Below are 72,089 nucleotides of genomic sequence, written 5' to 3' on the forward strand. Positions count from 1 at the left end.
ACTATGTAAGGATGATGTTGTTCCCCTTTTTATTGATTGGGGAAGCAAAAAAGTTGTTGAATGCAGAACCGGATAATTCAATCACATCATGGGATAACATGGACAGAAAATTTCTTATTCAGTTTTTGTCATTTGGTAAGACTGGGAGACTTTATAATGAGATAGTATGCTTCAAACAGAAGCCAGGTGAGAATCTTTATCTTGATTGGGAGTGGTTCAAGGTTTTTCATCAGGACTGTCCACACCATCAATAGTCCAATGAGGTACTTTCTCATACTTTTGTAGAGGCTCTTGACCACAATACAAAAATATTATTAGATTAAGATACAGGTGGTCAAGATTTTAAGATGACTTATGATTAGCTATATACTTTATTTAACTGTATTCCTCAAGATAATCCTGAGTGGCATTCATACTCGAGGAATGCTACAAAAAAAATTGCAAGTGTATTAGAGGTTGATCAATTCACTATTATATCTGCTTAGATTTTTGCATTGTAAAATCAAATGCAGTCTGAAGTAGGGAGTAGCACAACCTGCGGCCATAGTCAATGCAATCCAATAAGCTATAGGTTGGTGTGAAGTCTATGGAAATAATGGCCTTACTATTGCTACATGTGCATCAAATACGTCATTTGTGATATATGTAGGCAATGTTTAGAGTCCTAATTACAGTAACGCCTATAACATGAAGTGGCAAGATCATCCACTAAATCTTCCGTGGAATGTTCAACAGCCACAACAATTTCAGCAACAATAGCCTTAACTAAATCAGTCAACTAGCAACTTAGAAGAGATGATAAAATAGGTCCAGCTAATCAACACAGTTGGTAGTTGATGTAAAGAACTAGCAAGCGGCACCAAAAAGCTTAGAGTTATAGTTAGGGGTAGTTACAATGGGCCCTAAATACTAGGCCTCAAAGTGGTTTGCCAGCAGATACAAAAAATCAAAAATAAGTTATGGCAATCACCTTGAGGAGTGGTAAAAAGCTTCATGGAGACCCTCTAAAGGAAACTAAGGAGGTAGATATTGATATGGTGGTTGAACAGGTAAATGACAAAGTTGTTGAAACATTGAGGAAGTCTGAGTACTGAGAAGAAAAAGATGATGAGCAAGTGGAGCAGAAGATATCGCAACACTCTTTTCCACAAAAGAACAAAAAATCAAAGAAGGATGCATGTTTTAAGAAGTTTTTTGACACGTTCAGAGAGCTTCACATTAAACTTCCTCTATTAGATGTTTTGAAGGGTATACCACAATATGCAAAGTAATTAAGGGACGTGGTTGCTAATAAGGTAAAGATGCAGGATATAGAGGTAGTAGCACTCACTGATGAGTGTAGCTCGATAGTAACACAAAAGATTTCCAAGAAGCTTAAGTACCCAAGGAAGTTCACCCTCCCCATTCAGGTTAGTAATAGTGAAGTGGTCCATGCTTTGAGTGACTTAGGGGCAAGAATTAATTTAATGCCCCTATCTTTGTTCAATGCATTGGGCTTGGGAAATCTTAGACCTAGCACCGTGCTTCTACAGTTGGCAAATAAGGTCATGGTTCATCCAGAAGGAATCATAGAGGACATCCTCCTAAAGGTAGGTAAATTTATTATTCTTGTTGACTATATTATTCTTGATTTTAAGGTAGATAAAAAGGTACTAATCATTTTAGGGCATCCATTCTTAGTAATCGAAGGGTCTTTGATTGATGTTAGAGAGGGTACACTTAGTATGAGGTTGGAGGATGAAGAGACGGTATTTAATGTTGACAAATTACTAAATAAATTGTCCTAGTATAATACTTATGCATTCTTACTATTATTGAAAGGAATAAGTGTGGGGTGGTTAATCCATCAAGGGCCTCTTCAGATACCGTCATTGAGAAACCCAAGTCTCTAACACTGCAACCTGACATGATGGAAATTGATGGGCCTGAAAAGGCTAAAGTTGAAAAATCAGGTACCCTTAAGAGTTCACACCCACGAGGGGTAAAAAGAATAAGAAGATGGAGATCGAGTGTGAGAAAGAGAAGGAAAGAGAATGACTAAGTCGTAGTTGGGTTGTACCGCGATACTAAATCAGGCACTACTTAGGAGGCAAACCAAGTTAAGTAGGTATGTTTTATTTTTAGTTTTTAGTTTTTACTTCATATAGTTTTTGTTTTGTTGAGCCGCGGGTTGATGGAAAATCTAAGTATTGGACACCTGAGCTAAGGGGCATGGCAAAGACTGAGTGTGGGGTCCTATGGACTTCCTTGATATATAAAGATGCTACTAGCTAGGCCTTAGGGAGTATTTCTATCTCTTACTTTTAAATTATACTTCGAGAACACATTATATTTTTAATTATAGGGTGGGTAAATTCCAAATTTTGGGCTCAATTTAAAAGTTTTGGTGTAAGATATTCTTGTTGGTGCCATAATTAATTGCATGGTGCAAGTGTTTTAATTGTAAAAGCATGTTGAATTGTGCAAATTACTACTGTTGAGACTCTTAGGCTTAAGTTTATGACTCTGTATTTGTGGCTTAAATTGGAATTCATGTTATTGTGTGGATAAGAGTCTATGATGATCCTATATGAGTCAAACATGTGCCATGTGCGTGTGAGGATATTTGTGTATTTCTTGTTTCATGTGATGTCTATAGTTTTCCCGATGTGTGTGCAAAGCAAAATAATGAATATGAGTTCAGGAGATGATTTAGGCATTTCTTTGATATCCTTGTTTTGGACCTTCTTTTGACCTACCCTTGAGCATAATCCTAGTAAGCCCAATTGAGCCTTTAGCTTTTTTCTTTGGTAGCCTTATGTGTAGCCTAATACCCTTCTTTGAAAGACCGTAATTTGATCCAAAGCTCCTAGGCGCTTTAATGAAAAATCAATTAAGTTGGAGTATGAAATTGAAGAAGAAAAAGGTGACATTAAAGCCCCTAAAGTAATAGTTATTGGTGTTCAAAAAGAATTATGATGTATGGTTAGAAGTTGAGTGATGAAAAGAATAAAAACTTTTCAAATTGATTGAGTTGTGCGTAGAATACTCCCACCATTGTGTATGTAAATGAGCTTAATAAGATGGGGTGAAAACAAAAAGAATGGGGTAGACAAAAATGGTGTAATTTTGTTATTGGAGATAGGTTTTAACTATATAAAGTGGTGCATTAAAGCGCTTAGGGAAGATAGACACTATTCAACCAAAATAGTTCTTACCCGTCCCTTTGCCTACATTACAACCATGGAAGACCTATTTGATCCTAAGCTTAGAATTCTTATATTAGTGGAGCACTACACTAAGGGCAAGCCTATGGTTCATTATGTGTAACTTGTGAATTCCTTGTGAGAGGGAGAAGAATTTGATTCTTGTACCTATTGTGATAAATTGCATTATTATGAGTGATTATAGGTAACTCTCATGTTGTAAGGGGCATATATTTGATGAATGTGGGTGATTTGTATGATGTCTTTTATTGAACGATAAGCATGAGTTTTCTATCTAGGTGAGTCAATTCTTGAGGCTAGGATGTTTCGGAGTAGTGTTCATGAGCTTTCAATTGTGTTTGTAACATGCTTAGTGTAGAAACTTGCATTCTGTGTAGTCATTATAGTACTAGATTGAGTGTCATTAATGTAGTAGAAGTGTATAGTCTCCTTAGCTTATGATGCTTAAAGTAAACAGTTGTTCGGGGAAGAACAAGGCATTACGTGTGGGGTGGAGATGTTGGGTGCATTTATGCATTTTAGTGTCACTATTCTAGTCTTTTTAGCCTTGTTTTGAGAATAATTCGTATATTATATGGGTTGCTAATAATATAAATGTGCATCTAAGTGTAAAAGTACGTGATTACAATGTTCAAGGCGAATTCCAAAATAAGTTTGTACTTAAATGAGTCATTTAGAGCTCAATCGAGGAAACTAGCATTACTAGCTTGAGCTAGGTGCTTATCTAGTCGATCCCATTGGATTCTATTGTGTTTAAAGGGTTCCAAATGGTTTAAATGTGTAATTATGATTGGAACAACTTGTTGGTAATATGTAAAGTTCAATTTGATTAAGTGTAGAGGTCGAACAATAAGTAAAAGATCAACATGAACTAGCCTAGTCTTAGCTCTTGTTTTGATTAATCGTTATGGATATTGTGTTGTTATGAACTTTAATGTATGGTGTTTGATCATGTAGGAGGCTTGACAGCTTGTTTTGTTTTCTTTATCTTTAATTTGAACTATTTTAGGGTTATAGTTTGGGATCTATCTTGTTTTGTTTATTTGTCTTGTATGTTCAAACCCTTCTATCTTTCCTTTCAATGAAATAAGGTGTCTATTTTGCTTTTTTTATGTTGTTTGTTTATGTTATTTACATTTTTCATTTTATGATTGGTCCTAGTGATATGGCATTCTTAAAAAAATTTCAGTCAGATCTTAAAATCTAGTTTAATATGAAACTTCGAATCAGAATGTTAAAGATAAAAAAAGGGCATATGATAAAATAGGTAGAGTGTTTAGACATTTGGTGATCAAGTTAAGGCCCCACTTGAATCAATTAATGCAATAACTTTGAGAATCACAAGAATAACCAGGTATCAATTGAAAGGTATATCTCAAACATTTTGAATTGGATCAAACAGTGGATGCATGATATCCGTCTAGAGAAACAAAAGAAAATTTTCTCCACTAAAGCATTAGACTTCCAATGTGAGGTGTGTACAAAGATTGAGTTGTATGTTTGACAAGTGCAGAATAAGTAACACACATGATCAGTTATAGTAAGTGTTCTGAAAAAGATGGTATAAGTGATCTTTATCTTCCATTGTCATACTACATGTTTTGTACTAGCATTTTTAAGGATTTGATATGACAAAGGCGTTTTATTTTGCTATCCAAACATTGTGTAATACTTTGTTTACCCCATTTGAGCTTTATTTCTATTTTTTTCCTACCCTCTCTTTTGGAATCAAGTTGAAGTCAGCAAAGTTAAAAAAACAAGTGTCAAGCCAGAGAATAGAGTCAGAAAGTTCAGAAAAAAGAATGAGTCAAAAAAGAGATAGAGTGTCTTGAAAAATAGAGTTAAAAATCTCAAAGAAAAAAAAGAAAAAAGGAAATAAAAATCAAGAAAAAGAACAAACGGTCTGAACTGCGTTTGACCTGATTCTTGCAATGACAAGATACGTAGGCAACCCTACACCGGGGTTCAATCCAACCAAGTAATATTTTAAGAATGCTCAGTCTTAAACAAAACTGTGGCAAGAGTTAGTTTTCATTATTTGTGTCGATTCCAAAAGTTGTAAATCTCAACCATTTCAAGTGTCGTTTGAGCCTCATGCCATCCTTCCTTTCTCACCATATCCAAAATCCACGTTATAACCAAAGAAAAACCTTTAGATCAATCTTTGAGAATGTTAAGACTAAGCATTTGATGGATATATGATTTTGTATTTTGGGTACTACTTGTCTTCATTAACATAATAAATCAAGTGTTAAATAAGATGAGAGAGTCTTATTGGTGAAAAAACCCTCAAGAGCACCTTAAACAATTGTGGGTTAAGAGAAATAAAATTGAGAGGGTCTTATTGGTGAAAACCTTCATGGGTATTATAAGGCGATGGTGAGTTAAAAGAAATAAAACTAGAGAGTTTTATTGGTAAAAAATATCCCACTACATTGTAAGACAATTGTGAGTTAAGTGATTTAAAATTAAAGAGTTATATTGGTGAAAATTGTCACGAGCATCGTGAGATGACGGTGAGTTGTGATAAATAAAAATGAGAGAGTCTTATTGGTGAAAACCCTTACAAGTGCCATAAGGCGATGGTGAGTTGAGAGAAATAAAAATAAGAGTCTCATTGGTGAAAACCCTCATGGATATTGTAAGGAGATGGTGAGCTCAGCAAAATGAAAATGAGAGTCTTGCTGGCGAAAACCCCTACAAACACCATAAGACAATTGTGAACTGAGATAAATAAAAATGAGAAGGGCATATTGGCAAAAGCCTTTCAGGGAGTCACTAGTCAAATGAGGTTGATGAATGTAATAAGCTTAAAGAAGAAACTAAGTTTCTAGTCCATTAACTCAGCAACAATCGGTGAAAAGTTTGAATGGAAAGATCAGGCAGTTTAATCCAAATGCATGTCACAATCATTAGAGTTGACTATTATTTTCAGATAAATTTTTCTTTTCTCTATTTTCAAAAAGGGGAAATCATTCTCTTTTCTTTCTTCTCTATATTTCTATTTTTATGATTTTGAGTCTATTATCCAAACAGAAAATTCTTATCATTTTCTCATATTTTTTAGTCAAGTCCATGTCAAAACAAGTGAGAAAGGATTACAAAACTTGCTACCAACTTCTTTAATTGCACAAAGCAAGAAAAAAGGCTAGCGTATGAAAGAAACATGATTGTGATGTTGAAACAAGGCATGCAGAAAGTTTTGTCAATAGATACATTTCAAAATTCGTGGAATACCAAGGTTCAAAGGGTTTGTTTGAGAGACATTATAAAATAGAGATACTGTATTTATTTCAGAGTCACTCTTAATAATATGAGTTTGGATAAATGTTGCAGAAAGTCAATGACATATGCCAATAGCTAGAAGAAAGATTAAAAGTGTGAAATGCAAAAGAAATTGCCTCGAAAGCTAAAACCACAAACCAACCACCATGTCTTTATACTCATAAGTTTTCTTTGATGAAACAGGAACACATATTACCATTAAATCAAGGACTTCAAAATTCTAAATATCAAAAGCTGCAATTCTTATTTGTGCTAATGCAAGAGGCAATATAGCTACATAGGTTTGGAAGTCACAATTATGGTAAGATTCATCATCCTGTAACCCTAAAAGACACATTTTCTAAATTGGGACATTCATGTTTTATGGTTGGGAGGTGCACTTCATAATTTGGATCATTAATTCTAAAAGATGCATTTTTAGTCAAAATCTCTCACTTTTACTCTTACGAGACACACTCTTTAGTCTTAATCATTCAATTTGACTCTCAAGAGATTTATATATTGATCAGAGTTTTGATTCACCATTGCATTGTGCATTTTTGTAGGTAGTAATGAAAAAAGGTTCTTTTTTATTATAATATTTGTTTGAGATCACTTTTGTTCTAGTTTTAACTTCGCATTCAGGATCCTGCCTGGAGATAGGGTGAGGAAATAGCAATTCAAGAGCCCACATAAAGAATAGGGTGAAAAACTGCAAATTAAAAGCTCTCCTGGAGAATAGGGTGAATAAATTCTAAGTCAGGAGTCTGCCTGAAGAATAGGGTAAAGAAATAGAAAGTCAGGAGACCACCTAGAGAATAGGGTGATAAAATAAAAGTCAGTAGCCCACTTGAAGAATAGGGTGAAGAAATTGCAAGTGAGGAGCCTTCCTAGAGAATTGAGTAATGAAATTGCAATTCAGGAGCCCACCTAAAGAATAGGATAAAGAAATATCAAGTTAGGATCCTTCCTGGAGAATGGGGTGAAGAAATAGCAAGTAAGGAGCTCGCCTGGAGGATAGGATAAAAAAATTACAAATCAGTAGCCTGCCTAGAAAATAGGGGAAATAAATAGTAAGTCAGGAGCCCACCTGGAGAATAGGGTAAGGAAAGAGTAAGTTAGGAACCTACCTAGAGAATAGGGTGAAGAAATAGCAAGTCAAGAGTCTGCTGCAAATGGGTGTATTTATGCATTCTAGTGTTACTATTCTAGTCTTTTTAGCCTTGTTTTAAAGATAATTCATATTATATATAGGTTTATAATAAGATAAATATGAATATATATGTCAAAGAACGTGATTACAATTTTCAAAGTGAAATCCGAACATACTTGTACTTAAATGAGTCATTTAGAGTTCAATCAAGGAAACTAGTGTTACTAGCTTTAGCAAAGTGCTTGTCTAGTCTATCCCATTGGATTCTATTGTGTTTAAAGGGTTCCAAAAGGTTTTTAATGTATAATTATGAGTGTAAAAACTTTTTTTTAATGTGAAAAGTTCAATTTGATTAAATTTAGAGGTGAAACAATAAGTTGAAGATCAACATGAACAAGCCTAGTCTTAACTCTTATTTTGATTAATTGTTAGGGATATTGTGTTGTTATGAACTCTAATGTATGGTGTTTGATCATTTAAGAGGATTTATTAGTAGATGTGTATGATATTTTCATGATATACAAGATGAAAACCAAAGTAAAACAGCACCACAACACAAAGGAAGAAGCGGAGGAACACTTAGAGAAATATTGGATGCAAAAGGCCATTCCAGTGTGTGGAGGTGATTAGCCCGCAACACTCAAGAAATAGAAAGATATGGATACTATGTATATTCCCTTTTTACAGTGCTAAATATCCCATGATACCCCCTCTATAGCAGTGCACTCAAGGAGGCGACGCCCCCTCTATCTACATGCGGCCAAAGTTTCCTTCTCCTATGTATTTCACGGCCTAGACTTTGTTCAACTATAAATACATCTCTTGTACACATTTTTAATGATCTTTTGGATGTATTGGAATCAAGGAAATGCTACTACACATTCTTTTTAGGTTTTACATTATTTCTTTAGGTTTCTTTTAGATTATATCATGTATTCAACCTTTTGGAACATGAATATGACTATGAGTTGCTAGAAACCTCCTTTCCGGAATTAAAGCAAAAAACATGAGTATTATTGTTTTGAATTGTTTTCATTTAATTTGCTTATAATATTTGGTTGCTTGTTCATCTTTGATTTAACTATTTGATAGATTGATCCCCCGAAAATTATATCAATTGTCTACCTTTTGATCTCGGGAGAGGGAATAGGGAGATAGAACATGGAGATAAAATAAGTATAGTTCTTATTTCTTTAAAATAAGGAATTTGAATTAGTGTTTAAGACAGGGATGTACTTAGATGCCTTACTTGATTCAAACGTAGGATGATATCTTAATGAATTTAATTGGATTATTGCATCCCCGCTCAACGAAGTAGTTGTAATGTCCATATTAGGTAAATGATTAGAGGTCGGGAGACCATAATCATGCCATGAAACCTATGAATCAAAAACCAAGATAAGTAAATTAATGAAGGAAATTCAATAACATAATATGATTGTTCGAAGTACTTTAACCCTGGGCTTACACCATTGATTGTTTCAAGACTTTTATTTCACGCATTGTTTCCTTCACTTTATTTTACAATATTCCAAACTCTTTGTGATTACCTTTGCATCAAATGAATCTTGGAAGTAAACTAGAATTGTATAGTTGTTGGAACAAGTCCCTGTGGGATCGATACTTGGCTTTCTTAAAGGCCACTTTACTTTTTGGTAGACCACGTAAACTTGAGTGTGCGCTTGGGATCTGTCAAGTTTTTTGCACCGTTGTCGGGACTTGTAATTTTGCAATTATATTATTTTCATTTTACTTTTTAGATTTATTTGGCATTTTTACCCTTGGTCTTTGAAATGAATTTGCAGGAAACAGGTACAGACTAGTAAGCTAGCAAGGGATCTGGAGTTGGTTGAATCGGACCTCGAACCCAAGTAAAGTTTCCATCAACACAGGAGAGAAGAAATCCTTCTCCCTCATATTTCTTAAATCACAAAAGATCAAGAACTTCCTGCTCTAATGGATAAAGAACAAGCAGCCCGCAGGACAGTTAGAGAAGTGTCAATCCCACTTCTAATAAATTTGACCTCCTCATTTTAGAAGCCAGCATCTTGAGGTAATTTTGAGCTTAAACAAAATATGGTACAACTTTTGATTAGCAGTTGACAGTTCATAGGGTTTTCACATGAAGACCCATAGGTCCACTTGCAAAATTTTCTTGAAATCAGTGACACATTCATTCCTACATGTATGAATGTAGACTATGTAAGAATGAAGTTGTTCCCCTTTTTATTGATTGGGGAAGCAAAAAGGTTGTTGAATGCGGAACCGTCAAATTCAATAACATCATGGGATAACATGACCAGAAAATTTCTTCTTCAATTTTTCTCGTCTGGTAAGACTGTGAGACTTCATAATGAGATAGTATTCTTCAAACATAAGGTAGGTGAGAATCTTTATCTTTCTTGAGAGTGGTTTAAGTCTTTTATTTAGGACTTTTCACACTATCAACAGTCCAACGAGGTACTTGGTCATACTTTTGTAGAGGCTCTTGACCACAATACAAAAATATTGCTAGACTCAGCTATCGGTGGTCAAGTTCTTAATATGACTTATGATGAGATATATACTTTATTTAACTACATTGCTCAAGGGAATCCCAAGTGGCATTCAGACTCGAGAAGCGGTACAAAGAGAATTGCAAGTGTATTAAAGGTTGATTAATTCACTGTTATATCTGCTTATATCTCTGCATTGCAAAGTCAAATAAGCAGTCTGAAGTTGGGAGTAGCACAACCTGCGACCATAGTCAATCGAATCCATCAATCTACAGGTTGGTGTGAAGTCTGTGGAAATAATGGCCTTACTACTGTTATGTGTGCATCAAATTCAGAATCTGTGATATATATAGGCAATGTTTAGAGTCCTAATTATGGTAGCGCCTATAACATGAAGTAGCAGTATTAGCTACTAAATCAGTCATGGAATGCTTAACAGCAACAACAATTTCATAAACAACAGCCTCAACCAAATCAATCAACTAGCAACTTGGAAGAGATGATGAAGTAGGTTCTATCTAATCAGACATAGTTGGTAGCTGATGTAAAGACCCAGCAAGCAGCACAAAAAATCTTAGAGTTGCAGTTGGGGAAGTTACAACAGGCACTGAATACCAGACCTCAAGGTGGTTTGATAGTAGATATAGAAAATCAAAAACAAGTTATGGCAATTACCTTGAGTAGTGGTAAGGAGCTTCATAAAGACCCTTCAAAGGAAACTAAGGAGGTAGCTGCTGATATGGTGGTTGAATAGGTAAAAGGCAAAGTTGATAAAAACATTGAGGAAGTATGTGTACTCAGAAGGAAAATATACTGAGCAAGTGGAGCCGAAGATGTCACAATTCTGTTTCCCACAAAAGCACAAAAAAGTAAAGAAGAATGCATATTTTAAGAAGTTTTTTGACATATTCAGAGAGCTTCACATTAACCTTTCTCTTTTATATATTTTGCAGGGTATGCCAAAATATGCAAGTTACTTGAGGGGCGTGGTTGCTAATAAGGTAAAGCTGCAGGATGTAGAGGCGGTAGCACTCACTGATGAGTGTAGCTCGGTGGTAACACAAAAGATTCCTAAGAAGCTTAAGGACCCAGGAAAGTTCACCCTCCCTATTCAAGTTGGTAATAGTGAAGTGGTCCATGCTTTGAGTGACTTAGGGACAAGAATTCATTTTATGCCCCTATCTTTATTCAACACATTGAGCTTGGGAAAGCCTAGACCTAGCACCAAGCTTTTGTAGTTGGCAAATAGGGTCATAGCTCATCTGGAAGGAATCACAGAGGACATCCTCCGAAAGGTAGGTAAATTCATTATTCCTGTTGACTATATTGTTCTTGATTTTAAGGCAGATAAAAATGTCCTAATCATTTTGGGGCATTTATTCTTAGCAAGCGAAGGGTCTTTGATTGATGTTACAGAGGGTACACTCACTATGAGGTTGGAGAATGAAGAGACATTATTTAATGTTTACAAATCACTAAACAAATTGTCCTAGTATGATACGGACCTCCTTGATATATAAAGATGCTACTAGAGAGACCTCAGGGAGTATTTCTATCTCTTACTTTTAAATTATACTTTGGGGACACATTAAATTTTTAACTATGGGGTGGGGAAATTCCAAATTTTAGGCTCAATTTAAAATTTTTGGTGTAAGATATTCTTGTTGGTGCCATAATTGATTGCATGGTGCAAGTGTTTTAATTGTAAAAGAATATTGAATTGTGCAAATTACTACTGTTGAGACTCTTAGGCTCAAGTTTATGACTCTTGTATTTTTGGATTAAATTGGAATTCATGTTATTGTTTGGTTAAGAGTCTATGATGATCCTATAAGAGTCAAATATGTGCCATGTTCATGTGAGGTTATTTGTGTATTCCTTGTTTTATGTGATTTCTATAGTTTTCCCGATGTGTGTACAAAGCAAAATAAAGAATGTGAGTTTAGGAGATGATTTAGGTGTTTCTTTGATAGCCTTGTTTTATACCTTCTTTTGACCTACCCTTGCGCATAATCCTAGTAAGCCCCATTGGGCTTTTATCTTTTTTCTTTGGCAGCCTCATGTGTAGGCTAATAACCTTCTTTGATAGACATTAATTTGATCCAAACTCCTAGGCGTTTTAATGAAAATTTAATTGAGTTAGGAGTATGAAATTGAAGAAGAAAAAGGTGATGTTGAAGCCCCTAAAGTGATAGTTATTGGTGTTCAAATTGATTGAGTTGTGCGTAGAATACTTCCACCATAGTGTATGTAAATGAGCTTAATAAGATGGGGTGAAAAAAAAAGGAATGGGGTAGACAAAAAATGGTGTAATTTGGTTTTTGGAGATTGGTTTTAACTGTATAAAGTGGTGCATTAAAGCGCTTAGCGAAGATAGTCACTATTCAGCCAAAATAGTTCCTACCCGTCCCTTTTCCTACATTACAACCATGGAAGACCTATTTGATCCGAAGCTTAGCATTCTAATATTAGTGGATCACTACACTAAGGGCAATCCTATGGTTCATTATGTGTAACTTGTGAATTCCTTGAGAGAGGGAGCAGAATTTGATTCTTGTAACCATTGTGATAAATTGCATTATTGTGAGTGATTATGGGTAACTCTCATGTTGTGAGGGGCACATGTTTCATAAATGTGGGTGATTTTTATGATTTCCTTTAATGAATGATAAGCATGATTTTTCTAACTAGGTGAATCCATTCTTAAGGCTAGGATGTTTTGAAGTAGTGTTCATGATCTTTCAATTGTGTTTGTAACATGTTTAGTATAAAAACTCGCATTCTGTGTAGTCATTATAGTACTATCTTGAGTGTCTTGCATGTAGTAGAAGTGTATAGTCTCCTTATCTTATGATGCTTAAAGTAAACAGTTGTTCAAGGAAGAAGAAGGTTTTAGGTGTGGGGTGGTGATGTTGGGTGCATTTATGCATTTTAGTGTCACTATTCTAGTTTTTTTAACCTTGTTTTGAGGATAATTCGTACGCTATATGGGTTTATAATAATATAAATTTCATCTAAGTATCAAAGTATGTGATACAATGTTCAAGGTGAATTCCTAAACTAGTTTGTACTTAAATGAATATTTAGAGTTCAATCGAGGAAACTAGCGTTACTAGCTTGAGCTTGGTGCTTGTCTAGTCGATCCCGTTGTCTTCTGTTGTGTTTAAAGGGTTCCAAATGGTTTAAATGTGTAATTATGATTGTAACAACTTGTTGGTAATGTGGAAAGTTCAATTTGATTAAGTGTAGAGGTGGAACAATAAGTTAAAGATCAACATGAACTAGCCTAGTCTTAGCTCTTGTTTTGATTAATCATTATGGATATTGTGTTGTTATGAACTCTAATGTATGGTGTTTGATAATGTAGGAGGATTGATTAGTTGATGTGGATGATATTTTGATGATATACAAGCTGAAACCAAGGCAAAACAACGCCACAAGTCAAAGGAAGAAGTGGAGGAACAATTAGTGAAATATTGGACGCAAAAGGCCATTCCAGTATGTGGAGGCGATTAGCCTGTGATGCCCGAGAAATAGAAGGCTATGGATCCCGTGCAGCCTCCCTTGGAGCAGTTCTAAATATCCTGCGATGCTCCCTCTATAGCGCTTCACTCAAGGAGGCAATGCCCCCTCCATCTACATGCGGCCAAAGTTTCTTTTTCCCATGTATACACAACCTAGACTTTGTTCAACTATAAATACACCTCTTGTACACATTTTTAATGATCTTTTGGACGTCTTGGAACATTAAGGATCTGCTACTACACTTTTTTTTTAGGTTTTTGATTATTTCTTTAGCTTTCTTTTAGATTATATCATGTATTCAACCTTTTGGATCATGATTATGACTATGAGTGGCTAGAAACCTCCTTTCCGGGGTTAAAGCCAAGAACATGAGTATTATTGTTTTGAATTGATTTTGTTTAATTCTCTTATCATATTTGGTTGCTTGTTCAACTTTGATTTAACTATTTGATGGATGGATCACCCAAAAAATATATCAATTATGTACCTTTTTATCTCTGGAGAGGGAATAGAGAGATAGAACATGGAGATGAACGAAGTATGGTTCTTAATACTTTATATGATAAGGAATTTGAAATAGTGTCTAGGATATAGTCCCTCTCTTTTTCAATCCTTTGAACTACATGTGACCTGATTTCCTTATAACTTAAGATAGGTAGTATGCCCAAAACAAAGAGTCAGTCACACTCTATCTTTATTTTTCTTCCCTTTTAATAATGGTCGGGTCGAAATTTTATCTTGTTTTCTACTTATTTGTCTGCAAACACTTTGTGTTTACAATCAAAGAGGGACATGATGTAGACACGTAATTTTGACCCTCATGGATCTCCAATTTCAAATTTCAAATTTACCCATTCAATGCACCCTTACTACGCTCCCTTTCCTATCCAAATACTCCCCCCACAAAGGACAAAAATTAACCAACTCTTTAAGAAAATAGAAACTCAATATTTAACAGTACCCACCCTAAGCACCCTCATACCATGTACCCCCTTCCCCTCTCAATTCATGTTTTCCATAACCCTTTCTCTCACGATAAAAAGTCAATAACAAAATTGGGGAGAAAAGAGCTATATACATACTCACAAGTAAAATACAAGTGATAGAAAAAAAAAGGGAGATCAGACAGGTAGAAAATAGTAGAAAAACAATTGAAAGGGCAAGAAAAATATAGAAAAGAGAGCTAAAATAGAGAGAACAAACAGAACACAGAAAAGAGAAAAATGACGGAGAACTCTCTCGATATAAGGCAGGAAAATCCATTAGAGGATGTCGCCGTCGAATTCCACCGGAAACCACAAGCTCTACCTCAAAATATCTAAAAATCAACCCTATTGGTGTAATTCCTATGAAGTTCTGCAGGTAACAACCATAAAATCGATGACCAGCCCGCCCTCCTCCATTGGAAAACCCCTAGTTATCATTTGTTACAGTTTTAGAGGTAAATACACTTCTAGTTCTGACTAAACTCACGCTCAACAACCACTCCCATCCCTATTTCCTGATCAAATCCCACTAGAAATAACAAAACGAGCAACTAAAACAATCAAAACATACCCATTTCAGTCAATCCTAGCAAACTCTCATGGGAAACAACAATTGAATGTTATGAACCTGTCTTTATGTCGACCCCCATCTAAAATCACCTATAATTAGCTCCACCGCTAAATAATCAAAATAGGAAGGACAGTTGGATTAGTTGGGGCTTTTCAAATGAGTTTATGATAATGTAACGCCTCAAAACCTGGTCCTAGAACGTCACACAATGCTCATGAGTAGTCCCAAGCTAACCCTGTAAGCCTGCTACTAAGCCTAAGTCTCATATTAAAGTAATTTAATCAGATAGAAATACTAGAATACTGAATTATATCAAAATTGTCTGAGATCAACTGAATACACTGTCTAGATAACTGTGCTGAAAGTCTAAAAATAATAGCTAGTAGTCCGACAAGCCTCTACTACTAAGAAACTAAAGATCCATAAGGACAGATCCCCAACTAACTTGGACTAAATTGAAGGAAACTAATCAAATAATATGAAAGCTAGAAATCTGGATAAATGGGCCCTCGAATCATAAAGACTCACCAGTTGTCGGGATTTAGATAAAAATGCCTAAAATCACTCACGCTGCTGAGACTAAGCACCTGAACCTATATTATTAAATAATGTAGCACATAGACGTATATGTGGATCAGTAATTTGAGAATGTACTGAGCATATGGGGGTGAATGCATAAGTAAAATTCATATCTCAATGTTATCAAAATTCATAGAATATTCATGTCGTATGTAATGACTCACATGGCTGGAAAAACTAAAAGTTGAAACTTATATATCATGAATAATAGAACATACTATATAAAACGGGTGAGACATCACATTTCAAGTCTAAAAAACTAAACTGTTATCTATCATTCTTTCCTGTTAGACTGTAGGAATTTCTAGTAAAAGCTTTTCTTTTAGGGACTTTATTGTAAAGAAAATACTTTTTTAAAAAAACTATTCTGAAGATCTTTTACTGTTAGGGAAATTCTCTTAAAAGCTTTTATATTGTTCTTTACTAGTAGGGAGGTTCTCTTAACTAACATAAACCATGTGAGCTATAATAGAGTCCAACGTTTTGTTCCTCTAAGGGGAAAACCTCACGTTGGGGAGAGGTGTCATATTTTTTCCAGGGAGTATAACCTGAGCTAAGTGATCACATCTGTAACTGTCATCCATATAGAAATGGGAATACTGAATTTGTACCTACGTTGGCTCATAATTCTAGAAAAGTAGGATGCGCTAAACCCATACTTTTCGTTCGGTGCTAAATACTACTCTGTGTTTATTTGTATGCTAATTTTGTAGGAAAATCCACTTTAAAAAGTCATAATGTTTCATAATGCAAACTAACTATGCATCTATTCATTCAAAACTAAATTTAAGATGTAAAGTGGATTCCATATCTTAGCTAAAGATCAAAAGATCAAATCTTTATTCAAAGTTGTCTCTAAACATATCATGGGAACCTAAACCTATATTATTAAACAATGTAGCACATAGACTTATATGTGGATCACTACTTTGATGATGTACTAAGCAAGTGGGGGTGAATGCATAAGTAAAAGTGTTATGGCTCACAAAGTTTATATTTATGCTTCATTACTCATGTTTATGATTTTGTAGTCTTCATTTTATTCAAGCTCAAGGTGAGTAATTTACACTTAGCATTCATTATTTGAAAGTTTATGAGCATATTAAGTTATTGTTTTAATTATGCCTTCACACCCATATACTTAGTACATTTCAGAGGTACGAAGCCACATATATGTCTATGTGCTTATAACTCCTCGGGAGTACACCCTGGACGCCACAAGGTGCTTACAGTCACAACTGACCACAAGCTAACCCATGAGATGGTACCTGTTGTGAGCACTAAACGAAACTACAAATAAAAGATACACATATGCGAAATAACTGAATAATCCATAAGGTTTTATAATACTAAGACATTACTAAACTCTTAAATCTAAAACAACTGTCTGAAAGTAATAATATAAAGACAAAATCAACTAAAAATTGGAAAACTATCTAAAAAGTGTTTGAAAGCCTCTAACTGAATAACTGTAGAGTTGATGGGACATGTCCCCAACTAACTCCGATTGACTACTAGACTGAAGTACTAAAATAAACATAATCGGACCTCAAAATATGAGGACTCACCACTGCATCTGCAGCTGATAAACTGGACTGCCTAAGAGCGATCGTAAACCTGAGTGTCTGAACCTATGATATGATACATCATAGCGCAAGAAATGAGTATGCAGTTAGTACTTTGAATGTACTGGTATGCTAGATAATATTATGCTAATATACATGGGCTCATGTGAATGAATTATTACAGACTGAATGAGTTTCATGAGACAACTAGATATGAATTCGTGAATGCTAAAAAATCTAAGAATACATGACCAAGCATATAAAATGATTCTAAAATAGCCTGTCAACTGAATACTGAAATCTGATAATTGAATAAATGATAAACTGTATGCTATGGTAAACCAAATCTAAACTAAGTTCTAAACTGAATACTAAAACTAAAATTGTAGGGTACTATGCTTATGAGGTAAGGACTATCAAAACCACGTGAGATCACTGAGCATGAATACATGGAAACTGTAAAATCTGAGAATGCAAGACTAAGTGTATATCTATTATGGTACTAGAAAATATGTAATCTAAAAGACTGAAAACTGTTAAACTGGATATCTGAAAGTCTGTACACTTAGTCAAGCAAACTTTAACTGAAGAGAAACTAAATATTGTACTGAGACTGTGGGAGGTATCATCTAACCAACATATTCCAAAGATGAGCTGATCGGGGTCCAACCTGAGACCCCAGTTAAAAGGGTGCTAGTATCTTGCCACGAGTACTAACAATGGCTAGGTGGATCCACTAACTGATGTCCCGAAGGACTAGGCTGTCAAGCGTAAACTGATGGGTAAACCCTGAGAAGTAGTCAAGCCTAAACTGATAGGTAACTCCTCTATCCTATGTTGGCTACGTAGTTCTGGAATATAGGGACGGCTACTAACGACTCTGCCTAACTGACGGGGAAGCTGTAATCCCTGCATTCACTCGGTGCTAAATCCTACTCCCCACTAAAAGACACTGAATACTAGACTGAACTAAGTTTAGCTAAAGAAGGAACTGACTTGAATTACTGAGCTAATTTAGGTCTGACTAACATGATAACTGACTGACCTGATAATACTTATACATGTCTAAAACCACTTTGAGATTATTGAGACTAAGTAAACAGCTAAATTTTGGGTATTCATAACCCACAGGACTCGATAACAATAACATCATTGATAGATGAAATCTTTGAAACAATGGAAGGAAATCATTATTCATAATTATTCACTTAAGCATTTCATCAAACACATGGGAGACATGAATTTAAACATGGGAATTCCTTTAAACATGATGAGATAGCACGATCACATGACAAGATCATAAACTGGGGATTTATTCTTCATTCTCATGAACATGATATGGAAACCACCATATTTAAAACATACTATAATGAATTCCACATGAAAACAATTGAAATCACGACTTGAAATCAAATTACCAAGGATAGGTAAACATACTTCAACTTTAAAATGTGTAAGAGCTCTTTCAATCAAAACTCTTGGAAAACACTTGAAATTCATGGGTTTAAGCATGGGAATGAGTGAAACAAATGGGAATAGCATAATTACAATACTAAAACCATACTTAGGGATTTAACAATGAAATTTCATGCTTCAAACGTGTAAGGGCCTCTTTCAATGAAAATATATTGTAAACATCATGTATATTCGAAATTTATAAAACCTTCATGGAGATAAATCATTATAGACATGTAATTTCATAATTTAAAACATAAAAGATGGATTCTTGGACTCCGTGGATGATAAGAGCCCATGGATGAACATCTAACATACCTTGATTGAAGAATTCATGATGGTTCTTGGTGGTTTTCTTAAAACTTGAGCTTGAATCTTGAAGGGGATAAGGCTTGTTATTAAGAGAGAATTACTTTGTTGGAGAGAAATTATGAGTAATGGGGCATATAATGCCCCTTTGGGGTTTTAGTTTTGTGCTTTAGATGGATTGGGGCCATGGGAAAAGACCAAACTGTCCCTGGGAAATTAAAATTCATGACTGAAACCCGTATTAGACCCTCACTGCAATGCTCCAAGGTTGTCATCGAGATGTCCACCATGATGCGGTGCATTCGCGGTGACTTACTAAATATTGGACAATTGTCGAATTGACCTTCACCATGACGCGGTGACCCCTTTCATCACTATAATCACTGCGACGCAGTCCAATCGCGGTGAGCTGCTATGTTGGGAAACCAAACAGGATCCAAACCTCATCCAAAAAATCCAAAACTTACCCGAACTATACTACTTACACCCCTGAACATGAATCAACTTAAAAACTTACATCTCGGGTCGGGAAGGTCACTTTAAAAATCCTCAAAGTTAAGAAGCCAAATATAAAACTAAGTGTCCAATACTTAGCTAAATTTTTAGGTTCTAAGCCTCTTGTGCATATACTAAAAGCAGAAATAAACTAAGAAAAGTATGGGGTATTACAATATCTCTCCTTGGGAACATTTTCCCTCAAATGAGACTAATTAAGCTGAGACTACTGAGGAACTGAGATTACATACTAAATATCCTTGGTTGGGAACAAGATTATATGATTGAGTTTGAAACATAGTGACTCACTGAACTGATTCATGAATGCATGAAATGACATGACGGTGAGTATATGACTGAGATAGAAACAACAGAGTCAACTTATGAGTAACCACTGCCTCAGGCTGGATCTGATTTTGTGAAGAAAAGTTGAGAGATTTAATACATGAAAACTCGAGGGTGTTACAATATCTCCCCCTTGGGATCGTTCGTCCCCTGAATGATACTGGCTTAACTAAAATACTAAGGAAAGACTGAGATAATGCACAGGACTCTTATGAACTGAATCATGACTGAACATCTAAAATCTGGAACTGATGCATGAACATAACTGAGCTAAATTCATTATTTGCAGGGGTATGAATATTTTACCTCATGAAATAGCCATATTCATGAGACTTCGGATATTATGACTAGATGAAAAGCTGGAAAGATGGAAAACCATCGGAACTTATTTGTCTGACTGCTTAAGCTGAATTACTGGCTATACAAGCTAACTCATACTGAAAGCTTATACTTAATTGGAGTATTTCTTAACACTCTTTCTACTAAGTTCTAATGACCTTAGGGAGCAAAGAATCTTGGGTATGGTATCAATAAGACATCTGAATAAGAAATCACAACATGGCTAAAATTCTGTAATATGGAACACAGGCCTATGAAGCATCAGCTAGGATAAAGTTACTAATCCTTTTTCACTGCAACTACGAACTTTCAATATTAGCCACACTTCTAAAATACTCCCTCAACTATACTTTCTACTTCAACACCACACTTTACGTGAGGCTATTGAAAATATTCACATGAGAACTGATAACTCTACCTACTGAAGTCTGATCTGGACTGAATTCTCCCACTATGTTCAAGCCTACTTGAATCTACAAAATGCACACAAAATGCTATAATACTATCCTGGGTCATGAATTTAATATAGTCTACATTTTCATAACTTCCCATCACCTAAAAAAATTCTGATTACCCCTTCAACAACTAAATATAACCGCTTACTAGCCATTCGCGAACGCTTAATGCATTTATCCACTTACACACCAACATGACATTCAAGCCTATCTTCATAACTATAGCCTCGTGTAAAACAAGAATGCAATAATATTTCTGTAACCTAAAACATTTACTCTCTCCCATCTAAGAAATTGCTAATCACTACATTATTTCATAAGGAGAGGTCACTGAAAGGTTAAAACATGAGGACCTGAAGCATGAATAAACACTATACAAAACTTGACACTTAACTAAGGCCTGAGGAATAGAATATCAACATCATGGATTCATCAAGAGATCTAAACGGAGGATATACATGACATAATCTAAATTTTGTTAATCATTAGAAGTGTAGCATGAGTCATGGGAACTGAGCATACTGTAAAATATGAATACATGAGTCATGAGCTGCATGACCTGAGTTTGGAGTTCATAAATTCATGGAAAATAATATGGACTATTGGGTGAACTGGAACTCCTTATATTAGAAACTATAAGAGTTTATGATTTTCTATAAAGTGTACAAATATGAGCTATGATCATAGGGCTGATATGTAAGGCATGAGTAGATATCGTGACAACTGAAATACAAAACTTTGCACTAAGACAAAAATGGGTTGGGCATCATCCTTCCTTACTGTTATTGTGTAACATACTGGCATCACTACTAGAAACTAAGATCCTGATTTGGTTACTTGTTCTATCATCTCCCCCTAATCTTAAAGTCATCACTCTAAATTTGGGAACCACTTAATCAATATCTCTAAACTAAATTTCCACTACTTTACTCTAAAATATAGGGTATAATACTATGCATAACTGGTAAACTTACCCTAAATAACTATGTCCAATAATGTAAAACCCACTACTAGTACTTCCTTCTGAGATACAACTCTTAGCCTTCTATAACACAAACAATCATTATATAACAACTTAACCAATGACTAACTTAGAATTCTTAACTTTTTCTATTAGCTCAACCTTCAAGGATTCAAACTTAGATTCTAACACTTATCATGGATATTCCCAAACCTTTAAGGAACCATACTAACTTTCTTCATAGCCTACTAATATCATGTCTCTAAACTTATATTTCTCCCTAAACCATGAGAATTACAACTACACCAACATCGACAACATATAATTTCAAATCACCAAACTTAAATTCTTGCATACACTATTTCAATCCTACCGATTCACCTTTTCATACAACTATCCCCATGAATGCAAAATCTATTGAATTCAGATGACATTATCCCCACTTTACTGCCGCTAAACTTTTGGATTCATGCTCCTAACTTTAGGTCATACACTATCATAGGATTCTCAGGAGAGATCTGAGGGTACATTTGACTTTGGATTAGTACACGATTTTTCATGATCATGAATGAAATATTTAAAACTTTAGAACATAACGGAACTGATGGGATACATTTGAGCCTTCGGCAATCCCATAATTGTCTGCGAAGACTGTCTGAAAAATCCCTATATGTAGGACTTTAAGCTCTACTATTTATGTCACCTTGAAAGTAAGGTAGAGTTGACATGAGTGGAGCATCATCAGAATCTACATAATTTTCTTAGAGAACCATTCTATAGCACGATCTGATACATCAAAGAAGGGAAATTTTTCCTAAAATGTCTTGTAGCCTCTAGTCCTTAAGTATGGACTGCTTCACACCCATGCACGAAAATCTACTCAATGTAACTTTCAGACTCCCTGGGAGTACACCTTCGATGCCACGCGGTGCTTACAGTCACAAGTGACCATAAGCTAATCCATGAACTAGTACCTATTGTGAGCACTAAATAAAACTGCTGATAAAAGATACACATATGCGGAATAACTGAATATGCCAAAAAAATTTATAATACTAAGACATTACTAAACTCTTAAATCTGAAAATCCTCTCTAAAAGTAATAACATAAAGAGGGAAAATCAACTAAACATTGGATAACTGACTGAAAAGTGTCTAAAAGCCTCTAACTAAATAATTGTGGATTTGATGAGACATGTCCCCAACTAACTTCGACTGACTACTTGACTGAAGTACTGAAATAAACATAATCATCCCTCAAAATATAAGGACTCACCATAGTTGTTATTGCTGATGCGCTGGAATATCTAAGTGCGGTGAGGAACCTGATCTTCTAAAAGTATGATATGATACATCATAGCACTAAAACGGAGTATGTGGTCTGTACTTAGAATATACTAGTAATATAGATGAGGTTAGGCTGATATACATGGGCTCATATGAATGAATAATAACTGATTGAATGAGTAGAATGAGATAACTGGATATGAATACGTGAATGCTATAAAATTTAAGAATGCATGACCAAGAATATAATATGATTCTAAAATAGTCTGTAAAAAAAATACTAAAAATCTGATAACTAAATAACTGATAAATTGTATGCTATGGTCAAGCAACATTGAACTTAGTTCTGAACTAAACACTGAAATTGAAACTATGAGGTACTATGCTTATGTGGTAAGGACTATCAAAACCACATGAGATCATTGAGCATGAATGTGTGGAAACTGTAATATCAGAGAATGCAAGACTAAGTGTATATCTGTTATGGTACTAGAAAATCTGTAATCTAAAAGACTGAAAACTATTAAATTAAATATCTAAAAGTCTGTACACTTAGTCAAGTAAACCTAAACTAAAGAGACATTGAATACTGTACTGAGACTGTAGGATGTATCATCTAACCAACATGCCCAAAGCTGAGTTGATCGGGGTCCAACCTGTGACCTCAGTTGGAAGGGTGTTAGTACCGTGCCACGAGTACTAATAATGGTTGGGTGGATCCACTAACAAATGTCCCAAAGGACCAGGGTGTTAAGACTAAACTGATGGGTGACCCTTGAGAGGTAGTCAAGCCTAAACTGATAGGTGACCCCTCATATCCTAGGCTGGCTACATAGTTCTAGAATACAGGGACTGCTACTAACAACTCTGCCTAACTGATGGGAAAGTCATCATCCCTGCATTCACTCGGTGCTAAATCCTACTCCCAACTGAAAGACACTGAATACTGGACTAAACTATGTTTAGCTGAAGAAGGAACTAATTCAAATTACTGAGTTGATTTAGGTCTGACTAACATAATAACTGACTAAACTGATAATACTCATGTATGTCTGAAACCATTTTGAGTATATTGAGATTAAGTAAATAGCTAAATTTTGGGTATTCATAACCCTCAAGACTCGATAACAATAACAACAGAGACACATGAAAGCTTTGAAACCATGAAGGAAACCATTGTTCATAATTATTCACTTAAGCATTTCATTAAACACATAGGAGACATAAATTTAAACATGGGAATACCTTTAAACACGATGATATAGCATGATCACATGACAAGATCATAAACAGAGGATTTATTCTGAATTCTCATGTATAAACAGAGGATTTATTCTGAATTCTCATGAACATGATATGGAAACCACCATATTTAAAACATACTATAATGCACTCCACATAAAAGTAATTGAAATCATGGCTTAAAATTGAATTACCAAGGTATAGGTAAACATACTTCAACTTTAAAATGTGTAAGGGCTCTTTCTATCAAAACTCGTGCAAAACACTTGAAATTCATGGATTTGAGCATGAAAATGAGTGAAACATGTGGGAATAGCATAATTGTAATACTAAAACCATACTTAGGGATTGAACAATGAAATTTTATGCTTCAAACATGTAAGGGCTGCTTTTTACAAAAATAGATTGTAAACATCATTTATAATCTAAATTCATAAAAGCTTCATGGAGATAAATTTTATATACATGTAATTTCATAATTTAAAACATAAAAGGTGGATTCTTTGACTCCATGGGTGAAAAGGGCCCATGGATGAATTTCTAACATACCTTGATTGAGGAATTTATAAAGGTTCTTGGTGGTTTTTTTGAAACTTGAACTTGAATCTTGAAGGGGATAGGGATTGTTCTTGAGATAGAATTACTTTATTGGAAAGAAATTATGAATAATGGGGCATATAATGCCTCTTTGGGGTTTTAATTTCGTGTTTTGGATGAATTGTGGCCATATGAAAAGACCAAACTGTCCTTGGGAAATTAGAATTCGTAACTGAAACTCGAATTAGACCCTCACCGCATTGCGCCAATGCTGCCATCATGATTTCTACCATGACATAGTGCAATCGTGGTAACTCACTGAAAATTGGACAGTTTCTGAATTGACCTTTATCGCGATGCGGTGATCCCCTTCATCGATATACTCACCGCAATGCGGTCCAATCATGGTGAGCTGCTATTTTGGGAAACGAAACGGGGTCCAAAACTCATCCAAAAAATCTAAAACTTACTCGAGACATGCTACATACACCCTTGAAAATGAATCAACTTAAAAACTTATGTCTCAGGGTCGGGAAGGTCACTTTAAAAATCCTCAAAGTTAAGAGGCCAAAAATAAAACTAAGTCTCCAACACTTAGATAAATTTTTAGGTTCTAAGCCTCTTGTGCATGTACAAAAAGCTGAACTAAACTAAGAAAAGTACGGGGCATTACAGTGCTACATTATCTTATAATGTAGGTTCTGGTGTTCAGATCTAGTTGTACGATTGATTATGGGTATTAGACCTATATCCCAACTTTTGGGCGAGTCCTCATAGTCCAAGGACCCAATTTATTAGGCTTTGCTAGTTATGAAGTGATTCAGTTATCTTATTTTTGCCTATGTTTGGGTCAGCTGGGGTCTATCCCAATGGCTCTCTAGCTTGTAGTAAAGGCTTGTTCTACTATTTCAGTTTTAAGTTCAAAAGTGTTTCTTTTAAAGATTTCCAAGATTAAAGACTTTCAGTTAAGATATTAATTCAGTTATCTTCAGCTTTATATGTCAGTTTACTTTCCTTTTGAGTTCCAAGTTAAGTAGGCTTAAAGGGTTAGCTTGGGAATATTTATAGTCTTGAGCACCATGTGATGTCCAGGGGGTACTTCCAGGGTGTTACACATATGTGGTTTGTGTTTGGGAGGTTCCGGATGAGTTTCGAATAAGATATAATATTTGGGTGTTTTGGATCTGTTTAAGTAAAATCAATAGATAGAAAAGTTCATTACTAGTTTTAAATATCAAAAAATTATTCCAAAACTTTTGAAATGCCATGAAAGAATTATAGGATTGATCTGGGGAGTTTGGAATAATTTCAATAAGTCGAGATCCAGCTTTTATTGTGCAATATGAAATAATTCTTTAATAAGCAAAAATAAAATTTGATCAGGAAAATATACATGAAATTAAGTTCCAACTAAAAAGTACACTATTTAGAAATTATAGAAAAAAATTAGTGTATTTCGATATCGTATAAAGGATTTATGGCCTTTTTAGTGAGTATAAAAGTTGTTGGTGCAAAAGTTTGATGGTGCATGCCTTTAGCTACAGAACAATAGACTTTTAGCTATGGAAAATAGGCTTTAGTTTCAGAAATCACATCATAACATATATAAATTTTAGACTTTGTCCCATTTCGTATTTTGACATTTTGAAAGTTAGGAAGCTCTATTTTTGGCTATTCTCAATGTGTTTTTCTCGTATAATCATTTACTATATAATTTTACCTCCACTACTTCCATTTTTCAAGAATATACATTTTTTTCATGATTTGTAACCAAATGTTAGAATCAAAGCCTCATTCTACCATTTTCACTATTTTGGGGCTTGAGAGCTCGGATTTGAGCATTTTCAAAGTGATTTTTGGGATTTCTTTCATGGGTACGTTTCTAAACCTTGTATTTATCATTATTTCATTGATTTTAGTATAAATTAATCTTCAAATATATGATTTTAGGTTTTTTGTTGGTAAAACATAAAAAGAGTTTTTCTTCAATTTGGACCTCGTTTTTAACTCATTATTGCATGGATTTTTAGTTGTAGGTTCCTAATGTTATGGGGAACACCCCATATTTTTGGGCTAGTCTTTGAACCATTGTGCCTACGTGTATAAGTTATAATCCAAGTAATTCCCATGTAAATATAACTTTCATGATCTTTATCCTCGTGTTTGATGTGCTTTTGAGGTGAAAATATTCATAAGAATCACTTAGAACAAAGTTGAGCTTAGAGCCTTTGATTCGTCCAAAGTTTGGTATTCTATTCTACAATGGTTTACTTTGAACGTGTATAACATTTTATATACATATAATTTTGTAGATCAAGACCCACCAAATTATAGATAATTGAATTAGCTTTTCAACGATACCAATTTTGCCTTAATCCGATATGCGAGCAAAAAGTTATGGCATTTTCTGTGTGAGGCAGTACGCCGACGCAATTGGCACGTGACGCGTCGGTTGTCAACGTGATTAGCGATGCAACGCAATAGCCAACGCATTAAGGAACTGTTTCACATTCTATTTTAGTGCCTAAAGTATCTAGGGGCACTTTGGTCAGTTTCCCTCACCCAAATCTGCCCATAACACTTAATTTCATCCCCCAAAAGCATTAGATACATTATTATTCATCTTTTTTCTCTCCAAGAAAACCCTATCCGCCTCAAGAACACCAAGAACTTCATCAAAATTTTCTTCAAGAAAAGCAAGAATTCAAGTTTCCCAATTCAAGAAAGCTTTTAAGATTGTGTTTCTCCTTCAAGATTAAAGCTTTAAGGTATATGGGAGTTCATCCAAGGGTCCTCTTTCACCCATGGAGCTCAAAACCCTATTATTTCAATTAAAGAATGGATATATCAATCATTATGTTATTTTAGATGTTCAAGAAAGATTGAATTGCATGTTTTCATGGTGAATTTAATTAATTTCAGCCCATGTGTGATTCCATGCAAGATTTTGAATTCCTCATGCCATGAATTTGAGTTTCCCATACTTTATTCAAGTGAATTCCATGACAGATCCTAAATTCATGATTTGTAGCAATATTTCCATATTTTAAATTCATGTTTCCCATATGTTTGATGAAATTTCCATAATTATGAATGTTACCATGCAACTCTATTGTTCCCTCATGTTTAAGACATTCTTATGATTCAAGTTATGAACATTACATGTATTGATGAAATGCTCATGTCCTATTTGACGCAAATTCCATGCAAATCCCCCAATTATTGATTTTAGACATGTAATCATGCTATGCTCCCATGTTCAAGTTCATGATCCACATGCGTTTGATGAATTTCCCATGTTAAAGTCTTAATCTCCATGTGTTTGATGAAATGCCTAAGTGGTGGGTTTCTTTTAATAATGCCTGCTTATTATGGTCTCAAATGTTCTCATGTGTTCTTATTGTTATTGCTATCGAGTCCTAGGGGTTATGAATTCCCAAAATTTAGTTGTTTACCTAGTTTTTAGTATCTACAAAATGATTTCATTTACACCATAGGAAATATAATTCATTCAGTAATATGGTCAGTTGTGAGTCCAATTAAGTTAGCTCAGTCCTGTTTCAGTCCCAATATAAATTTACACATTAATAATTACCTCAGAATCTATATGCACTATAATTTTTAGAATACCATAACCTGAGCCTATCAGTTATTAGTTATCAGTGCATGCATCAATTAGTAATCTGTGTCAGTTCAATTGGGAGTAGGATTTAGCACCGAACGAACCCAGGGATGGGGGTTCACCTGCCAATTAAGAGTATGACTCTTAGTAGCAATCCCTATGTTTCAAAATCTTAGTAGCAATCCCTGTGTTTCAAAACTACGTAGCCAGCGTAGGTTTGAGATATTAACCTTTCATTTGAGGGTTGACACATATCTCACCAGAGCACCTTCCATTAGAGAGTGACATTTTAGTCCTTCAGGACTTTATTTTAGTAGATCCACACAGCCAAAGTTAGTACCCGTGGCACGGTACTAACACCCTTCTAACTGGGGTTATATGTTGGACCCCGATTAGCTCAGATTAGGTCATGTCGGTTAGATGATACCTCCCATAGTCTTAATTACAGTACTCAGTACAGAGTGCAGATCATTTTTACTAGACCATAGCATTTAGTTATCAGTATTTCTATTTACAGACTATTTCAGAATCATGTTATACGCTTGGTATTGCATTCTCATATATTATAGTTTTCACGCATTCACGCTTAGTTATCTCATATTGTTTTGATAGTTCTTACCTCATAAGCATGGTACTCCACAGTTTTAGCCCAGTTATTTAGAATAAGTATAGTTCATCCTTACATAACCAGTATTCAGCTATCAGTCATTCAGTTAATCAGATAAGATTAGCACATGTTATGTTTGGTTCTATGTGTTTATGCATTCGTTCTTCGTATGATTGTATATTCTGATCCTCGAGTTACGTCAGCCTCTATCACATAGTTTTAGACTCAGCATTCATATAGTATCCATGTTTTACCATGTCCCAGCTCCAGTTCTACTTATATCATAAAAGTAAAGTCTTACAGAAACTAAGTGTAGAGATTCACTAGCTTACCAAATTATGTTTGTTACTCATGTTTTAAGATATTTTAGATTTCAGTTTATTCCAGCCTATTGGTGAGTTGACTTACACTTAGCATGCATGTTTTACGATTGTATATGAAATTAGTTTTACTTATTGCATTCACCCTTACATACTCAGTATATTCCAGAAGTACTAATCCATATATATGTCTATGTGGCTACATTGTTTTGTAATGTAGGTACCCTTTGTAGCCCACACATCATGATCAGACAGTTGTAGCTTCCAGCCAGCAGGTGATGAGTTCTCTTATTTCAGAAACTTCAGACAATTTTAGTTTATGTACAATTTATTTATTTTTCATATGTATTAATTAGTGGTAGTTTGAGTCATGTCCCAGCTATCTATTGCGAGTATAGTAGAGGTCTTATAGATGTTAGTCAGAGTCATTCATGTGATTTCAGTTTCTTCCTTCAGATTTATCATATTATAAAGATTTATTATTATTGTATCTATTTTAGATTTTTAGTATGATTATGTTTCCGCACGGCAGAATTTGTCATTTAATGTATTTTAATTCAGTTGGTTAATAGTATGCCAGTTCATGGGTTAGCTTGGTATCACTTGTGGTTTCTAGCACCGTGTGCTGTTCAGGGTGTACTTTTAGGGCATTACAGGAATAGTGTCAGCCTAACATAATCAGTTAACACACCCATAAGGATGAATGTGTCAATGATCTCCAAGAAGTTTTGCAGATGGACTTGTGGGTCTTTATGTGAAAGCCCGATAAACTACCCACTACTAATCAAAAGCTTCATCGTGTTATGTTTAAGCTAAAAATTACCTCCAGTAGTTGGTTTCTAAAAAGGAAAGTTTAAATTAATTGGAAATGGGATTGCCACTTCCCAAATGGTCCTACGTGCTGGTTGTTCTTCAGCCATGAGAGCGGGATTATTGTGGTCCTCTTCTATTTATTGAATATCGGGGAGAAGGATTTCTTCTCTCCTTCGTTGATGGAAGCGTTGCTATATTTCGGGGCTTAGTTCAACCAATTCCCTATCCCTTGCTAGCTTACTAACCTACAAACCTATTTCCTGCAAATACAAAATCAAGACCAAGCGTAAATCACCAAATAACACTAAAAAGTAAAATAAAACTAAAATAGTTGCTAAATTATAAGTCCCCAGAAATGTAGCCAAAAACTAGATAGCGCCCAAACGCACACGCAAGTGTACGAGGTCTAAAAAGTAATATAGTGGCCTTAAACAAAGCAGAATATCGATCCCACAGGGACTTGTTCTAACACCTATTCAATTCTAGTTCACTTATTAAGATTAACTTGATGAAAATTAACCCAAAAGAGTTTGTGATTTATAAACTAAAAGTATTATAAATAGTGAGTAAAATAAAAGATTTCAGACAATCAATAGAGTAAGGCCCAAGGTTAAAGCACTTCGAACAATCATAATACTTTATTGAACTTTATTCATTAATTCGCTTATCTTGGTTGTTGATTCATGGGGCTTATTACATTATCATAGTCTCCCAACCTCTAATTGTCTACCTAACTTGGACATTACAACTATATCGTTGAGAAGGGATGTAATAATCCAATTAAGTTCTTAAAGCTATCATCCTACATATGAACCAAGCAAAGTTTCTAGATACATTCCTATCCTAGACGCTAATTCAAATTCCTTATTTTATAAAAGAATACGAACCTTACTTTGCTTATCCCCATGTTCTATCTTCCTATTCCCTCTCTCGAGATCAAAAGGTCGAGAATATATGTATTTTAAGGTTAGTTAATCCTTAAAATATTTAAAAAAGGATAAATAACAACCAAATATTATAATTAAATCAACAAACTCAATTAAAAATGATAGTAGTCATGTTCTTGGCTTTAATCCCGGAAAGGGAGCATTTACCCAATAATCGACATAATCATGATCCAAATACTTGAATTCATAATCAAATCTATTGAAAAGCTAAAGTTGAAGAATAAAACCCATAAATAAAGTGCTTTTCATCCTCTTTTAATGCTCCCAGATGTCAAAAAATCTTTAAAAAAGTGTGTAGGATCGTGTATTTATAGTAAGAACTAAGCCTAGGCCATGTAGGTATAGGGGTGTCGCTTTCATGGGAGCACCGGACTGCCTGGGGCATCGCAGGCTGCATTGCACCACTATAAGGGGGATGTGCGGGCTCCATATCCTGTTATGGCTGAGGCGTTGCCTGGTCTAGTGCACTTTTTGGAGGGGGCGATGCAGGCATATCACCTGTACTCATTGGAAATTGCTTCCAAAATTTTGTTTGTGTTCATCATTCATCCTTGCCTTGTGGTGTTATTTTTCCTTCAATTCCAGCTTGTTCAACATCAAAATATCATCTAAATCAACTCCTAAAGCATCCTACATGATCAAACACCGTACATTAGAGTTCAACACAACACAATGTCAAGAACTACAAGCTAGAAACTCAAACGAAACACTAGTCTCGACCACTTTACGCTTTAACCTATTGTTGACTCTTGGCCTGTTCTAATTGTACTTTGAAAATTACATACAAGTTGTTCCAAATAATAATACACATTAAAACCATTAGGAACTCATTTGACACCTTAGAATCCATCACGATAGACTAGAACAACACCTTGCTCAAGCTAGTAAAACTAACTTTCTCATCTAAACTCCAAAGGATTAATTTGAACCCAAACATGTTTGAAAACACTTATAAACATTAAAATCACCTACTTGAACACTTAAATGCTTATTTACATCATCATTAACACATTAAGCACATGAATTATCCTCAAAACAAGGCTAAACAGGCTAAGAAAATTTGACCAGTTACAAGTTCTTTTCTAAGATATATCTTCAGTATGGGTACCATCGGCTTAAGATTAGGGATGTGGATATCCCTAATACAGCTTTTTGTACTTGGTATGGACATTTTGAGTTCTTGGTAATATCATTTGGATTGACTAATGCCCTGGCAGTATTTATGGATCTAATGAACAGAGTTTTCAGGCAGTATTTGGATCTCCTCATCATTATTTTTATTAATGACATTTTAGTTTATTTAAAAAGTGAGGTGGATCATGCTAATCACCTCCATGTGGTGTTGTAGACCTTAAAAGAACAGTGGTTGATGCCAATTTCTTTAAGTGTGAGTTTTAGTTGAACATCATGACTTTCTGGGGTCATATTATTTCTAGTAAAGGGATAATGGTTGATCCTTAAAAGGTTGTAGCTATGAAGAGGTGACCTAAACCTACGACTCCATCCAATATCTGGATCTTCTTGGGTTTAGTTGGGTATTATAAGCAGTTCGTGGAAAGCTTTTCATCGATAGTAGCTCCATTGACTAAGTTGACTCAGAAGAAGGATAAGTTTTCTTGGTTAGATGCTTGTGAGAGGAGTTTTGAGAAGTTGAAGGATAAGCTAACTTCGTCTTTAATTCTGACTTTGTCGAAAGGAAATGATGGGTTTTTGGTTAATTATGATACATCTAGGGGAGGGGTTGGCTGTGTTTTGATACATCATGGGAAGGCGATTGCTTATACATCCAGGAAGTTGAAGGTTTATGGAGTAACTATCCTAATCATGATTTGGAGTTGTTGGTGATTGTTTTTGCTTTAAAAATATGGCTCCATTATCTGTATAGTGTTCAAATAGATATCTTTCAGATCATAAGAGTCTACAGTATGTGTTCACGCAGAAGGAGCTTAATCTTAGGCAGAAGATATGACTTGATCTTCTCAAGGACTACTATATGAATCTTCACTACTACCCAGGTAAGGCGAATGTGGTTGCTGATGCTCTTAGCAAATTGTCTATGGGGAGTTTAGCTCATATGGAAGAAGGAAAGAAGGAATTGGTAAAGGATATTCACCAGTTGGCCAATCTTGAAGTTCATCTCTTAGACTCTAAGGATGGAGGTGTAATGGTGAAAGAAGTGGTTTGATCATCTCTTGGTGTAGATATTAAGAAGAAGCAATGGTGATGGTACTTTGTGGTACCAAGGGAGGTTGTGTGTTCCTGATGTCGATGGTTTGTGGCAAAGAATTTTGGCTTAGGCGCACGAGTTATGTTATGTTGTTCATCCCAGATCAATAAAGCCACGTCTCACTTCTGGGCAGTCTTTCAATAAAGTGTTAGGGACTAAGGTTAGTCTGAGTACTGCTTTTCATCTGTAGTCGGATAGGCAAGCGGAGAGAACTATTCAAACATTGGAGAATATGCTTTGGGTATGTGTAATTGACTATGGTGGCAATTGGGTTGAGCATTTACCTTTGGTGGAGTTTGCTTACAATAATAGCAATCATTCTAGTATTAGTATGGCCCTTTTTAAGGCATTGTATTATAGGAGGTGTAGATATTCTATTGGTTATTTGAGCTTGGTAAGGCAGACATGTTTGGTTCGGCTTTGGTTAATCAAGTTGTGGAGAAGGTGAATGTGATTCGGGTTACGCTTAAGGCTGCCCAGTGTCGCCAAAAGTCTTACACAGATGTTAGCCTTAGAGACTTACAGTTCAAGGTTGGGAAAAAGGTATTCCTAAAGGTATCTCCCATGTAAGGAGTAGTGCGGTTTGGCAAGAAGGTGAATCTCAGTCCCTGATTTATTGGTCCTTATGTGATTTTAAGAAGGGTTAGTAAGGTTGCTTATGATTTAAAGTTGCCTGCTAGTTTGGGTTTGGTTCATCCGGTCTTTCATATTTCAATGTTGAGGAAGTGTATTGGTGATCCTTATTTGATTGTTACTTTGGAGTGATTGGGTATCTCAGATTCTCTATCTTATGAAGAGGTCCCACTTGAGATATTAGATAGGCAGGTTCGTTGGTTATGGACCAAAGATGTGGCTTCAACTAAGGTTCTGTGGTGGAACCATAAAGTGGAAGAGGCTATGTGGGAAGTGGAGGAGGACATGAATTCCAAATATCTACTCATCTTTTCTACTCCTTGACAGCACTCAAGCGCACATGCAAGTGTACATGGTCTTATCAAGTAGTAAAGTGGACTTCAAGAAGCCATGTATCGATCCCACAGAGACTTGATTCAGCAACTATTTGATTTCAGTTCATAGTTTAGATTAATTCGGTGCAAGAGTAACCAAATAGAGAGTTTGGAAATTGAAAATTAAGACTAAAGTAAACTATGCAAAAATAAAATTCTTGAAACAATCAATGGAGTAAACCCAGGGTTAAAGCACTTTGAACAATCATACTATGTTATTGAACTTCATTCGTTAACTTACTTATCTTGGTTGTTTATTCGTAGGGTTAATTGCATGATCATGGTCTCCCAACCTCTAATCGTTTACGTTATTTGGACATTAAAACTACATCATTGAGAGGGGATATAATAATCTAATTAAGTATTGTAAATCTATCATCCTATGTTTGAATCAAGTAAGGCATCTAAGTACATCCCTATCCTAGTTGCTAAGTTCAATTCTTTATTTCATAAAAGAATAAAAACCCATACTTTGTTTATTCCCATGTTCTATCTCCCTATTCCCTCTCCTAGGATTAAAAGGTTGACAATTGATGTATTCTAAGGGTATCGAATCCTTAAAATATTTAAAACGAGAATAAACAAACAACCACTAATGATAAGCAAGTTAAACGAACTTAATTCAAAACAATAGTACTCATGTTCTTGGCTTCAACCCCGAAAAAGGATTTTTTAGCCACTCATAGTCATAATCAACATCAAAATAATTGTATGAATGATTAAAAACATAAATAAAGATAAATTAGTGAAATAAAAACCTAAAAAGAAGTTTTGGTAGCCTCCAAAGTTGTTCCAAGCGATCTAGGGGTTCCAAGATTGTCGAAACGTGTTTTAAGATATCATATTTATAGTATATAAGTCATAACCCCACTTGGATTAGGTTTACACGTTATTCTTGGCAAAATTATCCCTATTATGGTGGTCACCGCATCGCGCCATAGTGTCAAATGGCATCACTGGGCACAACTGGGCACTTTTCTCCCGATTTTGGTCCTTAATGCGAAGCAGTGTTATCACGTTGACACACTATTTTTGGACAATTAAGAATTGTAAAGGCTCTAAAATGTGGTGTTTCACCATTTTTCTCCCCTAATTAATCGAATGGAATTAATCACGCACCCATTTGCCAAACACATTGCCTATACGCGCTCAATACTTTCCAGGGGTCCAAATTGCATCCAACTTGTGTCTTGTGCTTCCGTGATCATTTCTGAGCTTTTTTGAGTTGTTTCCGCTTGATTTGAAGCTTTTATATCCTTAAAATATCATCATAATATATTTAAAAATAATCCTATAGAATTAAACACAATAATTTAGAGCTCAAAACAACACAACATCCACAACGATGAACTAAAAACACGAGCTAAGCATAGGCTAAATTCACATTGAGCTTTAACTCATTGTTTTGACTCTTTTCTTGATTCAATTGACCCTTGAACATTATAAATTAGTTGTTTCACATATAAATAAATAATAAAAACCTTAGTAACTCATTAAAATACATTATAATCCAACACAATAGACTAGAAAAACACCTAGCTCAAGCTAGTAACACTAGTTTTCTCGGTTGACTTCTAAATGATCTATTTGAATCAAAACTCATGTAAAATCACCATTAAATATTGTAAACACATACTTGGACACATAAATACTCATTTATATCATTCTAAACCCATTAATCACATGAATCATCTTCAAAATAAGGCTAAATAAGCTAGAATAGTAGCGCTAGAGTACATAAATACACCCAACATCACCACCCCACACTTAAAGCCTTGTTCATCCTCGAACAACTCTTAACTATAAACAACATGAGATGAAGAGACTCCACACTTATACTACATGCAAGACCTTAAGATAGCACTACAATGATTACACAGAATGCAAGTTTATAACACTAAGCATGTTAGACGCAATTGAAAGCTCAAGAATCCTACTTCAAAAACATCCTAGCCTCAAGAATGGAATCCACAAGTGGAAAACTCATGAATATTTCTTAATCAAATACATCACAAGAATCACCCATATTCATCAAACATGTTCCCCTCACCACAAGCGAGTTTCCCATAATCATTCATAATAATGCAAATTATCACGATGGGTATACAAATCAAGTTACGCTCACTCTCACAAAGAATTCACAAGTTACACATAATGAACCATAGTCTTGCCCTTAGTGTAGTGCTCCACTAATATTAGAATGATGAACTTAGGATCAATTAGGTCTTTTTCAAGTTGTAATGTAGGCTAAGGGATGGGTAGGAACTATTTGGGAATAGTGACTAACCTCTCTAAGTTCTTTAATACACTACATTATACATTTAAAATCAATCTTCAACAACCAAATTATCAATCTTCAACAACCAAATTACACTTTTTCATTCTCCCGTATATTTTGTTTTTGCCCCATCATTTTTAAGTACTTTCACAAACACTTGGTGGACGTATAGTTTACTACCACATAAATTAATTTTTCTCTTTTTTCACAACCATGGCAATATTTTTAGCATAAATTACATCACAACCATCCACCACAAATCAGTTATAAACACCAATAAGTATTACCTTGGGGTATCAATGTCATCATTTTCTTCTTCAATTTCTCAAAAATCCTTACTAAATCATTTTTTCATTAAATAACTTAGGATCTTTTTGGATAAAATTATGGTCTATCAAAGAAGGGGTTAGGCTACTTTTGCGGCTACCAAAGAAAACGCTAAAGGCTCAATGGGGGTTAACTAAGATAATGCACAAAGGGTAGGACAACTAGAAGGTATAAAACAAGGCTATGAAAGAAATGCCTAAATCATCTCCTAAACCCACACTCTTTATTTCGCTTCACACACACACCGGGCAAGTTCTAGACATTACATGCAATAAGGAATATACAAAATTCTCACACGCATATGGAACATGATCAACTTAATAGGATCATCATAGACTCTTAACCAAATAATAACACAAATTCAAATTTAAGCCAACAAGTACAAGAGTCACAAACATGAGCCTAAGTATCTCAAAAATAATAATTGTCCAAAATCACATGCTTTTAAAACTAAACCCACTTGCATCATGCAATCAAAAATAACACTAACTCAAATATCTTCAAAAAAAAATTAAAATTGAGCCAAAATTTGGAAATTTCCCCACCTCACACTTAAAAATCTACTTTGTCCATAAAGTGAATTTAAAGGTAAAAGATAGAAATACTCCCTGAGGTCTCTAGGCCTAGCTAGTAGCATCTATAAGATCCGTGGAATCCCACACTCAGTCTTTATCACAATCCTTAGCTCAAGTTTATAGTACTCAGACTTCCCATTAACTAATAACTCAACCAAAAACAAACCATAGTCCTTCACCCTTTTACTCCCCTTTGGAAGCCATTTTTCCGTTTATTTCTAACCTTTTGAGTTTTCACTCACAAGGTCAACATCTCTCTTTACTTCAACCTTCATTATGATAGGAAATATTGGTTTCATCTTAGGCCACTCAGTAAGGTACTCCGAAGAGATCTTTGGTGGATGAATGTAACGCCCCAAATCTGGTACCCAAAATGCTACATGGTACTCATGACCTCGAAGGACCACAAGCTAACCCATGATTGATATCTGTACCTATATACTGCATAATATACTGAATAATGCAAAAACATGAACTGAAAAGCCATAAGGACTCACTGCTAACTATGAATGCTGATATTTGGAATCTACTGATGTTCTGGAGCTCATATCTCTGAACATATGGTATAAGACACCATAGCACAAATGCGTTATTACTTTGAATATACTGGTATGTATGTGAGGTAGGCTGAATGCATAGGGTTCATATACATGAACAATACTGGCTAATTAATTAATATGAATGTGAGAATACATGCATACTTAGTAGCTATATCTGAAATCGCGATAACATGAGTATGTTGATGACTAACATGACTAATGACTGAATTCTGATAACTGATAACATGAGTGACTATATCTGACAGTCCTGAATCTGATAGAACTAGCTGAGTTCTGTATTATATCTAAGTTAACTATATCTGACAGTCCTAAATTCTGAAGAACTATTTGAGTTCTTTTACTGAGACTGATATTGAAATCGTTGGAGGTAGTCATCTAACCGACATGCCCCAAATAATGCATTATAGCTAAATTGGGGTCCAATCTATGCCTTGATTGGAAAGGTGTCAATACCGCACCACTAGTAAGGAAAATATGTGAGTGACCCTAATATAACAGGTAACTCTAGAGAGAACGGTGGGAACCCTCATATAGAAGGCTAAGCCACCTCATCTACCCTCATATAGCAGGCTATGATGTCTCAACCTATGCTGGCTACATAGTTTGAGAATACAAGGATTGCTTCTAAGAATCACACCCTCATATAATAGGTGAGTTCCCATCCTTAGGTTTGCTCAGTGCTAATTTCTAGTCCTATCTGGATAGACACTGAACATGATTTACTGAAATGAACATGGACTGAGTTACTGAATTCCGTTGACTGATGGAATACTACTGATATCTGACAACTGACTGAGTTCATGAGATCATAGAGATTTCCTAAGTCATAAGACTGTCTGAAGTCTAAGGATCATAGCTTGACTGAGAGTATCGTGAAAACATGACATGGCTCTAGGTACACAGCTAATGTTTCGAGTAAAATTACCCCCAGGACTTGATAGAAGGGAACTGATGAAGCATTATTTTATCAAGTACAAGACCCACATCAACAATACATAATTTAATAAGTTGTGGATTTCATGAAGTATAGGGCTATCATACTATCTAACATGGACGAGAATACTGATAATCATATCATAATCTCATATTATAATATCATGGCCATTCTGACAACATACACATTTCACAATGATAGCATAGAAACCATTTAAATATAGAAGGATGACAAGCATGTCACATTTAGCTTATGACTTGAGCTATAAAGCATGATTTCTACTTTTTCAAGCATTTTATCAACCACCTTGCATGCACAACTTAGAGAATAAGTGAATTCATCAAAGTACACATCATAAGCAACTAAATTCATGGATTTTATCTTGCATGGTAACATAATATCATGATAAACACATAAATATTCCAACTTTGAAATCAATCAACGTCTACAACATGATTACAAATAACCCACAACATAAATACCATGATTTATAGATAAAATAAGGTTCTTGAGCTTCATGGATGGAAGGAATCCATGAATGAACACAACACATTCCTTAGTTCATGATTTCGTGAAGATTGACGGTGAAACTTTCTTGAAATTGGATCTTCTATGAAAACCCTAGCTTGTTCTTGAGAGAAACTTGAGAGAAGCTAGTATATTTTTGGTGAAAAATGACTGAATTGAATCTTAAAGGGATTAAATATGGGTGGGAAGTTGATGTTTTTAACCCTGGATGCATCATTTAATTTCAGTGAAAATTTTCCGAATTGGACCCTTGGAGTGATGCGGCGCTATCGCACCGTTTCACTGGATTTTGACAATTGGGAAATTGAGGGATAGCGCGACGCGGTGCCATCGCATTGCCCCTTCTTTTACAACTTAGAACTTTGTTGCGACGTGGAGGAAATCGTGCTAAGACACTAGAAAAGTACAATTTCCATTTTTGCTTATGGCGTGGCGCGCCACTGAACAATATGATGCTGTTTTACAATGGGAACTTGAAATAGTCATAACTTCTTACCTGGTTATCGGATTCAGGTGAATTTTATATCAATGGAAAGCTTATTGAATTTTCCACATGACAAAAAGTGAAAATAAAAAAAAATACCACATGTACAAAAGTAGATTCATCTTTCAAAGAAAGTTCCTAATATTTTTTTAGATAATTTCAAGCTAGGAAAAGGTACGAGGTATTATAATATCTCCCTCTTGAGAACATTCATCCTCGAATGAGACTGAGAGTGAGGGGAAGAACATAAACTGACATACATACTAAACATGAATAACTGAAACATGATCTCATAACTGACATAATTAATTACTGAATGTATCATACTGAACATGCATATCTGGTGCATGTGTAGCTGATTCATGAATGCATGACTGAGTGTTTTGAGGAATGCATGACTGAGTGTTCTGAGGAACTAAGTTTCTCCCAATAAGAATACATGTCTGATGTATAATAATATAACTGAACCGATACATAAATGCATGACTGAATATGAAATGGTACTTGATACTAAGTCTATGATGAACACTGAACATGAAACTGAGTAAGCTTAAGAAGAACTATTACCTTAAGCTTGATCTGAGTTGGCGGAGAAGAGGTGAGGATACTTGGTACGCATATTTACTTCTGCTTACCAAGTATCTCCCTCGACGGACTGATTTCGCCAAAGAACTTTAACTAGTGGGACTTCTTTGTTCCTTAATCTACGAGTCTTATAGTCTAGGATTTCGACTGGAATCTCTTCGTAAGAGAGGTTGTTCTAAACATCAATGCTCTGAATAGGGACTACAACTGTTGGGTCACCTATACACTTTTTGAGCAAAGAGACATGGAAGACTAGATGAATTGAGGCTAGATCTAAAGGTAATTCAAGTTCATAAGCTACCTTGCCGAATCGACTAAGAATCTTGAAGGGACCAACATATCAGGGACTGAGTTTCCCTTTTTTGCTGAACCGCTTTACTCCCTTATGGGAGAGATCTTTAAATAGATATAGTCACCAATCTCGAACTTGAGATCTTTTCTACAAATATCTGCATAAGACTTCAGTCGGCTTTGAGTAACCCGGAGTCTTTCTCTAATCAACTGGACTTTTTTTGAGGCATTGAATACCAAGTCAGGACCTATAACTGAGGCCTCACTAAATTTGAACCAACCAATTAGAGATCTACATCTCCTACTGTAGAGTGCTTCAAATGGAGCCACGTGAATACTGGATTGATAGCTGTTATTGTATGCAAACTCAATCAAGGGCAAGTGGTCATCCCAACTACCCTTTAAATCAATTGCACACGCCCTTAGCATATCTTCTAGAGTTTGAATAGTCCTTTCTACTTGACCATCTATCTGAGGATGGAAGTTGTAGTGAGATGAACTTGGGTACCAAGACCCCTTTTGGAATGCTTTCCAAAAATGAGATGTGAACTGGGTACCTCTGTCTAAGATAATAGAAAATGGAACACTGTGTAATCTGACCAACTCTCTAATGTAGAGTTTGGTATAATCCTCGACTGAATAAGAGGTATGGACTGGAAGGAAAGGGGCTGATTTGGTCATTGTATCCATAATGACCCAGACTGAGTCATGTTGATGACAAGTTCGAGGTAAACCCATCACGAAGTCCATGTTCACTTTTTCCCACTTCTAAGTAGGAATAAGGAACTCCTACATAGGACCACTAGGCTTCTGATGCTCTATCTTAACCTGCTGACATGTAGAGCACTTAGCCATAAACTCTGCAATATCTCTCTTTATCCCACTCCACCAATAGACTTCCCGTAAGTCGCGGTACATCTTTGTGGCCCCTGGATGAATAGAGTAGTGCACACTATGTGATTCTACAAGAATTCACTACCTTAAGTCATCTACACCTAGAACACAGAGACGACCCTGACAACGTAAAACACCATCTCTCCCTTGGGAGAAAACCTTTATTTTCTGATCCTGAACTGACTTTTTCAAGTTGACAAGGCTGGGATCTCTATTTTGCTTTTCTTTTACCTTAGAAACTACAGATCATTCTGAACTACTCTGAACCCATATATCACCCTCATCTGTATCGACTAAGCAAATGCCTAGTCTGGCAAACTGATGTACTTCCTGATCTAACTTCTTCTTACTGTCATCCATATGAGCAACACTGCCCATAGACGGTCTACTGAGAGCGTCAGCCACTACATTGGCATTGCTCGAATGATAGAGGACGCTTATGTCATAATTTTTCAAGAGCTCTAACCACCTTCTCTGATAAAGATTAAGATCTTTCTAAGAAAAGACATACTAAAGACTCTTATGATCTTTGAAGAAATATATATGAACTCTGTAGAGATAATGCCTCTAAATCTTCAAGGCAAATACTACGGTGGCTAACTCAAGATCATGAGTAGGATAATTCTTCTCATGGGGTTTAAGCTGTCTAAAGACGTAGCCTATGACCTTACCATGCTGCATGAAGACACAACCCAAACCTACTCTGGATGTGTCACAATACACTACAAACCCATCTGAACTATTTGGAAGAGTTAGAACTGGAGTTGAGGTGAGTCAAGCTTCAACTCCTGAAAACTCTTCTTGCAAGGATCTGACCACTGAAACTTGACTTTTTTCTGAGTCAATCTGGACATAGGGGATGTAATAGAAGAAAATCCCTCAGAAAACCATCTGTAATAGCCAGCCAAATCCAAGAAACTCCTAATATCTAATGGAGAGACAGGGCGAGTTCGGTTTCTTACTACTTTGGTCTTTTGAGGATCTACTCTAATGCCATCGCCGAAAATGATGTGACCAAGGAATGCTACTGACCTTAGCCAAAATTCGCACTTACTAAATTTGGCAAATAGCAGATGATCTCTACGAGTTTGAAGTATTGTCCTAAGATGGTCTGCATGATCGTGCTCACTACGAGAATAGACCAGAATATCATCTATGAAGACTATGAAGAACATATCCAAGTACTGCTTGAACACACGGTTCATTAAGTCCATCAAAGCAGCTGGGGTATTGGTAAGACCAAATGACATGACTAGAAATTCAAAGTGACCATACTGAGTTTGGAAAGCTATTTTTGGAATGTGACATTCCCTAACTCTGAGCTGATGATAGCCGAATCTGAGATCTATCTTAGAAAAATAACTAGCACCCAAAAGTTGGTCAAATAAGTCATCGATTCTGGGAAGGGGATACTTGTTTTTGACCGTGACCTTATTGAGTTGACGGTAGTCTACACACATTCTGAGAGAATTATCTTTCTAGCACACGAAAAATACTGGAGAGCCCCACGAAGAAATATTGGGTCTGATAAATCCCTTATCTAAGAGATCCTTTAACTATTCTTTTAGTTTTTTGAGTTCTGCTTATTCCATTTTGTATGGCGAAATAAAGATAGGTTGGAAGAAGATCAATACCGAAGTCTATTTCCCTTTTGGGAGGAATTCCTGGAAGATCTTTGGGACAGACATCTGAATATTCATTCACTATTGAGACTGATTCAAGACTAGGAGTTTCAAAACTAGTGTCCTTAACTCGAACAAGATGATAGACACATCCTTTAGATATCATTTTCCCTGCCTGAAGATAGGAAACAAGCTGACCTCTAAAAGCGGATACACTACCCTTTCACTCTAGGATGGATTCATTCAGAAACTGAAACTGGACTATTCTATTTCTGCAATTGACTGTGGCATAGCAGGAATGAAGCCAATCCATGTCAAGAATGACATCAAATCAGTCATCTCTAATTCAACTAAGTCTGCTGAAGTGACTTTCTAAAATATCATAATCGGGCAGTTTCGGTATACCTACCGGGCTATGATGGTTTTACCCACTGGGTTAGAGACTGAAAAGGGATCTTCTAGAATTTCGGGACTAACTCCAAAATTGACTATTATATAAGGAGTGATAAAAGATAAAGAAGCTCCTGGATCTAGCAAAGCGTAAACATGCACATGAAAAATTTGTAACGTACCGGTAACCACATCAGGAGAATTTTCCTGATCTTGTCAGGACTGAAGAGCATAGAGATGATTTAGGCATTGCCCACTAGTAGCACTGGAGGTGTCACCCTACTGATTTGGGTGATCGGACTGAGCTGAGGAGCGATTTTGTTGACCCTGAGGACCTAACTGAGGACAGTCTCTGACTCTATAGCCTGGCTTGCCACATCCAAAACAAATACCACTGCCAACTCTACAAATACCCTGATAGTGCTTGCCATAAGTCTAGCAAAGAGGATAGGTACAGGCACTGCTAATATTGCCCTGGGACTTAGAGCCTGGTGCTCTATCTTTGTTACCCTCTCTAAACTTAGGAACTGGAGCACTGGCTGAAGAAAGAGCTGGAACTAATAACTTAGGATGAAACTGAGAACGGTTTCCTCCTTCTGACTTAGGCTGGGTAAAGTTGAAACTACCTGTCTTCGCTCTCTTATTCTGTTTCTCTCTTATCTTAATCTTTTACTTCTTTATCTGCTGAGCATGAGTCATGATCCTGGATAAAGTCATGTCACTATTTAGCATGATGGATCTACACTCATTAACCATTCTATCATTCACCCCTGAAACGAACGTACTCATCCTTGACCTACTATATACAACCACATGAGGGGCATATCTGGTTAATTGAGTAAACTTAAGAGAATACTCTTTCACTGTCATATTGCTCTGCCTAAGGTTAATGAATTCTATCACCTTAGATCCTCTAAGCTCTAGGGGAAAGAATCTATCAAGAAATGTTGAAGAAAACTCCTCCCACTCAACTGACCCTACATCGTCTGCCCTCTCTGACTTTCACTACTTGAACCAAGTATGAGACATATCCTACAATTGATATGTAGCTAGCTCATCACTCTCACTAAATGAAACCCCCATTATGTATGTAACCTTCTGGACCTGATCTAGAAGTTCCTAAGGGTCTTCGTCTGTCTTAGACCCAAGAAAGGATGGAGGATTCATTCGGGTGAAGTCCCAAATCTTGGATGTAGCTGAATCGGCCACTGGGTTGGCCAGAATGACAGCTGGTCATTATTCTGAGCAGCAACTAAGTTAGCAAGAGTAGTGGATGCAGCTCAGAACTCTACATGAGAAACATGTTCGCCCAAAGGTTCTTCGGGATGAGGGGCTGGCTGATTCACGTTTCTTATTTTAGGAGGAATATTCTGTAGAAGAAAGGAAGAAATGGATTAGACTGAGAGATTGACTTGAGATTATGCTCACTGGCACTACATGAATACTCAAAGAGGGGAAATTGTTCCTAAAACATCTTATATCCTCCTGTACATAAATATGGCGCGTAACACACCCATGTACAAGACTACTAGATATGGCTTTTAGACTTCCAAGAACTCTATTGAACCTTAGGCTCTGATACCAAGTTTATAATGAACCAAATATGGTACCCGGAATGCTACACGGTGCTCATGACCTCGAAGGACCACAAGCTAACCTATGACTGATATCTGTACCTATATACTACATAATATACTGAATAATACAAAAACATGAACTGAAAGTCCATAAGGTTCACATAACTAAAGTAAAATATAACATCTAGACGGGGTATGAAATACCCAAAACAACTAAAATAACTGTTTGAACATAATAGTCTGGAAAGCCTCTAACTAACTGAACTGTCTAAGTAAGGAGTTGATGGCATATGTCCCAAACTAACTCCACTAATAAACTAATTAATGAGATAATAGGAAAATAATTATGTCCTCGAAGGATGAGGACTCACTGCTAACTCTGACTATTGATATCTAGAATCTACTAATGTTCTGGAGCTCATGTCTCTGAACCTATAGTATAAGACACCATATCGCAAATGCGTCAGTACTTTGAATGTACCGGTATGCATATGAGGTAAGCTGAAAGCATAGGGTTCATATGTATGAACAATACTGGCTAATTGACTAATATGAATGTGATAATAGATGCATGCATACATAGTAACTATATCTGAAATCGTGATAACATGAGTTTGCTGATGACTAACATGAATAATCAATCAATTTTGATAACTGATAACATGTGTGACTGTATCTGATAGTCCTGAATCTGATGGAACTAGCTGAGTTCTGTACTGTATCTGAGTTGACTATATTTGACAGTCCTGAATTCTGAAGAACTATCTGAGTTCTTTTACTGAGACGGATACTGAGACTGTGGAAGGTAGTCATCTAACCAATATGCCCCAAATAATGCATTATAGCTAAATTGAGGTCCAATCTATGCCCTGATTGGAAGGGTGTCAGTACCGTGCTACTGGTAAGGACAACATGTGAGTGACCCTAATATAATAGGTAACTCTAGTAAGAATGGTGGGAACCCTCATATAGTAGGCTAAGCCATCTCATCTACCCTTATATAGTAGGATATAATGTCTCAACCTATGCTGGCTACATAGTTCTGGAATGCAAGGATTGCTACTAAGAATCACACCCTCATATAACAGGTGAGTTCCCATCCTTAAGTTTACTCAGTGCTAATTTCTACTCCCATCTGAATAGACACGGAACATGATTTACTGAACTGAACATGGACTGAGTTACTAAATTTTGTTGATTGGTGAAATACTACTGATATCTAACAACTGAATAAGTTTATGAGATCATAGAGATTTCCTGAGTCATAAGACTGTCTGAAGTCTAAGAATCAAAGCTTGACTGAGAGTATCGTGAAAACATGGCATGGCTCTAGGTACACAGCTAATGTTTTGGGTAAAAGTACCCCCAGGACTCGATAGAAGGGAAATGATGAATCATGACTTTATTAAGTACAAGACCCACATCAATAATACATAATTTAATAAGTTGTGGATTTCACGAAGTACAGGGTTATCATACTATCTAACATGGACGAGAATACTGATAGTCATATCATAATCTTATATTCTAATATCATGGTCATTCGAACAACATACATATTTCACAATGATAGCATGGAAACCATTTAAACATAGGAGGATGACAAGCATGTTACATTTAGCTTATGTCTTGAGCTATAAATCATGATTTCAGCTTTTTTCAAGCATTTTATCAACCACCTTGCATGCACAACTTAGAGAATAAGTGAATTCATCAAATTACACATCATAAGCAACTAAATTCATGGATTTTATCTTGCATGGTAACATAATATCATGATAAACACATAAAGATTCCAACTTTGAAATCAATCAACGTCAACAACATGATTACAAACAACCCACAACATAAATACCATGATTTATAGATAAAACAAGGTTCTTGAGCTTCATGGATGGAAGAAATCCATGAATGAACACAACGCATATCTTAGTTCACGATTTCGTGAAGATTGACGATGAAACTTTCTTGAAATTGGATCTTCTATGAAAACCCTAGCTTGTTCTTGAGAGAAACTTGAGAGAAGCTAGTATATTTTTTGTGAAAAGTGACTGAATTACGTCTTAAAGGGCTTAAATAGCGGTGGAAAGTTGATTCTTTTAACCCTGGATGCGTCATTTAATTTCAGTGAAAATTTCTTGAATTGGACCCTTGGCGCGATGCGGCGCTATCGCGCTGTCTCACTGGATTTTGATAATTGGGAAATTGAGGGATAGCGCGATATGGAGCCATCGCATTTCCCCTTGTTTTATGACTTGGAACTTCGGTACGACGCAGAGGAAATTGCGCTAAGACACTGGAAAAGGACAATTGTCATTTTAGCTTGTGGCGCGGCGCGCCACTGACCAATATGGCATTGTTTTACGATGGGAACTTGAAATAGTCATAACTTCTTACCTGGTTATCGAATTTAGGCAAATTTTATATTGATAGAAATCTTATTGAATTTCCCACATGACAAAAGGTAAAGATCAAAAAAATACCACGTGTACAAAAGTGGATTCATTTTTCAAAGAAAGCTCCTAACATTTTTTTAGATGATTTCAAGCTAGGAAAAGGTACAGGGTATTACAATGAAACACCCCACACTTTTCCCATTCAATAACCTTGATCATTCACAAATATTTATATTGGTAATTTTCAATGGGTGTTTTGTAAACATCAAATACCATCTCTTCATCATCTACCCACATTTTGAGCGTGCCTTTTATAATATCAATCAAGACCCCTCCAGTTGCTATGAATGGACACCCCAAGATGATTGGTACCTGTTTGTGTACAACAAAATCAAGAACAAAAAAATTAGTAGGAATAACAAAATTACCAACCTTTATAAGAACATCCTCATTTATTTCTTCCGGATATATAATGGATCCGTCTGCGAGCTGCAAAACCACTATGGTCGATCTTGGCTCTCCCAAGCCCAATGTTTTAAATAATGATAGGTTCATCACATTAATTCTCTCCCCTAAGTCACTCAATGTGTGGACCACTTTGCTCCCAATTTGAATAGGGATGGCAAACTTCCCCTGATCTTTCAATTTCTTGGGGATTTTCTGTGTCATCACGGCACTACACTTTTTAGTGAGTGTTATAGCTCCCACATCCTGTAGCATCACTTTATTAGCCACCACATCCCTCAAGTACTTTGCATACTTGGGTATACTCTGCAGAATATCTAGCAAAGGTAAGTTAATGTGAAGTCCTCTGAATGTATCAAAGAACTTTTTGAACATACCATCCTCCTTCGCTTTTATTTTCCTCTAAGGGAAGGGTAGTGGTGGTATCTTATTTACTTCTTCTATATAAAATTTTTCTTTCAATTACTCATACTTTCTTAAATTTTTAGCAAATCTGTCTTTTACCTGTTGGGGAGTAAAATCTGCATCATCATCCTTTATTGCCTTGGGAGCTTCTCCTTGTAGCTCTCTACCACTCCTCAAGGTGATTTCTATGACTTGTTTTGGAGTTTTTGTGTCAGATGGCAAACCACCTTGTGGCCTAGTATTTAATGCTTTCTAATTTTTCCCTACTTGCAACTCTAAACCTCTTGTGTTCGCTTGTAAATTTTTTAAGTCTGCAGCAAACTATGTCTGATTAGCCAAGATCTATTTCACCATCTTCTCCATATTGCTAGTTGACCGATTTGGTTGGGCTTATGGCTGTGGGGTGTTCTATGGCTGATTTAGTGGTTGAGTATGCCACTTCATATTATAGGCATTGCCATAATTTTTCCTTTAAGCTTGTCCTACATAAATCATAGATTCCAGATTTGAAGCACACATGGCCGCTAAATGACCACTATTTTCTCATAATTCACATCAGCCACTGGTTTGCTGAACTGTATTAAATGTTGTGGTAGGCTGTGGAGCACCGACTTTCATATTGTTAAACTAAGTATGTATCAAATTTTGTAGTGCAAAAACCTAAGTTGATAACACCGTGTATTGGTCCACCTCTAACAATCCTGTAACTTTCTTGGTGGCACTCCTCATATCTGAATGTCATTCAGGATTTCCTTGTCCTATTCAGTTCAACAATGTGTACAACTCATTATAAGTCAACTCCAGCACTTGACCACCTGCTGCTGAATTTAGTAAAATCTTTGTATTGTGATCAAGTGCTTCTACAAAAGTGTGAGAAAGTACCTCATTAAGCTGTCGGTGATGTGGATAATCCCAAAGAAGAGCCTTAAATCATTCCCCATGATAAAGATTTTTATCCGGCCTCTTCTTGAAGCTCACTATCTCGCTGTGAAGTTTTGCAGTCTTGCCGAATGGAAAGAATCTGATGAGGAACTTTTTAAATAAGACATCCCATAAAATGATTAAATTGGTTGGCTATATATTCAACCATCTTTTCGCTTTCCCTAAAAGAGAATAGGGAAAAAGTCAGCCTTACATAATTTGTATTTACCCCAGTCGGAATGAACGTGTCTGTAAGCTCAAAGAAATTTTGCAAGTGGACTTGTGGATCCTCGTATGAAAGCCCTAAAAATTATCCACTGCTGATAAGAAGCTGCACCATATTATGTTTTAACTCAAAATTCCCCCCAGCTGCCGGTCTTTGAATTAAGGAAGTCAAGTTTGTCGAAAGTGGGATTGCCACTTTCCTAACTATCCTTCAGGTTGCTTATTATTCAGCCATTAGAATAGTATTCTCTTGGCCTTCTTGGATTTGTGGAATTCGGGGGAGAAGAATTGTGTCTCTCCTACGTTGATGGAAAAGTTGTTCAGGCTCTGAGCTTGGTTCAACCAAATCTCGAGCCCTTGCTAGCTTATTATTCTACAACCTGCTTCCTGCAATGATAAAACCAAGACCAAGCATAAAAACACCAAATAAATCTAAAAGTAAAACTAAAATAAACAATTGTCAAATAACAAGTCCCCAGCTACGGTACCAAAAACTTGACAGTGCACACGCAAGTGTACGTTGTCTTATCAAGTAGTAAAGTGGCCTTCAAGAAGCCAAGTATCAATCCCACATAGACTTGATTCACCAAATATTTGATTTCAGTTCACAATTTAGATTAATTCATAGCAAGATAACCAAATAGAGAGTTTGGAAATTGAAAATTAAGACTAAAGTAAACAATGCAAAAATAAAAGTCTTGAAATAATCAATGGAATAAACCGAGGTTAAAGCACTTTGAACAATCATACTATATAATTGAACTTCATTCGTTAACTTGCTGATCTTGGTTATTGATTCGTAGGGTTAATTCCATGATCATGGTTTCCGGACCTCTAATCGTTTACCTTATTTGGACATTATAACTACATAATTAAGTGGGGATGTAATAATCCAATTAAGTATTGTAAAGATACATCCTACATTTGAATCAAGTAAGGAATCTAAGTATATCCCTTTCCTAGTTGCTAAGTTCAATTCTTTATTTCATAAAAGAATAAAAACCCATACTTTGTTTATTCCCATGTTCTATCTCCCCATTCTCTCTCCCGATATCAAAAAATTGACAATTAATGTATTCTAAGGGTCACTAATCCTTAAAATAGTTAAATCAATAATAAACAAACAACCACTAATGATCAGCAAATCAAATGAACTTAATTCAAAATAATAGTACTCATGTTCTTGTCTTCAACCCCAGAAAGGAAGTTTTTAGCCACTAATAGCCATAATCAACAACCAAATAATTGTATGAATGATTAAAATCATAAAGAAAGAAAAATAAAATAAATAAAAACCTAAAAAGAAGTTTTGGTAGCCTCCAAAGTTGTTCCAAGCGATCTAGGGGTTCCAAGATTGTCAAAATGTGTTTTAAGACGTCATATTTATAGTATATAAGTCATAACCCCACTTTGATTAGGTTTCCAGGTCATTCTTGGAAAAATTATCCCTATTTTGGTGGTCACCACATTACTCCATAGTGTCAGATGGTATCACTAGGCACAATTGGGCATTTTTTTCCCAATTTTGGTGCTTAATGCAAAGTAGTGTTATCGCGTTGAGATACTATTTTTGGACAATTGTAAATTGGCACAGCTCCACGACATGGTTTTTCTCCATTTTGGCACCCTTATGAATCCATTAGAATGAAGCACGTGCCCATTGTCCAAACACATTACCTACACGCGCTCAATACTTTCCAGGGGTCCAAATTGCATCCAGCATTTGTCTTGTGCTTCCGTGGTCATTTATGAGCCTTTTTGAGTTGTTTCAACTTGATTTGAAGCTTGTATATCATTAATATATCATCATAATACATTATTAAAGTATTCTATATCATTAAACACAACAATTTAGAGCTCAAAACAACACAACATCCTCAATGATGAACTAGAAACACGAGCTAAGCATAGGCTAAATTCACATTGAGCTTTAACTCATTGTTTTGACTCTTTTCTTGATCCAATTGACCCTAGAACATTATAAATAAGTTGTTTCACATATAAATACATAATAACAACCTTATTAACTTATTAAAATACATTATAATCCAACATAATAGACTAGAAAAACACCTAGCTCAAGCTAGTAACACTAGTTTTCTCGGTTGACTTCTAAATGATCTATTTGAATCAAAACTCATGTAAAATCACCATTAAATATTGTAAACACATACTTGGACACATAAATACTCATTTATATCATTCTAAACCCATTAATCACATGAATCATCTTTAAAATAAGGCTAAATAGGCTAGAATAGTAGCGCTAGAGTGCATAAATACACCCAACATCACTCCCGTGATTCATGCAGAAGGTATATGATCTTTAACATGTCTTTATTTTTTGAGTTTTTTAAAAGAAAATATTAATATCTTTGCCTCTTTGTTTTTGAACTTCGATGAAGATTGGGAATACGTTTGATAATTCAAATGACTCTGTGTGTGGTTTCCCCTACCTTGTCCATTATTCGGGGATGAATGTTCCTAGTGGGGGAGAATATTGCATCTTGGGTTTTGTGCCATAGAATTTTTCCTAGAATTCCATTCTCCAGACCCAATATGACTCAAGGGTACGAGTTGTATGTTGGGGTACGAGTGTAAAGTCCTATCGTATACTGACCAACACTAGTTGATAGGATTTATGAGTTACTAAAATGGATATGACTCAGGGTATATGATTTATATGGTTGGGTACGAGTCTTTTTTAGTACTCGTATCAAGGATAATATTTAGTCCTCTTGGTATTCTATTCTGCAAGAGATATGGATAGGAGGTATGGATCGTGCACTATGGATACAACTTGGTTGGATGAGTCGTATATTTGACTTTGTTGGGTCTAAGGGTTGAGGGTGGATATGAGTGGTGGGTACCACTCGTATAAGAAGGGTATGACTCATATGGGTCAGTCATATCCCTGTGATGGGATTTTGTCCAACTTAAGTGGGGGTATTCTTAACATTTTCCTACTTATCCTAATAGGATCCCATGACTTCTAACCTATTTGGGAAGTTGTTTCCTTTATTATTTCTTTCTTTAACACTTAAAACTACTCATAAACAATTTAAAATCCTCTCTAAAGCTTTGGGCCAAAGAAGAGCTGGGGTTTCATCTTGAGGACTAATTTAGGGCTTTCTTTTGTGATTTATTTCCATCAATTCTTAGGTATAAGGCATGTTCTCTTCCCTCATTGTTAGTTCCAACTAAAGGCATGATTTTATTATTGGGTTTCATGATTTCATTATTGAATGCTTTTGAGTTTTCAAATATGATTTGAGGGTTTTGTTTATAAATGGTTGGTTATGGTTTTACATGGTTTTAATTATGCTTTTATATGCATTAATGGTGGTTTTGGAAGATTGTATCACATAGAATAGTTATTGGTAATTGGAATTGATTTTGGATATATACTATACCCCCAATGCGTTTGACAAAATGCTTATAAAGATATGTTCATTTTATTGACTTCTTTTAAATGGAACTCGTGCTTCTTTTAAACTTTGTAAAGGATTTATGCATGGTTTAAATGGTTTGTAAAGGTAAATAGCTAAATGGTTATTCTTGTGGGGTATAGATTCCCCTAAGTGGGTTTAATATGGTAATTGGAAGGGAACCTAAGGTCCCCTATACCTACATGTGGTTGGCTATGGATAGTACTTTCAAGTATAGATAGTACTTGCAAGTATGGTTGGCTATGGATAGAGTCTTCATGAGAACATTTACTCTATTTTGTTATATGCTCGAAATTCAGCCCGTCAAAGGCTGTATAAGGTGGTTGGGTTGGGTAACAGGGGGTGGTCCTCGATCTTAGTTGGACTTAGGATTCCTATTACATCTAGGCCCTAGTTTGGGTCGTGACATATTATGGATTTTATCATATCTATGCATGATTTTCTTAATGGTTATGTTGTGGAATAGTGGTGGATCTATTCTAGGTTTTGGTATACTTTCATATCGTAGAATGGATTGGACTTGTGGTGAGTAATTTGAAAAGATTTCAAGTAAATGACTTTTTTTAAATAAGGGAAGATGTATTGGCATTATTGTTTGGCAGTTTTTTACTTTCTTAGTTATTGGTGTTTGCATGGAAAAACTTATGGATATTGATCACTCATCAATTAGACTTAAAGAAATTTAGCTTATGAGGTTCCTTCATTTTTTATTTGAAAAGATATTGAATGGAAATGGTGCCTAGTTCATAGTATTTACTGCTTTGGAAGTAAATAACTTAATGAAATATTTCTCTCATTAGTTCTGATTTAGAGTATGTGTTACTATTCCATGGTTTTATTCTAACGGAATACTTAGTGGGAATTGAGTTAAGAAATGTATAAGGATCTTGTACATAAGTAATTTTTATATATTCAAAACTTATCTATGGGTTTGAGTTAAAAATTTAATGCCTAGACATGTGTGGTTCTTTAGTGGCTATGAAGAGTCTAGTTGTGACTTTCCTAAGATTTTCTTTATGATTTAGGCGTATGTAAGTTTGATATGGTTATCACTATTATTCTTCCATGGTTTGACTATCTCTGATATTGCAGGTTGTGTATGTGTGTTGTGAAGATAAACTCTTCATTCTACTAGATTACTAAGGATTTTAGGTTGATTGTTATTACTTGAGTGTACAGGACTGCATGGGTTATTGAACTAAGTTAGATGAGGTTTTGGTGCCTTTTTGAATGTTCATGTCTATGGTATATGGATTTTTATGGCAATTCTCGATTTCCAATGAGGGTTGAGCATAATGATTTGACAATATTAAAGTGTCTTAAGTATGACAAGTGTGACTTTTGAGGTTTTGTTTAAATTCGATATTAAATTCTTACTTAGCAATGTTAATTTAGGATACAGTGTAATCTAAGTTGATAGTTATGGTATCACCACTGAAATGGATTGATTCAGTATATAGTGGATGGTTATGTGGTTTCATGAGTTCCTTGGCTTTTGTGGGTTCAGTGATGATTTTTGGTTATGTGGGGTAGTTAGTGTCTTGTGGTGTCTTGATCAAGTTTTGGTAATCTGGGTGTGTTCAAAACTTCTAGCATGATTGACTTGGTTTTTATATGAGATCTAGTTTTGAACATTCTTAAAGGGATTGATTTGACTTTGGTCAATATTTCGTGATCTGAGCATTGGATGGTGATTCTTATAGTTTTGTTAAATCAAATTTGGGTTGGTAGCATGGTTGATTAGGGCTTGGAACCTTTAATTTTCATTTCAACCCTCCATTTGGAAACTAGTTTAAATAACCTATAAGGGGTTTCGAGAGTTAATTTGCTGTAAATGACCTCTTTTCGTAAATCCAATGATTTTGTTGAGTTTGAAATGTCTCTTCCAAGCTATTAGCATATGTTGTTTGTGTTTGGGAGGTTCCAGATGAGTTTTGAATAAGTTTTTGAATATTGGGTACTTTGACTCTATTTAAGTAAAATCGATCGACAAAAAGGTTTATTATTAGTTTTAAAGATTACAAAATTATTCTGAAACTTCTAAAATGTCATGCATGAATTATAGGATTGATCTAAAGAGTTTGGTGTAATTTTAATAAATCGAGATCCAGCTCTTATTAAGGAACATGAAATAATTTTTTAACGAACAAAAATAATATTTGACAGGGGACACATGCATGAAATTGAGTTCTAACTGAACGAGTAGATTTGTATCATTATTTAAAAGTTATAGGAAAAAGAATCGGTGTATTTCTCTATCATATGAGGCATTTATGGCCTTTTTAGTGAATATAGAAGTTGTTGGTGCACATCTTTAGCTACGATTTAATGGACTTTTAGTACTGATGTGTGAGCAGACGCTAACACATTTAAGGCTTTTAACTGAGAATAAATGCGAAGTCTTAAGAACCTTTTATCGTTTTTGAGTATTTTACTTTGATATTGCAGTAAAAGTCATGATGCAAGGAAAATTTAAGGAAATGGAAGCAAAAAAGCTGAAAACTGAGGCAAAAGAACTAGAAGTGTGGCTGACAACATTCCTGATAAGTCGTCAGCCCTGTGATAAGTTATCAGAAATCACGTCAGGTGTTGCAGTGTTAGAAGGATTAAAGTGAAACTGTGACGATATTTCTGACATGTTATCACAACTGTGATAAGGCGTCAGAGTTGCCGTCAAGTGTAGGCAGAGAATCAAATTTTGAATGAAGAAGTGACGACATTTCTGATATGTCGTCACGTATCTGACAAGTCATCAAGCTCTATCGTCAGTTAAAGCAGAAGATGCCAAGAATGCTGGAGGGCCTAATGATATTCCTAATAATTCGTCAGGACCCTGACACGCCGTCCCAAATATCGTCACCTATTCCGAAGGATTTTCTTAACATTGTGATTTTATTTTCTTATTTAGGATTAACTATAAAAAGCACTATTTAGGGTTTTTCTAGGAGGTTGGCACTTGAGTTTTAAGAAACATATTTTGATATTTTCTCTCTTTACTTCTCAAAACAACTATTTTTGAGAGATTATTATCAATATTTTGGAATTTTTTCTTTGTGATCTAATCTGCGATTCACTAGTTATTATTCATCTCTATATGTTTATCTTTCAAATCATGAATTCAATTATGTGTTTCGTTTGTTACATCATGAGTGGCTAAACTCCATTAACCTGAGTTATGGGATCTAGGGTTAAGTCTTGATGAGGTGGTAAGTATTCAAGATTCAAAAGGTGGTAGGATTTCTTGATAATTCTAAAGTTTTAATTAATGTCTGTTGGTTGCAAACAGTGATACACCTGCTTTGATTTCCTTGAGAAAGAAATCAAATATAGTAGGAAGTGAATTATCAACAAGGACTCGAAAATACTTCGTTTAATAATCAGCGTTGTAACAAGGTTGGTTAACTTGAGGTAAAATCTGGGCAGTAAATAGAAATTCCCTAAGTCCGAGAGGATTAGGGAATTAAACGCTTAAGTAGGTCGAGAGACATTTAAGCATAACATCGACAAAGATAGCTTGTTATCCTACCAACTGTGAGAATCTTGAACCACCATTAGCATCTGTCAAGTACCAAAAACCCTAGTGAACATAATTTTGGGTATTCCATAAACTCTTGATTACGAACACTGAAACTAGAGTGACCTACAATTATTTGCTAATCATTAAAAACCCCTACTTTATCTTTACGAATCATTCATTTGAATTCAACTTTTATCTATAGTTTCAAATTAATTTAATCGCCACTCACATTGTTCCCTATGGATTCGACCCCGACTCTAAAGTTGGGTAAATATATTGACGACGACCTCCTTGCACTAAATTGAGGTGTAAGTTGAGCGTTATCAAGTACGTAAAATGGGCTTTAGCTATGAAATCATACCTGAACATATATAAATTTAAGACTTTATCCCATTTCGTATTTTTGATATTTTAGGAGCTAGGATGCTCCATTTTTGGAGATTATTGGTGTGCTTTTCATTTACTATGTGATTTTACCTTCACTTTTTTCATTTTTCAAGAATGTCCATTTTTGTTTTTACGATTCCTAACCAAAGTTGAGATTCAAAACTTCATTCCACCATTTTTAGAGATCGAGAGCTCGAATTAAAGTATTTTAAAAGGGGGTTTTAAGATTTCTTTTGTGGGTATGTTTTTAAACCTTGTACTTATCATTTTCCCAGTGATTTTATTACAAATTCATCTAAAAATCTTTTATTTTAAATTTTGTTTTAGAGCTATTATGATAAAGCTTAAAATAGTTTTTCTTCAACTTGGACCATATTTTTAACTTGTTTTTGCATGGGTTTTCGGTTGTAGGTTCCTAATGTTATGCGGATAATGTTTTCAAAATATAATTTTATTTTTAATCTTTTTTCTTTGGGATCAATTTTGGAACCTTTTATAGACCCGAATCAAATATAGGTGATATGGGTATCGTCGGACTCCTTTTGACGTTATAAATGTCATGTTTAATTAGATTGAACATATTTGGTGTTGATTTATGGGAGTAGAGCTTTTGGTTGATGCTTAGGATTGTGTTTGGATTTTGGATCTTCTTTAAAGACAAATTGAGATGTATATTAACTTTCTCTAAAGTGTTTATGTGTTGTATATTTGTTTATTCTTATTTTGTGAAATGCTTAGGATAGGGGGTCCCAGTTAGGTGAAATGGTGAGCGTCTCCGCATGTTTCAGAGTCTTTTAATGGGTTGTAGTTATTTAGTTGATTATCTTAGTTAGTTTTGATACTTGTGAATATACATATAATAGATTTAGATAGTTAGCTCGTTGATCTTGAAAAATATTAGTATTGGATACCTAATTTAGATCTTGAATCATGTTTAGTGGCTTGACATAATGATTGAGGTTTTAATGACTTTTTAGGGGATGGTTATGTTATTATCATTATCTGATGAAATGATTCAGTCTTAGAGTACGAATAGACTCGTAATAGTTGGTGAGGTTTAATGCATGGATAGCTAGATTTTGGTAATCCTCGATTTATTATTATTGGAATTATTGTTTATTTTGTGTTATCTATGGGGGGCTCATACGAACTTTATTATGACTTAAATAATATTATGATCGTGTGGGCTTATATGCTTATTATTTTTTATTTGAGAGGATATATTATTACGATGTCCATACTGTGGCTCGACTTGATATTATTGGTAATTCTTGTGCATTAAATGCCTTATCTACTATTGTGTCGCCCTAGTGGGGGATTGACTTGTCATCAGAGGCCTTATTTGAGCATTTAATTGGATTGTCATTATAGTGATGCCCAAGTAAGGGGTTAGAAATAATAATATTGATGACTACATGACTATTTAGTCTGGTAGTGCCAAGTGGAAACTGTTATCATCAATTATTGCTATATTGAGTTGATTCTGAGTTTACTTATATATGTAATGAATGGATTTTGATCTTCATAGTCATTGGTTGTGAGCATTACATCCTCATATCACACATGCATATTCATGAGACATTGGTACCACTGATGATTTTGTAAGAAAATGAGACTTATTGTAAAATACCTATACTGAGGGATGTGCCGATAAGATTGATTCGAGAAATGAGATTGAGATTATAAGAGTATATGGATTGCAAAACCCCCATGTGTCCTATCTTGGGAGTGCTAAGGCTCGGTAGGTGTATGCATAAAATGATGCAATAACTTTCAATCATTCATCACCTTCATCATATTGTGTGGCATGACATTTCCTTGATTTGGTTTTATATTGTCGTGGAGTGCTTAATTTTATAGTTAGCTATTGTTATTGAACCTTGTTTGAGATATTGTGTATTGATCATTCATTTCACTTTTTATATCATACTCTTCTACTCTTTGGTTGATTTGGGAGTTGAGGTATATTGAGACGTAGAGTATGACTATGGCTTGATTAATGAGACATGTAGTGTCGCACCTAGTGGTAACATGACACACACATACTTGTACACCCTCACTATTTTATTCCAGATTATTGATGAAACATGATAATTGAGATTGATATTCTGTGTTAGTAAGTCTTACTTATAAATATGTTCCTATTCTTGCTGATCATAAAATGGCTAGTGTTGACTCACCTAGACTTATGTGCCTACCCTATTTATGGATATTGTTATGATTGTCGTATTGGTTATATTATTAGGATAATGTCAAGAATTTAAAGAAAATATCAATTTGGGGAAACCTTGGGTAGTTAGGCGGTGGTTCTCGTCATCGCTTTGGTTTAGGATCGGTTATTGACGATGTTTATTGAGTACACGTGGTTTTGTACTTATCCTTGCTTTTCTTTCCTTTTTCTAACATCTCCTAACATACCTAATATAAATCCTATAATTGTGAATATGGGCCCATATTAACAAGAGATCAGCAACTGCACCTCATTGAACTATTCACCAAGGAAGATGTAGTCCAAGCACTACAACTCATAAATGACTTAAAGGCCGCGGGAGGAGATGATTCCAGCTCTCCTTTCTTTAAGAAAGTTTTGTTTGAAATTAGAGATAAGGTATCAAATGTTGCAGTACAATTCTTTGATAATAGTCTTATGTTTAAGCCTATAAACACCACTTTTATTACACTAATTTCTAAAATTAAAAATCCTTTATCCAGTCTTATGTTTAAGCCTATAAACACCACTTTTATTACACTGATTTCTAAAATTAAAAATCCTTTATCCATTAAAGTATTTCGGCCAATATCCTGCTACACTACTATCTATAAAATTGGTTCCAAATTGATAACTCATAGGTTGCAACATATTATGAGTTCATTGGTAGATATGAGTCAGATTTTTTTTGTGTCAGGAATAATGTTCATTAATAATTCGTTGCTTAGTCTATTACATTAATGATCTACCGGTAAATAGCATAAGACAAATGCTTGGAGTAAATTGTATTTGTTTTTATGGTGATCTTCTCCACTAACTTGTGGCATTCCATCTTCCACCATTTCTTAGAAGTGAATGGAAAGCCTAAGTGCCTTATAAGCAGAGTACTCATGAGAAACCAGTAGCTAATGAATGACATCTTCAGTAGCCTCATTCACACCAGCCAAGTAGATGTTTGACTTATCCATATTAGCTTCTAATTCGATCACTTTGCTAAAGTGGTATAATACCTATATAAATCTTCCAATGGATCTAATGTCCCCTTTACAAAAATCATCAAGTCATCCACAAAAATAAGGAGTGTAAGATTCAACGTGTTGCACATAGGGTGGTACTGAAAATCAGGAAGCATACTCATTCTATTTAGCGTGCTTGTAATATAATACATAACCAATACAAGCAAGAGAGGTGATATTGGTTCCCTTTTCTCAAATCCCTCTATCCCTTAAAATATTCATGCCCTACCCCATTAAATTAAATAGAAAACTTGAAAGTGGATACACAAGTCATAACCATATGAGTAAATGGACGAGGGAAACCTTGTCTGATAAAAGCTTCTTCGAGAAAATCCCAATTAAGGATAACTTAAGATTTTCTCAAATCTATCTTTATTAGACACCTAGGAGATGTTCTCATGTTATAGTGCCTCGTCTAATCATGAAAAATAAGCACATTACGCAATGTAGATCTACCTTCTAGAAATGTATCCTAATTCTCAGCCATAGAGTGCCTCAGGGTTTTCCTCAACCTCATACATATCACCTTTGATATGTGTTCGCATAAGATGTTAAGATTATAAACCTTTAGGATCAGAGTTTTTATAGTTGAGTTTAGTTGCTACAACAATCTTTCATTACTGAGAAACTATTGTATGGCCATAGATATATCTTCCCCATAAATATAGATACTTCCTTGAAGAAATCACTGCCATAACCTTTGGACCAAGACTTTTGGTGCGATCAATGATAAACTGTTCAAATATATGTTCAAGCAGACAGTTTTACTGTTTTCAATTTTTGCTGTTCCATTTAAGTTGTTAGTTTTATTATGCAGTAGTTGGTTATGCAGCCCAACAGTTAGTTAGAGATAGTTAGGCTATGTTGTACATGAAATAGCATTAAAAGTGATGATAGTCGATTAGAGAAGAAGATATTTTTGATATTCTAGAGGTCTGATTGTAGCCTATATAAGGAGAAGTAGCGTGCAAAGCAATCTTGTATATTCAAAATATTTTTCTCAAAAATAAAGTTAAATTTTCTTTTCTCTATTTATCTCCTGTTCTTAAGAGTTCTTCATTGGATTCCAAAGCTTCTTATCTTGATTTTATCATGGTATCAGAATGGGAATAACAAATTCTTTACACAAGAGTAGCATTTTTTTCACAGCTTATTTTTTTCTAAAATTTTGTCGCTGATTTCTTTTTATATTGTAATTTGTAGAAATGATGCTAGTTAAGATCCTCTATACATTGGACCATCGGATCCTTTAGGAGTTACATTGATCCTTATCAGATTGATTAGATTGGAGAACTATGGAGTTTGGAGTAGATCAATGAGGATCATATCAATAAAGAAGAGGAATTATGGTTTGTTACTTGTGCATGTACAAGAGCAATATACAGAGATGAACTTTATAAGCAATAAGAAACATATAATCCAATCGTATTGTCATAGAAAATGAGCATAGTGAGTGATGATTTGTTGAGTAGTGTTATGTATACAAAAAGTGCTTTTTCTAGTTGGCAGAATCTATAGGAGCAATTTGACAAGGTGAATAGATTAAGGATTTATCAGTTACATAAAGAAATTACCACTCTTTTGCAATGTACATATTCAATTTTCGCTAACTTCACTAAGTTGAAACATTTATGGGGAGAATATGATCCTATGTCGCCCACACAAAGTTGTGCATGTCGATAATCAAAAGAGTATGTAGATCATATGACACAACTAAGATTAATTCAATTCCTCAGTGGATTGAATAAGTCATATGATCGGGCATGACCGCACCTACTTTAAACAAAGCTTATGCCTATGATTATTGAGAATGAGATTCAACATTCTACATGATTGGACATTCGTAATAGGGGTGTCAAGTGGGCCGGGCCGACCCGGCCCGGTCCTATTACCTAACCCGGTCCGGTTTGACCCGGCCCGGTAAGCCCTAGGGCTTTAGGGTTCCGGGTCCCGGGCCGATTATTTTGTTAAAATGGGCCCGGCTAATCCGGCCCGGACCAAGCCCGGTCCAGGCCCGTCGGTTAACCGGCCCGACCCAGCCCGAAAAAAAAAAAAGATATTTTGGATTTTTGGGCCAAACTAGCCGTTGGCCCAATGGTTATATAGCCGTTTTTGGGTCCAAACGGCTAGTTTGGGCCCATTTATTGAAACAGTGTTGATGAGAGAACTTACACATCAACTTATCGGGAAGAGCTGAAATATTATCTTCGGACGGCACCAGAGGATCGTAGACGACGGATCAACACATTGGATTGGTGGAGGAGTAATGAAACACAATATCCTGTGCTTTCAAGATTAAGTAGAGATATCTTGAATGTTCCAATGTCAACCGTTGCATCAGAGAGTGCCTTTAGTCAGGGACGACAGCAGCTTGGAGACAACCGACACTCATTGGGAAGCAATGCAATGTATGTTCTAGTTTGCCTCAGAGATTGGATTAGAGCGGAAAGAAGAAACCAAGGAATGGAACCGGAGCCGAGCGACGAGCTGAAACTTGAAGAAATTATGACTTCACGGGAGAACTCAGCAGAATCAAGTTCAATGCATGGTTTTGCCCCCGTTGACTTCAACTATCCTATGCAAGTTCCCATTAATATTAACATGAATGAGTTGGAAAAAATGATGCATAATTTATAGATTTTTCATTCATGTAAATTATAAATTTTGGATCATTTTGCAATCAATAAAATTCTCCAAATTCATTCACTCCTTAGTCCTTGTTTTTTATTTTTTTTTCATTTAACGATTTAAAATTTTAAATTGAATTTCTAGTTTTTTACTTTAAATTAAAAACTTACTTCTAATATATTATTAATTTACTACCAAATATTATTAATTTATTATATTAAGTAGCATATGTTTTGTATATTTGTGCATATATCTTCTATAGAAGTGTATATTTAACGTATACATGTGTATATGTTGTATAAATTAGTATATAAGTATATCTATATATATTGTAATGTATATATAATGTAGTATATTTTATAAGTAGTAGTATATATACATTGAATGGTGCGTATACACATGTATATATCTTCTATAGAAGTGTATATTTAACGTATACATGTGTATATGTTTTATAAATTAGTATATAAGTATATCTATATATATTGTAATGTATATATATTATAGTATATTTGATTTAAAGTATTACATATACATAGAATAGAGTGTATATATGTGAATAGATTTTCTATAGACGTGTATATTTAATGTATACATGTGTATATGTTTTATAAATTAGTATATATATTGTAGTATATACTTTTTTTAAAGTAGTACATATATATTGAATGGTGCGTATATATGTGTATATATCTTCTATAGACGTATATCTTTAAAGTATACAAGTGTATATGTTTTATAAATTAGTATGTAACTATATATATATACATATTGTTGTATATATATATATATATATATATATATATATATATATATATGTATATTGTAGTATATATTTTATTTAAAGTAGTACATATATATTGAATGGTGCATATATATGTGTATATATCTTCTAAAGTAGTATATATTTAACGTATACATGTGTATATGTTTTATAAATTAGTATATATATATATATATATTGTAGTGTATATATATATATTATACTATTATAGCATATGTTTTATTTAAAGTAGTACATATAGTCATATATAATTATATATTGAATGGTACGTATATATGTGTAATTGTTTATATATTTTTTTAAAAATATATATTGTATATATTGGAGTGTATATAGTGTATATTGGAGTGTATATAGTGTATATTGGATTTTTTATTTATTTTTTAAACGGGTTTGACCGGTTTTTAAGCGGGTTTGACCAGGTTTTGGTGGGTTTGACCGGGTTGGGTTAAGTGGGCCGGGTTAGGGTGGGTTTTAATTTTTTTACTGTTTGGCCCGGCCCGGTTAACGTCAAACCCGCCCTTAACCGGCCCTCAACCCGGTTAAAATGGAAGGGCCGGTTCCGGGTTGCCCGGCCCGGCCTGTTTGACACCTTTAATTCGTAAAAAGAAAATAGAACCAATTACTATGCACACAAGTAAAAATCAAGGAGCTCAACATTATAAAGGAAGAAAATGTGAGTACTGTCTCTTTACTAGTCACAGTAAGGATAATTGGTACAAGTTGATTGGTTATCCTATAGATTGGAAGTTAAGGAAGAAAACTGGTTATAATGTTAGAGGTCAAAGGGGAACATATAGTAATAATAATCATGGAGATTATAATTACCATAAAAGTCATGGATTTGGTGGAAAGCAATTTAGTCACAGTCATAATCATCGGGTTTCCAACTCAGCAAATAATTTCTTTAGAGGTTATTGTGAAATAGGTGCTGCTACTAGTCATGATGTTGGCAATGTTCATGTGGACAATGCACTAGGGTTTACAAAAGATAAGTACGTAAAGATATTGGATATTCTAAAAAAAGAAACATAAGACCCCAAATAGGCCAATACGATAGGTATGATCACTTGTTTAATGTCTAATTTTAGGGTTTATGAGTAAATAGCATATTCTGGTGATTCTCATCATATATCAGCAAACAAAAATAAAATGTTAAGACATAACAGTACAATTAGTTCATCAAAAGACAAAGTTGACATGTCTACAAGAGAGAAAGTTGATGTTACACATGTTGGTGAAGTGCCTACCTATAAAAAGGAAACTATGAAGAGTGTGTTGTTTTTGCTAGACTTCAAGTTTAATCTATTATCTATTTCTAAGATAATAGCAGTCAGCTTATTTTGTTTTCTTCTATCCCTACTTTTGTTTGTTTCAATATCTTTAAAGTGGTAGTGTGATGAGGATTCCTACGGAAAATAATGGTATACACATTTCAAAGATGTACACAAAGTAGGAGAAGAAGAATACAAACAGTAAAGAAGTGGTGATTTCCAATGCATCCTTACAAGACGTAACATTTTGGCATAAAAGACTTGGACATCCTTCAGTCCAAGCCTTGAAATCCTTACATTTGATGTAGAATAACACAAGTGATGAGGTTCTGACTAAATGTACAGTTTGTCCATTAGCTAAGCAAATTAGATTGTACTTTCCTCTCAATACTTCTAGAGCTACTCAACCTTTTGATATTGTACATATGGATCTTTGGGGCCCCTATAGGATTCCAACTTATGATAAGAAGCATTACCTCCTTACTATTGTAAATGATAGATATCAATCACTTTTTTTAATGATCAAAACTCAGTTTGGTTCACTTGTTAAGACTGTTAAATCTTATAATAGCATAAAGATCTTTAATACTCAATGTAAAGATCTGTTTCAACGTTTGGGAATAATTTGTCAGAGTAGTGTGTATACACCACAACAAAATGGTATAGTAGAAAGAGAGAACAAATATATACTTAATGTTTCTAGAGCCATAAGATTTCAATCACATATGTACATTGAATTTTGAGGGCATTGCGTGAAGGAAATAGTTTATTCAATGAACATATTGCCTTCTTCTATATTTTTTAGAAAAGAGTCCTTATGAGGTACTTCATGGAAAGCCCTCTTTACTATCTCATATCAAAGTGGTAAGGTGTTTATGTTACGATTCTATCATATCTAGAAGATATAAGTTCATAGAGAGAAAAGCCTACAGTTTTCATGGGGTTTTCTGAGACACAAAAGGTTATTTGTTAATGGATTTACATACCAAGAAGTTTCTCATCTGCAAGGATGTTTTCCAGGAAGAGGATTCTCCATTCATGAAGTAAAATATTTGGTCATCACACCCTATGATGCCTTATCTCTTGTTGCAGATGATGAAGTGATAGACATAGAGCATCCTATAAAATCAGTAAATGAACATCATGATACTGATGGAGTAGAGATATCTGCACAAGAACTACCACAAACAGATGAAAACAATGTAGCTCCTGGAGCTTCTTTACCAGCTGAGGCACCACATATCATAAATTTCCCACGTAAAAACATGAATGCACCTCCTTCCGGGGAGACAACCAGAGTTACCAAGAAACCAGTGTGGATAAAAGATTATGATCTTCCAGTAGAGGCTCCACAAGAAAATATCCTCTGGAAAATTATCTCTCTTATAATGGTGTTACTCCATCTTATCACAACTATCTTTTTAAATTTTTCCACACTTTGTTGAGTGCGACAACATTAAATAATCAATGCAAGATGAAAGAAGGGTTTAGGCTATGAAATTAGAGTGTAAAGCCCCAAATGTTTGAACATACTTATAGAACTAAAAATAAACCTTTATGACCCTTTGAGTGATTAGAAATTGATCGGGGATGAGTTTGGTAGTGTTTGGAAGAGTTTAGAGTAAGAAAATGGGTTGTGCATCGCACGGAGGAAGCCATGCGTTAGCCCTGGCCCTCACAAGACGCCCCAAAGGGCTACTGCCTCGACCCTATGGTGGCGTTGCACCTCACGGGACTTGACGCATGATTCGGGAACACCACATAGAGAGGGGTCTCACAATGGAGTGTGCTCCATACCTCCTCCCTCCATTTACCTAATGGCATTTTGTATTTCTAAGCTATTTTCAAGGGCATTTTAGTCCTTATACGCTAAAAATCGTCCCCTATTATCCTATTATGTTTTCGCTAAGTCCCAGTCACCCAAAAATAACAACAGAGCTCTCTCATTTTCCTCTTTAAGTCAAAAAGGAAGTTCATTTATAGGGAGGGCCATAAGGTCAAGATTTTCACAAATTCTCTTCATCAAAAGGCATGTCGAACAATCCCTAATTCTATTATTATATAAATTATGAATTTAAATATTGTTTAAGATTTATTGTGTTGGTAATTATATAATTTATGAATTTAAGCTATCATTTATGTATTGTAGTGTTGGTAATTTGAAGTTAGGGTTACGAATTCCTTTATAAAAGCTCATGTAATTTCCTCTCTTTACTTAAAGCTGGATGAATGTTTGAGCACGTGTTCGGGGATTTGAAACTAAATTGACTATTTGAAAATAGTGAACCTTTATGTTTTGAAGGTGAGTGTCGAAAGTATAAATCTTTTAAGTTATGAATATGGAGTCTCTTGGGATCTTGAATTTAACAAAAATAACATTATTTCCGGTCTCTTGTGTCATTGAATGTATTATAATTTGAAATTGTCTTGAAGATGTTATGACGAACTTAATAATACTTATATACACATTTTCAAATGATGGGACCAATGACCTTTGATGTTTTATAATAATGATGTGGGCATGATACTAAGAAAATGAACCTTATGACTGAATGGTTAATGGAATAAATGGTTTGCAAGTCTTGGTATAATGATATCAACATTGATCTATGACCATAATGAAAAGAAACTATTTTAATGATATTCAATATTGTATAACAACTATAATTTAGGATTCTAAAGAATTAGATGGTTAACCGAGAAGGTGCGAGTCCAAGTGACTCTATACCCAAAACATGTGTTTTGCCGGCATAGGGATGGTTGATCATTAATTGGATGTCGTTAAGCTTTCCTCTAAGAGGATTATTGTTGGACATAATGTTTTAATATTGATTCATGTATCAAACATAGATTGGTACATCACCGGTCGAGTGATGATCAGACCCGCATTGCTCGTGGTGTTTAATGGAAGTCGGTGGTACCATCAAGTTCAAAACTAAAGAATAGAAGTGTGAGTTTCTTTTACTTGGAGTCATAAATGATATTTTCACATGTTGTTTGGGATTTTACTTCTATTATTATATTCATCCTTTTAAAAGCTTTACGTGTCTTGATTTTATGTTCTATAAGCCGATACATTCCATGTATTGACCATCTCCGAGTGGCTGCATCATTTCATGATGTAGGTTCGGAGGCACTCTCCCATGATGCTACATAGTAGTAGACTTCCCTCATTCAAAGCATAGCAAGTGGTGAGACATCCATTATCCTAAAGGCCTATTATTTTCTTTCACTAGTATCTAGGTATTTTTTATGGTATTATGGGGGCCATGTTCTGACTTATGATCTTTCACTTGAATTGTTAGAGGCTTTACAAACTATAGTAGATGGATGTTTCATTTGCAAATATTGGTTAAGTTTTATTTTATTGATTTGGATTTCATTTACATGGGCCTATTTTTGTACTTTAGTTATGGTTATGCTTATGATGTAATGCTAAGAGGTCTTCTCGTGCTTTCAAGGGTCTGGGATGCCCGTCATGGCTGGGGCCCTGGCTTCAGTCATGACAAACTTTGTATCAGATCATGATTCAAGGTCCCAAGGTGTCTATGGATCCATATCAAGTAGAGTCACTTTTATGGGTGTGTAGCACGTCACACTTATAAAAGGGACGTTGTAAGATACTTAGAAATATTTCCTTTTCTTCATGTTCTAGTTCGTGCTTGAGGGTCTAGCTTCAATTGAATCCTCCTAACTTCTACAATTTTCCCATATTTTACATCATGACTCTAAGAAAAGCTAATGGTTAAGGTGATCCAACTAGAACCTCTGTCCCTACTAAGGCATATTCTGAAGAGGTTTACCCTACTCATGAGATGCGAACCAGAATGAGGTTTGTACTACTTATTCCCCCGCTCCCACCAGGAGTTCCACCTACCCTGACTAGTCTATCTCGGGCTCCTAGGATCGGTTCCACCCGTACTTAGTCCCTCGGGATGAAGTATAAAATGCTCAGTTGTTAGCACAGTACCACCAATCAGGTAGTGCTGGATCTATTGTGGTTTTATCGAATCTTACTCGAGTTGGTCAATTTATGACTTTTATAGGCTCCAAGGTTGATAAAAATCTTTAAGAGTTTGTAAATGAGATGGAAAAGATATTTAGAGTTATGCATGCTAGTGTACTGAAGGGGTGGAATTTGCAGCCTATCAATTGAAAGGGGTGGCTTACCAGTGTTATGATAAGTTGGAAGAACTAAGAGGTTTGAATACTAAGCCTGCAGTGTGGGAAGAGTTCTCTAATAGTTTGTTGGGAGTTGAGGAAATCTATGCCTGAAGAGTTTATGAACCGGAAACAGGGTAAGATGAGTGTTAAAAAATATGCTCTGAAATTCACTTAGTTGTCTCGTTAAGCTCTAGAGTTGGTGTCTAATATGAGGTCATATATGAAGAAGTTTGTGTTCGTCCTTCTAATGATTTGGTGTTAGAATGAAAATGGGGGATGTAGAACAACGATATGGACATATCCAGGTTGATAGTGTAAATGCAACAAGTAGAGGATGAAAATAAGAAATAGGCAGAGGCTAGGGAGAGACAGACTAAGAAGGATAGGTTAGTGGGTCATGATACTAGTCAGCAACATAGTGGTAAATTTTCATAACCCGAACCAAGGTCTGGCCGTGACGGGTATCTCAAGTCTCACAACGACCGGAGATCACCCTAGGCACCTAACCAAACCAAATACACCATACCCCAAGGTCGAATGAATTCCAAACATATAACAAGATAACATACGATAGCTTAAGAAAGTTCTAAATACATGTCCATAACAAACCATCGCCAACTGGCCAAACAACCGACCGATACCTCCCAATAGCCAAGTAGTCCAAACAAAGCCTTCTAACCAATGATCCAAAACTGAATATCAATAAAGTGTCAGGACATGCCCTAGACAATATCTAAAAATCAAATCCAAAGGAATAGTCAAAATGTAAAAGAAACCATAATCATGAAATGGGGTCTTCCGAAGTATGAAAGCTCACCACTTTAATCTGACTTGCTAGTTGATCCTGAATCCAATTCATTGAGCAGGAGGAATAGAAGTATGACCAATTCCTACATCACATGGAGTTATAGCGTCTGAAGGCGGTTAGCGGAGTGAACGCTAGCATATAACTCAGGAATAAGGATAACATAATGACATGATCAACAGTAAAATCATTCGAAACCAATGCACATAATCAAATGCATAAACATATATATATATATATAGATAGATAGATATCATATGTTGGGATAGAGAACAAGGCTTAACATGCATTTCAAAACCTTAGCCTGGATTATGTAGTTCAACCGTCATATAATAGTACCCACGGGCTATATGGGCCCCAACTCTCACCTCCTGGACAGGCCCCAGTGAGTGTAGCCGCACGAACCGGAGAATAATCTCATATATATGCACACGGGGGAATCAAACCTCCAAACATACACCAAGGTCACTTAATCACCCGATCATATAATAATTTATGGGGGACTCGAACCTCTCTAATCATGAAATAATAATAAGAGGGACTCAAACCTCCTTGGTTACTTTGACCCCCATGTCAGCAAATGTGGTTTCCAAGATTGGTCACTCAGACCTCCACTTTCACAACTTAGCTATACAAGCCTTATTAAAGCCCAATTAAAATAAGTATCACACATTCTCATCCATTTAACCACATTCCACATTATGGCATACATTGTTGGTATTGTCATACCAACTACACTTGCAAGGTAACAACAACATGCTAAAACAATTCCCATTAACTCGGAGAAAATAACTCCTTTTGTTCATTAATACAAGGTGGGATACACCGACTCCATTTGTTTATTAAATTATACCATTATATTTCAAATACCTCTTTGTATCATGCAATAGTTCAAGATTAGTTCAACTTTAAAATTTTCCATAATTCTCATAATTAAAACCAATTTCACATTATGGGGTTGGAGTCATAACCACTTCAACAGTCAGAAGTTTGGGAAAATCACAATTCCCTAGTTCATTTACCATACCCATGCACCCTCAAGTTCAAAACCATATTTAAAGCATGGAAATCATATATAAACCGTGAGAAACATTGTTCAATTCATAAACATTCATAACCCCCAACATTTGTTTCAAAATCATCACAATAATCTCATGAACAATATTTTAAAACTTATGCTTTTAAGAAATTAACAATGAGGGAAGAGTAACATGCCAGTAATAGTAAGATATACAGAGAGAAATCACCCTTGAGATCCCTAATTGATCAACCTCTTGAAAACCTTAAGTGTTCTTCACCTTGAGGATTTAGGAGTATTTGAGAAGTTACTTTTATTGTTTCTGAGTGATAATGACACCCTATAGAGGTTATAAGACGTGGGTTTCTATTTGGTTAAAAGGGGAAATGCCCAAAATGCCCTCAACTTAAAAGCTAAAAAAGTGCCACCTTTGATTGTGATTCAACCCCTTGACTCATAATTACTCCTTACGACTTGTCACCACAATTCGTAACCAAGGTAGTACCACCAAGGCACCTTACACTATTATCCTTACGAATTAGACATAAGAATCATAATGAGACCCTACGACTCATAGGTTTCAATCGTAGTCAACACAGAACCCAAATTGGGACTTACACTAGACACCCTACAATTAGACCTAACGACTCATAACATATCCTTACAGCTCCTAGTGAGCCACTTGTACTCAGCACAGAATCGAGCCACAAACTTACTGGTTTGGTTATGACTCGTCCCAATGACTCGTTAGAACACCCTATTACTCATAGGGTCCAGTCGTGAGCTCAAAGTTAAAGAAATTTTCAAGAGCCGAAATTTGGGGTTTTCAATTCTCCTCCACTTGGATTATTCATCCTTGAATGATGGGTCAAGGCAATTTGCTAGAATGATTTGAATCCATATACCTCTACTCTTACCTTTAACAAACTCAAAAAATAAAGATGCCAAGGAAATCACTATTTTCTTTAACAAAGTCAGAAAGTAAATATGTTAAGAATTACATATACCTTAAGCACGATTATCTAGAGCGAAAAACAAGAATGGATACTTGGACTTCATGTCCTCTTAG

Source organism: Capsicum annuum, chromosome 12 (assembly GCF_002878395.1).
Source record: "Capsicum annuum cultivar UCD-10X-F1 chromosome 12, UCD10Xv1.1, whole genome shotgun sequence".
In the NCBI taxonomy this organism is placed as follows: domain Eukaryota; kingdom Viridiplantae; phylum Streptophyta; class Magnoliopsida; order Solanales; family Solanaceae; genus Capsicum; species Capsicum annuum.